The 72,089-nt window shown below is 44.7% G+C and overlaps 1 protein-coding gene across 1 annotated transcript; it reads left to right on the top strand.

Annotated features, from left to right (window-relative positions):
• Positions 1-12,062: 12,062 nt before the first annotated feature.
• Positions 12,063-37,822, top strand: LOC115476435 (lens fiber membrane intrinsic protein-like). The gene is made up of 5 exons (XM_030212810.1): positions 12,063-12,143; positions 22,856-23,103; positions 31,255-31,401; positions 36,805-36,933; positions 37,428-37,822. The coding sequence occupies exons 2-5, from the start codon at positions 22,932-22,934 to the stop codon at positions 37,484-37,486; spliced, it is 507 nt and encodes a 168-aa protein (XP_030068670.1). The 5' UTR covers positions 12,063-12,143; positions 22,856-22,931; the 3' UTR covers positions 37,487-37,822.
• Positions 37,823-72,089: the final 34,267 nt, after the last annotated feature.

The following is a 72,089-nucleotide window of genomic DNA, read 5'->3' as shown; positions in this document are numbered from 1 at the left end:
CCATAGTTGTGTGCTTATGTAGGAAAAGCTGGATGCATAGGTTGATTTGTATTTGAGTCCTGTGCAGCTTGGGTAGTGGAGATTTAGGTATGTTCATGTTGATCCTGTTGTGTTTCTGGTTGGTAGGTCTATGATGTCTGTCATATATCCCGAGGCTTCGCCGTAGATAATTTTATGAACCATGGTGCAGATTTTGAAAGCAATACATTCTTTCATTGGGAGCCAGGGCAGTTTTTCTCAGAGGGGTTTGTCACTTTCAAATCACGTTTTTCCAAATATAAGCCTGGCTGCCATGTTTTGAGCGGTCTGAAGTTTCTTTTTAATTTGTTCTTTGCATCCCGCATAAATTCCGTTGCAGTAGTCTACATGGCTTAGTACCATTGATTGTACCAAGTTGCGAAATGTTTCCCTCGGGAAGAATGGTTTCACACGTTTGGGAAGAATGGTTTAATGCGTTTGAGTTTCCATATTGAGTGGAACTTTTTCTTTGTTGTAGATTTCATTTGGTTCTCTAGTGTGAGGTTACAGTCGATTGTAACGCTGAGAATTTTCAGGCTGTCTGAGATAGGGAAGGTATAATCTGGGGTGTTTATGTTTGTGGGTTTGTTCATATTGTATTGCGATGTGTAGAGAAAATATTCTGTTAATATAGGGTTAATAATTCTTACAATTTCTAAATAAATGTAGATTCTAAGAAGAGCAACAGTTCAGCTCTGACCTTGTGCATTACAAGTAGAACTGAATGTTCTTAGATATGCTTTTTGGCCGGCTACCTTACTAATAGTCTAGAACTGTAACATGTTTGAAATGTATTTGTGATGACAGACACACAGACACCCTGTCTCCCTTGGGGAACTGCACATAGACATTGTAGGGGAAAGGTTTATAAGAGCAGGGGGGGGGGGGGTGTTGAGTCAGACAACCTCCTGACTGATGTTGGATTTTTGTCTCCTTGCAAGAAAATAAACCTGTTTGTGTTTAAGCCTGTTTGATCTCTTGGGATTCGTGAGTATGTTAATTAGATTCTTTTAACAGGATGAGAGGATGAGACAGTGTGTTTTTTCTGTGTTGAGTTTTAGTTTAAATGCGTTTGCCCATGAGTCCATGATATTCAAGCTGAGCTTGATTTTGTTGGTGATTTCTGTCAGATCACGTTTGTAAGGAATGTATATTGTGACATCATCTGCATAGATGAAAGGGTTAAGGCCTTGGTTGGATAAGGATTTGGCTAGTGGAGTCATCATTACGTTGAAAAGGATCGGTGATAATGGTGATCCTTGAGGTACTTCGCATTCTGCTTTCCACGGTGGTGATATGTTTGAGCTTGATTTCACTTGATATGTTCTAGTGGTTAGGAAACCCTTGATCCAACTAAGTATGTGTCCTCCAATCCCGAAGTAATTTAGGAGTCTTTGTAGTATTTTATGGTTTACCATGTCAAACGCACTAGACATGTCAAATTGGAGGAGAAGTATGCTTTTGCCTTAAAGCTGTTTATCATCTTAATTAGTCAGTTAGCCAGCCGATGGTTTGCCTATAAAAAGAGAAGCTTTGCTAATTGTATTTTGAATGGAATCAGACTTAGAAAAAGATTCTGTGTCTGTGATCTGTTCCTTGTCTAGACAAATATTGTACTAAAGCATGAATAAATAAATTGCACGGCTCACTTGCTAGACTTGTTCTTTGTTTCACAGCATTATCACAGATGATTTTTCCTCCAGGTTCTACAGTACTTTGTCAAACACTTTCTAAATATCCAGATACACACATCAACTGGCTCATCTTTATCTACATGTTTGTTCACACCTTCAAAATAATGTAGTATATGGTGAGGCAAGACTTCCTTTGGTTAACTTCATGCTGGATTTGTCTCATTAAACCATGTCTGTCTATGTGTTCAGTAATTTGTTCTTTATAATAGTTTCTACTATTGTGACCAGCACTGATGTCAAGCTCTTAGTCTGTAGTTTCCCAGTTCACCCTGGAACCTTTTTATACACTGATATTGTATTGGCTACCTTGAAATCTAGGGGGCCCAGAGGATCTGCCTGTTTGCCCGCCGCTGCACACTAGAGCCCCCACGGGGCCCTGGTGGTCTAGTGGCCGCTGCCACTATTCTACCTGGTTGCACCGCTGTGTTTACAAATTGGCTGCCGAGACGGAAGTCTTGGCAGCCATTTTGTAAACATGGTACTGCGCTGGGCAGAGTAGAGGTAGCAGGTGGGCAAGAAAGAGGGGATTTATTTCCTGCCCTCGAAGAAGCCACAGTCACTAGAACACCAGGGCCCTTCAAGGTGTGGGGGAGGGGGCAGCGGCAACACCATACAGCACGGCAGGACACTGGTAGCGGCAGCAGCAGCATGGCATGGGGGCAGCAGCAGCATGGCTGGGGGGGCCCAGAGTAGTCTTAGTGCCTGGGGGGCCCAGAGTACTCTCAGTCTGCCCCTGTAAGATACAGATTACTAATAGATTTGTAATTTCATTTTTCAGTTCTTTCCACACTCTGAGATGTATACTATGCTGTCCCAGTGATTTACTACTTTTTAATCACTCCCCAGTCTCTGGATTTTCAAAAGGAATTTGACAAAGTCATGGAATAGGAGGTCATTTCCTATTGTGGATAAAAAAAACTGGTTAAAAGTTGGAAAACAGAATAGGGTTAAATGGTAAATACCTGAATCTAATTCACCTTGAGCTACTATTGAAAAAGGTGTGAGCAAATCCAAATAAATACATATTATCAATGGAGAAGCGTAGATAATAGGTTTTCCAGGGGTCTCTGCTGAGACCACTACTTTTTAACATATGTATAAATGGTCTAGAGATGGGAATAATTAGTGAGGTAATTGAGGGCCCCTTTTACCAAGCTGTGGCAAAAGAGGGCCTTTGCTGACATTGGTGCATGTTTTTCACTCGCACCGAGGCCCCCTTTAACCACAGCGGGTAAAAGGGAAGTTCTCTTTCCTGCAGGAAATGGCAATGCGGCAAGTAAAGCACTTGCCGTGTGGCCATTTCAGGAGGAGCCATTTCCTCAAGGGCTCCCGCGCTAACTCGACAGTAACCGATTACCGCAGGGTACACTCCGGCACTACAAAAATAAATATACTTTTGTAGTGCCGGATATGACGGCGCACTAGGAGTGGGATGTACCGCTGGGCTACTGTGGTAGTCCGGTGGTACTTCCTGTTTATTGAGCGGTAAGCCCACGCTGGGTTTACCGCCGCTTAGTAAAAGGGGCCCTAAATTTGCTGATGACACAAAGTTATTCAGAGTTGTTAAATCACAAGATCATTCCATGGTGCGACCGCACCTTGAATACTGTATGCAATTCTGGTCACCGCATCTCAAAAAAGATGTGGGGGGCATTTTCGATATAACGTCTAAGTCAGACTTTGGATTTTTTGTGCTAAACGTCCCAAATCCAAATAGGAAATATAACCATTTTCAAAACATCTATCCTTTCTTCTTTTTTTTTTTTGAAAATGGCCACATACTAGATGGTTTTGTGCAGTTTGTATTTATCATTTTGGTCCATTAAAAAAAAAAGTCCAAGTGCAAAATGCACAAAATCAACCCAATAAAATTTAGGAGGAGCCAGCAGTAGACTGGCCACACAAACATCCCAGGAGAATAATGGGGCATCCTAGGGGGCACTTCTGTGGACTTCATATAAAAGCTCCCAGGTACACATCTCACCCTTACACTCTTATCTTTCTTGTCTGTTATTCTCTCCAAAACCCACCGCCACCAACTGTACACCACTACAATAGCCGTTATGGGTAAAGGGGTCACCTATATCTGGGTACAGTAGGTTTTTGGTCAGTTTTGGAGGACTCACACTTTTTACCACACATGTGACAGGTACAGTGAGATATGGGCTTAGATCCCCTTCTCTACAGTGCACTGCACCGACCACTGTACTACTCCAGGGACCTGCTTGCTGCTGTAATAGAACTGGCTATAACATCTGAAGCTGTCATAGAGGCTGATAAGTACTATTTCTATTCAGTTCTTTGGGGGTGGGAAGGGGTCAGTGACCACTGGGGGAGTAAGGGGGAGTCATCCCTGATTCCCTCCAGTAGTCATCTGGTCATTTAGGACATCTTTTTCTGCCTTATTCGGTCTAAAAACAGGTCTAGATCGAAATATTGAAGTTTTAGCCCTAGATGTTTTCATTTTGTTCCATTATGGCTATAAAACGTCCAAGTGTTAGGATTGTCCTAACCACGCCCTAATTCCACCCCTTAAATGCCCCCAATATGCCCCCTTTTGATTTGGATGTACTGCAGACAAATTGCTTAGAAAAGATTTGGACATTTTGAAAATCAATACGTCCAAATGCTGCTTTATGACACTTTTTGGATGTTTTTCTCTTTCGAAAATGAGCCCCATTGCGGAATCAGAAAAGGTACAGAGAAGGGCAACATAGGCAGTCAATGGCTCAGTTGTTTGAGGAAGCTAAAATGGGTGGGGACAGGCTTGAGTCCTTAATTGTCTGAAAACATACAGAAAGATCAGTAAAATAGTGGCAGATAATATCTCTGATTAAATTTAGATATTAAGTACATATCAAAAGCCAGAGAATAAAATGGCAAAAAAAGTTAAACAGTGCAAGCTTCAATATCCCCTTATCTCTTGTTTGTCCTGCTTGTCTGTCCTAATTAGATTGTAAGCTCTGTCGAGCAGGGACTGCCTCTTCATGTTCAAGTGTACAGCGCTGCGTACGTCTAGTAGCGCTATAGAAATGATAAGTAGTAGTAGTAGATATATATATATAGGTCTGTTGGGCAATTGAATTAAAGTGGATTTTTTAAAAAGTGTCAGTAGATGATGCCTACACCTCTATAGAGGCTTGCAGTCCATCTGCCCCCCTCTTTCTCTCTCTCATATCCCTCTCAACTCGGGCATTCGGCACACACTCAGACGTATCAACCCCCGCCCCCTTCAATACCACACTACAAGCCGTATCTTCGATAGAATTGGATTTATTTTGGCCGCAGCCAGGAACATCAAAATTGTTACAACTTAAACAAATTACATTACATCTTCTACTAATCATTATGCCAGCATGCATTTCTACCCGGGTACACAGCTTCTACACGTAGTTGCATATTCTGGGCCACAGGCCAAGCCGTACCAAGCCCCTGTGGCCCCCTGTGCTGTTTTCCAAGCACCCGATGTCACTTGGTGTCTCCCGTTGAAGGAGGCACCTACCACATTTACAAAATGACGTTCTAGGCCTCCCGGCCGCCCAAGCCAGGAGACAAGCTGTATACACGTTGTTTCCCGTTGAAGGAGGCACCTACCACATTTACAAAATGACGTTCTAGGCCTCCCGGCCGCCCAAGCCAGGAGACAAGCTATATACACGTTGTTTCCTTATAACAAGGCTGCTCACATGCAAGCCTACCATTTGCATCAACTTGATAATTTTCCACACAACTCTTTCTGCAGCAGTAGTTACCCCAAACTTGTAACTGTTATGTGTCAAGCTGCTGTGTACCCATTGCTGGCTGTGCGTAAACATTGTAGTCTAACGCCTCGCTGCGACAAATCTTGCCTCTCAAGTGGGTGGGCGGGTGGGCGTTGCTCTTCTCCTGCTTCCAAATTCAAAAGGACTTCCTGTGCAGTTCAAATTCCTCTCTCCTCCTCCCTTGCTCCTCCCCTTTTTTCCTGCCCCCTCCCCTTGCTACCCCTTGTTTCCCTCCCACTACTACCTCTGCTCTCTAGCTAGGCCCTCCCTGTACCCTCCCCCACACTTCTGTCTTTGCTGGCCTTCAGCCCGGTTGTGGTCGGCCCCCCTTTAATGGGTGTGCCTGGTTCTTTCCCACAGCCAGTCTGCCTCTCTCTCACACACAAATCTTCCCCTTCCCCTTCCCCTCCCACCTTCAAGAGCTTGATGATTTTGCTGCCTCATGAGATTGGGAACTGCCTGAGAGCTCCATGGCTGCACAGTGTAGTTGGGAGACGGGGGAGTGGGGAGGAAACTGCTGGACACTCTCTGATGTTATGACAAACTAAAATTAAAGTTTTGATGTCACCTTAGTAAAGCCAGCAACAAGGAGTGAGGAAACAAAGAATGAGGAAGCCAAAGCTCAATGATGTAGAAAATCCTATTAATTGTTTCCAAAGTAATGCAAGCATACAATGAAAGGACTTGACACAGCCATGTTTCAGCAGGCATGCCTTCATCAGGAGCCCTAATAATAAAAATAAATACATATAAATTAAAACATCAATAAAAAATACAGTTCCATAATAATAAATAGGGTAATAAGAAATGAAATGCAATAGTAATAATAATATTAATAAAATGATCAATAATGGTGCAGAAAAAAGTAATAAAATTGAACATACTGTAAAATTCAACATGTGTGGAAAATATGTAAATAACTAACCCTCCTGTTTACTAAGCTGCGCTAGTGGCTGCCGTGAGCTAATACTGACACAGCCCATTCAAAGTCGGCATTGCTGTGCGGTAGCCACTAGTGTGGCTTAGTAAACAGGGGAATAAATCTTGAGACATACATTGTTTGGACTAAGAAGGGAATGTAAGACATACCTTAGCATGCACAGTACACTAACCCCCCTGTATACTAAGCCACGCTAGCGGCTGCCGTGCGCTAATGCCGACACAGACCATTCACTTTGAATGGGCTGTGTCAGCATTGCCGAACGGCTTAGTAAACAGGGGGTAAATGTAGAATTCACATCTACAGATCAAAAGAAAACAAACAAAAGTACTAGCAAAGAATCATAATTAGAAAGTATCATATATTACATGGAGGGGCATAATTGAACGAAAACGCCTATCTCTATGGGCGTTTATCTCCGAGAACGGGTCCGTGAAGGGGTGGACCGAACCGTATTTTGGGAAAAAATAGACGCCCATGTTTTATTCAACAATGTGTGAGCTGGGCGTTTTTGTTTTTCAGCGATAATGGAAAATGAAAGCGCCCAGCTCAAAAACGAATAAATCCAAGACATTTATTCGTGGGAGGGGCCAGGATTCGTAGTGCACTGGTCCCCCTCACATGCCAGGACATCAACCGGGCACCCTAGGGGGCACTTTTACAAAACCAAAAAAAACAGGTAAAAGAGCTCCCAGGTGCATAGCACCCTTCCCTTGTGTGTTGAGCCCCCCAAATCCCCCTCAAAACCCACTGCCCACAAGTCTACACCATTACTATAGCCCTAAGGGGTGAAGGGGGGCACCTACATGTGGGTACAGTGGGTTTGGGGGGGTTGGACGACTAATAAGCATTAAGCAGCACAATTGTAACAGGTAGGGGGGATGGGCCTGGGTCCACCTGCCTGAAGTCCACTGCACCCCCTAACAACTCCTCCAGTGACCTGCATACTGCTGCCAGGGAGCTGGGTATGACATTTGAGGGTGAAAATAAAAAGTTGTGAAACATCATTTTTTTGTGGTGGGAGGGGGTTAGTGACCACTGGGGGAGTCAGGGGAGGTCATCCCCGATTCCCTCCAGTGGTCATCTGGTCATTTAGGGCACTTTTTGAGGCCTTATTCGTGAAAAAACAGGGTCCAGAAAAAGTGTCCTAAATTCTAGCTAAAAACGCATACTTTTTTCCCATTATCGGTGAAATGCGCCCATCTTTGTTCGGCAGATAACCACGCCCCAGTTCCGCCTTCGCCACACCTCTGACACGCCCCCATCAACTTTGTCCGCATCCGCAACGGAGTGCAGTTGAAAACGTCCAAAAATCGGCTTTCGATTATACCGCTTTATTCGTTTTTGTGAGATAAACGTCCATCTCCCGATTTAGGTCGGAACTTGGGCGTTTTTCTCGTTCGATTATAAGCAGGATAGCCTACATGAGGAAACAAACAAATTAAAATGAACAAATTTGTAGAATAAAAGCTGAACCACATAGTGAAAAATATCAATCACTAAAAAGTGTTAAAATGTGCAATAATGGGGAAAATTACAGGAGTAGGAAGGAATATGTAAATATGAGGTCATGTAATGCTCTTTAAAGTAAAAACAGAACCACGTCACAAAAATCATGTGTATCTTAAAATGTGTGAAAATGTGCAATAATTGCAATGCTAAAAACAAGGTATGTGCTTTATGCATTGCCATGTGGTGATCTATACACAAGCAGGAGAAAATTCAGTACCAAAGAGGCATCAGAATATAACAGATGATGAAAATATGAACCCGGAAAAGATGCAGCTAGCAACCATGAAAAGGAGTGAGTGCCAACAAATATCAACAAAATAATGCAAGTATGAAAAGTGAAAGCAAGTGCTAGTATAGCGTAGTGCTAAGCAAGATGGAACTTAGGAAAATAAATTAAATAAAGCACATTACACTGAGTGCAGAGTGGGGGGGAGGGGCAGTAATAACAATATCCTTAATGACTGCAGAGCCTGGGGATAGAAGCTAATACTAAATCCTTAAAAAACACATATCCAGGGGGATGATGAATAATCCAAAAGAACTCACCAAACTGAACTGTACTGGAAGGCACAGGCGATCAACCAACCAGCAGCGTTTCACATGCACATAAGTGCATGTGATGATGGGTGAAGGTATTTAAATGATCATTGGCGCTAAAACCATCAGCTGTGCATTGCAAAAAAAAGCAGAAATATAAGAACTTTAAAAAATACTGAAATAATAAACAATAATATTGATCAAACTAAAATGCTTGAAAATAAAACTAACCTGCTCGATTGCTTCCTCTCCTCCAGTTCCGTCAATCTCAGTCTCTCTCTGTCTCTCCCCCACCTCCCCTCTCTTCCTTTCCTCCATCCTAGTCACTCTCAGTCTCTCTGTCTCTCACTTCCCCTTCCCTCTATCTCCCCCTCTGCAGTGTCTCTTCCTTGCTTCCAGTCTAGTCAGTATCAGTCTCTCTCTCTCTCTCTCTCTCTCTCTCTTTCTTTCCCTCCCTCCATTCTGCAGATCCAGTGTCTTTCCTCTCTCCTGTTTTAGGGGCCCTTTTACTAAGCCGCGTAAGCGTCTATGCACACCCAACATGCGTCATAATGGAGTTACTGCCCGACTACCGTGTGGCTCTTGCGGTAATTTCATTTTTGGCGCACATCTGATACGCACGTCTGAAAAATATTTTTATTTTCAGGCTCGCATAACGGACACGCACCAAGTGGCATTTGGCGCACATAGACAATTACCGTCTGGTTACCGCGTGAGCCTTTACCGCTAGGTCAATGGCTGGCGGTAAGGTCTCAGACACAAAATGAACACACGGCAATTTTCATTTTGCCGCACGTCCATTTTCGGCAAAAAAAGAGGCCTTTTTTACAGGCTCACTAAAAAATGGATCGGCACACACCCAAAACCTGCACCTACATTACCACAAGCCCTTTTTCAGATTGCCTTTGTAAAAGGACCCCTTAATATAGTGCCACCACCAGTGGTGATCTAATCAAGATAGAAGGATCGCGGCGAGGGAGGGAAAGGGGTAGACATTGCAAGGGGGGAAGAAACGAGAAAGACACAGAACCAGAAGTAAAGGAGGAGGAAAGAGCTGCTGGACCCAGGGAGCAAGAGATGCCAGCATCTGGAGCAACCCTGACACAGAGAGCCTGGTACTTTGCATGAGTTTCGGGGGCTTATGGCTGGGGAGGCTTATACTGGGCACCTATGAAAATGATAAAGGGGAAAGGATGATCTCCCTATGAGGAAAGGCTAAAAGCAGCTAGGGCTCTTCAGCTTGGAGAAAAGACGGCTGAAGGGAGATATGATAGGGGTTATAAAATATTGAGTGGAGTGGATCAGGTAGAAGTGAATCGCTTGTTTACTTTTTCCAAAATACTAGGACTAGGGGGCACGTGATGAAGCTACTACATAGTAAATTTAAAACAAACTGGAGAAAATATTTCTTTAGTCAACGTGTAATTAAAATCTGGAATTCGTTGCCAGAGAATGTGGTAAAAGCAGTTAGCTTAGTAGGATTTTAAACAAGTTTGGATAATTCCTAAAAGAAAAGTCCATAAACTATTGTTCAGATGGACTTGGGAAAATCCACTGCTTATTTCTGGGATAAGCAGCATAAAATGTATTGAACTTTTTTGGGATCTTGCCAGGTATTTGTGACCTGGACAGGCCACTGTTGGAAACAGGATACTGGGTTTGATGGACCTTCAGTCTGTCCCAGCATGGCAACACATGTTCTGATTAATTTGCTTTTCCAGGTTCATCAAGATTTGTTTCAGTTCCTCTGAATTGTCACTCTTAAATATAATTTCTGGTACAACTATCTCTCTTATATCTTCCTCGGGTAGATATTCAAAGGGGTTTAAGCAGGCAGGAGAGGAATTTGCCTGCTTAAACATGGTCAGCATGCTGGAAAGGCATATTCAGTGGCACTTAACCAGGCAGTGCCACTGAATATCTCCTCTAACCACTGCAGCACTGTCTAATTAGTGCTGGATCAGTCCAGTGGTGAAGTTTGGGCAGAGTTCTGGTGCCCACATACCTAACCAGGCAGATAGGCCTGCACAAAAAGCATAGTTGTAGCGGCTTTTTGCTACCCCCCCTAGAAGCTGCTACCCTAGGTGATCACCTAGTCTTCCCTAATGCCCTGCATTCTCCTCTCCAGCCCCTCCTGCTCTCTTACACACCCTTTGCTCTTTGCCTCCTCACTCACTCATCCTTCCTCACCTCTCCATAATTTCCTCATCTTTCTTCTCTTTCTTGCATCTCCTTCTCCACCCTTCCCTTCTTGCTTATTTTCCTCCACACCATCTCTCCCTTTCTTCCTCCTCATTCTACTTCTGCCCTTTTCCACGCATCCCTTCTTCTCACCCTTCTCTCATTTCTTCCTCTCCTCTCATATTTCTCCTTTCCCCCTCCCTCACATCTTGACTTTACCCATCTCTCTTCCCTTCTTTATCTACCCCTTCAGTCTTCCCCTTTTACCACTCTCCTTTGTCCTTCTGTCATTCTCCCCTTCCTTCCTTTCTTTCCCCTCCCCCCTCATACTTTCTCTCTATCCCTTCTTCCTCCTGGCACACACTGTCTCTCTCTTTCTCCCGCTCTATCCCTCCTAGCAATCACTCACTCACACACTTCTTGGCACACACTGTGTCTCTTTTTCCTTCCTTTCCCTGTGCTCTCTCTCCCTCCTGGCACACTCTCTCCCCTCTTCTCCCCAGTCCAGCATATCTCATTCTCCCTCCCTTCCTCTCCCCCCATCAGGTCCTCATCTTTCCCTCTCTTTCTTCACCCCCACCCCAAACCAGCATCTTTATGTCTCCTTCTCTCTCTTCCTCTGCCAGGTTCAGTGTCTTTCCCTCTTCCTCTTCTCCACCCCCTAGTTCCAGCATCTCTCTTTCTCACTCTTTTTCCAGATCCTCTTCAAATCTCCCTTCCTGCCAGTGCAACATCAACTTTAAAAACATTAACTAAGCACCATGAGCCTTCATGCTCTCATGCAAGAAAGGAGAGAATGCAAGGGTGAGAGGAGGGAAGGAAGGGATAGAAAAGAGTGCAAGAGGGAGAGGAAGGGTGAATTAAGAATGGAGAGCAGGAATGGAAAGTCGAATTCAAGGAGAAAGGATGGGTACAGAGGGTCATTTGGCTTTCACTCCCTTTCTAAAGAATAGTATAGTTCTCTGTAGACTTACCAGAGAAATGCAGCTACACTCAGAGTGTACCTCTGACTATGCCTGCATTTCCCTGTCAGCTATAGAGAACCTCTGTTAAAGTTAAGCAGCTTTGCTTTTTCTATTGTCATTGTCTTTCTCTTTGCTGGTTGGAAGGTTTAATCACACACAAAGCTTTGCAACATACCTCAGACCTGAACTTTACGCTTTCATTGCTGCTGTCCCTTTAGTACCTGTTCTGGGATGGGGCAGTGTGTGTATGTATATATGTGAAAGAGAGAAGGCCTTCAGTTTGCACTATTAACAGCTTGACACCCTATAATCACACTAACTCACCTCTAACTATAAAGAGGTCTCTGCTGAGCTGAGAATTTAACAGTTCCAGTCATCTGCAAAGTGCAGAGAGGGCTAGAAGTGTAATTTCCTCCCACAGAATTTTTAGCAGTGGTCCACAGGTCAGGCTCAGCAGCATACTGAGAGCCTGAGTCACTCATTTAGACAGGATACCACCATCTTCAAGACACTGAGCCTCAGAAACCTCCTGAAGGTAAGACACAGATACAGTTTAACAGCAAATTCTACATTTTATTCATCCTTTATTGCAGGGATGTAGACAGAGTATGTTTTAAAGTTTTTATGTAGACCTTTCTTTTAAACAGAGCTAAGCTACTACATGTGAGAAGCCCTCAAGAACACAGTACACGTGGTAGCATTTCACTAGTGGCCTATACCTGGGTAATATTACTTCCATTTCCCTGCTAGTAATATCTTTACTTATGTGTCGGAGCACACTGTGAGCTTTCCCTGTGGCTTAGTTACATAGACTGTCTTTTTTCCTGTCCTATGTGGTGATGGTTTTTTCCTGTTTAGCAGTTCCAAGTTCATCTTCCTAACTGAGGAATGGCCAAGTGGACTTTTGAGTCCCCAATGCATCATTGCTTATTCACCTTTAAGACCTAGTGTAAATTATTCTAATTGTATTTTAAGCTATTTTTTTATTTAGCAAATTATAACTATACCAGGAGTAGCCAATTTTTACAAGAAATTATTAACTGTAGGTCTGATTAGTTTTGGTTTGAAGCAATCCAAAAACATGACTGGAAAAATTAAAACAGAGAAGTGACTGGGACTATTCCCAGTCTTTCGTCTGGCAGTGCATTTGACCTATCCCCTGGCATCTGTACAGTAAAATAGAATAATCCAGAAAAGTGTGGCAGATCAATAGTACAAATACAATAAGTTAAGATATTTATACAATTTATTACATGAACTAGTCAGGGATTTAATATCAATGAGAGGTTAAGGGATGAGCTAATGAAACTACCTCAGTCATAAAACGTAGGTACTAGGACAATTCAAGTCTCTCCAGCAAAGCACAGTACTCGTTTTATCTTCTTCTGTTTTCACTAGTGATCTGCTACCATTTCTGCTGCTTTGACTTGTGCATGTCTTAGCCTCTCTTGTTATCTTGTAGAACAGAATAGTGCATTACTCTACAATAGAACTCACTGGCATGTTTCTAGCGTTCATACTCACTAAAGGAAAGACGGGAAAGCTAGGATAGGATAGAAGCATTTAGATATCTGATAGGCTTGAATAAAGTACCAAAAGGCAGGAGCAGCATGACGTTTACAACATGCAGAGGTATATTATTGGGTAGTGAGATTGGCTAGTCTCAGGGTTTGGATGAATCCTTTGAATACAACACCCTGGAAAGTCATAGAGATAGCACTCTTCACTGCTAATATAATGTTTTGATCGCTTGACACTTCTTATGAGAAGGCCTTCTAGGTTATATAGTCGTTTGTTAATTACTTCACAAGAAGTTAGGGTTAAGCAGAGAACTGATTTCTGTAATTGTGACCTTGTGCAATATACCCCCTTGATCTCTCTGTGTCCTTCCTTAAGGACTTCACCTATTGGAGAGGAGAAGGGCATCTTTGGGAATGTGAGGAAGTTATTTCTTATGAGCATCTCAGAATCCAAAGTTTTAACTGAGATCATTTAATCAAAACAAACAGTCACCATTAAGAGGCTACAGTGCAGCTTCACAGGATGGAAGTACAAAATGCAGAATGAGACTGATGTTTATTTGTTTTGCTTTTTTAACACACGATTCTGGGACACTTTTTCCCAAGGCAGGATTAAGGCATAGGCAAACTAGGTGCATGCTTGAGCCCTCGCTGATGTACTACTTAAGTGGCTCCTAAGACAGATTTTGCCCTGGTATGTCAACTTCTGGTAGAAAGAAGAGTAAGGGTGTGGTTTTCATTCAAATAAATCACATATGCATTTACAATATGATCATATAATTGTAGCAGGCTGTAAAAATGTGCTTTCCCATGCAACCACAGGAAAAACATTCAGGGTTCCTGCCCAAGAAAGGTGCCAATCAAATCAGAGTAGGAGGAGGTCTATTCAGAGAAAGTGACCCAATAGTATTGAAGTTTGAGCTTTTGAAGGGAAATATAAAATTCTGAGTTAAGGGAAGAGCCTTGTTCTTTTCTCTTTGGAGGTGGTACAGTAAGGAGCGTGTAGAAATACAGCAGATGGGTTAACCCACTCTGGGGCCCAAATGATTCTTGGCTTCCTGCTCTAGGAGCTAAGGAGAAGGAGGAAAAAAGCACAGGGATTGCCAGTCTGCTCCACAGCTGTCCCCGGAGGCACAGAGTACCCTGAAGGAAGAGGGGTCTAGTCATCAGAGAGACTTAATCCTGATCATCTGTCACTGCTTATCCCTGGAGGTCAGTAGCATGGAATCATGCTACACTTTGAGATCCTGTCAGGTACTTGTGACCTGGATTGGCCACTATTGGAAACAGGATTCTGAGCTAGATGGACCATTGGTCTTACCCAGTATGGCTATACTTATGTTCTTATAGTGCCAAAGAGTGAAGCAGTTACCGCAGAACAATCCTTATCAGGGAAAGGAACTGAGAGTGCAAAGCAGTGAAGCTGATGTGTGCTAATCCCTTAAGTAGCAGAGGATAAAAACTCACCTATGGTTTTCTCCACTAACCTGTTCAACAAGGGAAACCTAAGCACTTGGGAACCAATGAGTTATCAGAAGGTGAAAGAGAGAACAAAAGGAGAAGTAGGACACAGACGGACTAGTGATTAGGGAGAGGAGAAATACAGGGCTTAACCCTTGCCCACCAAGGTTAAATCAATTAATAAAGAATATAGATTAATGATCAACTAGGGAGGATAAAGTTATCTTCAGAAGGAGTAGGAAATTTTACAAATATTTAGCCTGTGGGTGAAGTATGAAAAATGTTTGAGTTTGAGGTAGAGTAATGTTCAGAGGATATGTGATACCTTTTGCAACTACTTCACATTATTGTCTTTTTATTTCTTCTCTTGCATACACTTGTACATTACTGGAGAGCTTATTAAAGAGACTTTTATTATAAAATTGAAATGGTCTCCCAGTTACTTTAATTTTGTTGTGGAAGCGCTGTGATGATTACTATTATACCTAATTATTAAGCTCATTGTCAGGGAATCCTTAAATAGTCTGTGTGTCTTGAAGAAGGAATTTAGGAGAGTTGAACAATTTTTAGCCACAAACCCTACAAATGATGTTCTGTACCAATCCCCAAGGGTATCCGTCAGCCTCACTAATCTAAGAGTTCCACTGTATAATCATATAATAAAACAACAAAAGGAACAACTAAAAACAAAAGGTTCGATATTCCCCTAAATTTGTGTCCTATTTTCACCCAAGCCTAGGAGCCTTTCAGCTGAAAATTAACTTAGAAGCTTAAAATTATGCGTATAAATGTAGGCCTGACCAGGAGAGCTGTAAGCTGCAAATGCACCCTGTGTGACATGCTAAACATGCTCCCCAACCATAGAAGATACCCCCAACTTTATATGCCTCCCCCAACTGAGTAGCCCCCCCCCCCCCCTTCAGGCCTACATTACACTCCCTGGTAGGTTCAGTGTGCAATCTGGGCAGGAGCATACCCAAAAAATAGTGCCCACAATCTTTAGCAATAGTCCCATGATACTACCCTAGGGGCTGACCCTAGTGGTAGTAATGCATGACTATTGCTAGTGGTCACAGGTACCATTTTTCTGCCATAGGGGCAGGGGAAGGAACAAGTGTGGTATGCTTCTGCCTATATTGCACATTGGACCAACCAGAGAGTGTAAGGTATGCCCAGGGGAGGGACCTACTAGGATAGGGAAGGCTTTTATGGTTGGGGGACTCGGGAGCCTAGGAGAGGGCCTATTGGAATATTGGGGGCTTCTATGGGGGCTTCTATGGTTGGAGAGCACAGGCAGGGGCCCAAACCTTGTTGTGGAAGGGGGTGTAATCAGGAGAAGGAATTGGGTAAGGGGGGGATCTGATATCCCCTTATATGGGTGTAACATGGTCAGATTTTCTCTTCCCCATTATCAGCTTTGACCCTGACATTTTTATTTTCAACTCATTTGTTCACCATTGCTGTAGGTAACCTCAAATTTCCTGTAAGAGGCTGAGAGAACACATCAGTATCTAATGTGGGTTTTGTGGTGAAGGCAGGTTGTACCACTGGGTATGTGTTTGTAAAGTTCTGAAACATATCTAGAGGACAGGAATGAAGGAAGGAGGGGTATATAGTCTCTTTCTTGTAAGAAAATGTGTCAGTGTGTGAAATGGGGAAGGGTTTTTGAGAGAACTGTGGCTGGAATGAATCATTTGAATTCTATATTCTCAGTGGGTGTTCAAGACAAATGATTAATTGAATAAGATTTATATAATGATTTAGGAAAATTTGGAACTGGAAAATTCTGCTTTGAATAATAATTTTAAGTGGAGTTTTTTTTGACTGATGATTGAAAATTCTAAAGCTCGTAGGAGATTGTTCTAAGCGGGCATCTGGACTCTGAGCAGTGAGGCCTTTTTCTCCACTTCATTTCATGAATATGAGTGGACATTACTGAGAATTATATATTCATAGAGCAAAATTTGTCTTACTTTTCGAAGGATTATTTTTTTCCCAATTTTAGGACCTCCATTCTTTTGCATATACCTTACATAGGACACTCCTTTTTTGGTCTCCTCCACAAAAGGTATTGTTCCAAGTGAATGCACACTGACTGTACTGGGAAACACTGCACTAGACAATTCCTAGTTCAACCTAATGGGACAGCTGGCCCTGTCTGCGAGCAGAACAGGATTACTAAATAGCTCATAGCTGATCAGGACGTGTTTGTCCAGTCCGGATCTTACTATCATAGCATGTATGCACTTCTAGCATCTGCTGTTCCAGGTCTGTGCATGCACTGCCGCTCAAAGAAGATATAGTGAAGTTTGTTCCACATGATAAAAAGCCATTGGTAAGCCAAAGTAAGATTCAAAAAGCTAAGTCTGGCTTCAAATTTGATGGCATGAATTCTACAAACTGAACCATGCTAGAAGTGTAGAAACAAACAGAGCAGATCTGTCCCAATTTGACTGCCCCTATCGGACCGACCGTTCACTTGTCTATTAGATTGTAAGCTCTTTGAGCAGGGACTGTCTCTCTTTGTTAAATTGTACAGCGCTGCGTAACCCTAGTAGCACTCTAGAAATGTTAAGTAGTATTAGTAGATCAGTAGCTGGTACAAACCAATTTTTTATTGTAGAGTTTCAACCTAATGCAATGCCCGACATGGGCCATATTTCGCCGACAGAGAAGCTGCATCAGGGGCTACAAAATAATAAATAATCAAACAACAAATATAAAAACTTAATTCACTTTTTCAGCACTTTTTAAGACTGGAGTTTTAGTGGTATCATTATTATATATTTCTTTATTAGTCAATAGAGGGGTTTGTGGCTTTTCTATTTGGCGCTATCTCATTTGCTATTACTTTATCAACTGTATTTTTGATTGTATAATTTGTATATATATTTTTTTATTTTATTTTTGAATAAGAGTTTATGAGATAGTAGCCTATTATTTAGTTGTTTTAGTTTTCTGTATTAGATAGTTTGGTGCCAGTTTTTTTAGTTGAACTTTAAACCCTGTGTGGGTAGATGTTATGCTTGCTTCACTTGCCATTTTTTTTCCAGCGATATCGACATGTATCTATGAGCACGCTGCCATTTCCTGGAGAGCAGTTGGTAATCCTTTAGTTAGCTTTTTAGTTATATTATGCATATGTTGCCATCTTCTGGCGAGTAGCAGTTAGAGCAGTCTCTTTTGATAATTTCAGTTTTGATTAGTGTGTAGTGACTTTGCTGGTGCTTCATCCATAAGGGCAGTGGCGTAGCAAGGGCGGGGCAGTGGAGGCGGTCCGCCCCGGGTGTCAACGGGTGGGGGGGGTGCTCCGTCCACCCCCCCCCCCCCCCGGCGCAGCGCATCTCACTCCCCACGACAGTCCCCACCTGCCTACCAGCTGAGCTCCGGCCGACACCTCCAATCTGCAGCGCTGCTGACTTTAAATGAAGAAAACCGTCTCGTCCTTGGCCCTTCACTACTGAGTCCCGCCCTCTGATATAACTTCCTATTTCCTCGAGGGCAGGCCTCAGTGAGTGAAGGGCCAACGATGAGACGGTTTTCTTCATTTAAAGTCAGCAGCGCTGCAGATTGGAGGTGTCGGCCGGAGCTCAGCTGGTAGGCAGGTGGGGACTGTCGTGGGGAGTGAGATGCGCTGCGCCGGGGGGGGGGGGGGTGGACGGAGCACCCCCCCCCACCCAGTTGCGGCTCTATGCCATGGAGGCTATCTCTTCTCCCATACTCCCCGCCTAGTTGGCCGTGGAGGAGGCGTCGGGTTACTACTCTCGCCCTCCTGTAGCTTCCAACCTCTCCTCCTACCACAGTCTCACTGCTTCTCATCCTTTGAAGTCCACTCCATCCGTCTATTCTACCTGTTGCCACTCAGAGTGGCAGTCATTTACCGCCCCCCTGATAAATCCCTCCCTTCCTTCCTCACCGACTTCGATGCCTGGCTTTCTGTTTTTCTTGAACCCTCATCTCCATCCCTCATTCTCGGAGACTTCAACATACACGTTGATGACCTGTCCAACTCTCACGCTTCTCAGTTCCTCACTCTAACATCCTCCTTCAACCTCCAGCTATGTTCCACCACCCCTACTCACCGTGATGGCCATTGCCTTGACCTCGTCCTCTCCTCTTCCGGCTCACCCTCCAATTTCCACACCTCAGCTCTTCCTGTCTCTGATCATCACCTGATCACCTTCACACTTCTTCACCCTCCCCCTCAGCCCCGCCCAACATTAACCACTACTTCCAGGAATCTCCAGATTATTGACCCTCCCACCTTATCATCTAGTATTTCTAATCTCCTCCCCTCCATCATGTCCTCCGAGTCGGTTGACAAGGCTGTCTCCGCTTACAATGCCACTCTCTCCTCTGCTCTGGACACCCTTGCACCATCCACCTCCCGTCCCACAAGGCGTACTAATCCCCAGCCCTGGCTGACCCCTTGCATCCGTTACCTTTGCTCCTGCGCCCGATCTGCTGAACGCCTCTGGAGGAAATCTCGCACCCATTCAGATTTCCTTCACTACAAATTCATGCTATCCTCCTTCCAGTCCTCACTATTCCTTGCCAAACAGGACTATTACACCCAATTGACTAATTCTCTCAGCTCTAACCCTCGTCGTCTCTTCGCCACCCTTAACTCCCTCCTCAAAGTGCCCTCTGCTCCCACCCCCCCATCACTCTCTCCTCAATCACTGGCTGACTACTTCCGCGACAAGGTGCAAAAGATCAACCTTGAGTTCACTACCAAGCCACCTCCTCCTCTTCACCCTTCAACCCTCTCCCTCAACCAACCAACCCAGACCTCCTTCTCCTCCTTTCCTGATATCTCCGAGGAGGAAACCGCCCGCCTTCTTTCCTCCTCAAAATGCACCACTTGTTCCTCTGATCCCATCCCCACCAACTTACTTAACACCATCTCTCCTACTATCACCCCCTCCATCTGTCATATCCTCAACCTCTCTCTCTCCACTGCAACTGTCCCCGACACCTTCAAGCATGCTGTAGTCACGCCACTCCTCAAAAAACCATCACTAGACCCTACCTGTCCCTCCAACTACCGCCCCATCTCCCTCCTACCCTTCCTCTCCAAGACACTTGAGCGCGCAGTCCACAGCCGCTGCCTTGATTTTCTCTCCTCTCATGCCATCCTTGATCCGCTTCAATCCGGTTTTCGCCCTCTTCACTCGACAGAAACAGCACTTTCTAAAGTCTGTAATGACCTGTTCCTTGCCAAATCCAGAGGCCACTACTCCATCCTCATCCTCCTGGATCTATCCGCCGCTTTTGACACTGTCAATCATGACTTACTTCTTGCCACACTGTCCTCATTTGGGTTCCAGGGCTCTGTCCTCTCCTGGTTCTCCTCCTATCTCTCCCACCGCACCTTCAAAGTTCACTCTCATGGATCTTCCTCCACCCCCATCCCCTTATCTGTTGGTGTTCCCCAGGGATCGGTCCTTGGACCCCTTCTCTTCTCAATCTACACCTCTTCCCTGGGCTCCCTGATCTCATCTCATGGTTTCCAGTATCATCTCTATGCTGATGACACCCAACTGTATCTCTCCACACCAGACATCACCACGGAGACCCAGGCAAAGGTATCGGCATGCTTATCCGACATTGCTGCCTGGATGTCCAACCGCCACCTGAAACTGAACATGTCCAAGACCGAGCTTATCGTCTTTCCACCAAAACCCACTTCTCCTCTTCCTCCACTTTCTATCTCAGTTGATAACACCCTCATCCTCCCCGTCTCATCTGCCCGCAACCTCGGAGTCATCTTTGACTCCTCTCTCTCCTTCTCTGCGCATATCCAGCAGATAGCCAAGACCTGTCGCTTCTTCCTCTTTAACATCAGCAAAATTCGCCCTTTCCTCTCTGAACACACCACCCGAACTCTCGTCCACGCTCTCATTACCTCTCGCCTGGACTACTGCAACTTACTCCTCACCGGCCTCCCACTTAGCCATCTATCCCCCCTTCAGTCTGTTCAGAACTCTGCTGCACGTCTCATATTCCGCCAGAACCGATATACTCATATCACCCCTCTCCTCAGGTCACTTCACTGGCTTCCGATCAGATACCGCATTAATTCAAGCTTCTCCTTCTTACCTACAAATGCACTCAGTCTGCTGCCCCTCACTACCTCTCTACCCTCATCTCCCCTTACGTTCCCGCCCGTAACCTCCGTTCACAGGATAAATCCCTCCTCTCAGTACCCTTCTCCACCACCGCCAACTCCAGGCTCCGCTCATTCTGCCTCGCCTCACCCTATGCATGGAACAACCTTCCTGAACCCTTACGCCAAGCCCCCTCCCTGCCCGTCTTCAAGTCTTTGCTTAAAGCCCACCTCTTCAATGCTGCGTTCGGCACCTAACCCTTACCGTTCAGTGAATCCAGACTGCCCCAATTTGACTGCCCCTATCGGACCGACCGTTCACTTGTCTATTAGATTGTAAGCTCTTTGAGCAGGGACTGTCTCTCTTTGTTAAATTGTACAGCGCTGCGTAACCCTAGTAGCGCTCTAGAAATGTTAAGTAGTAGTAGTAGTAGTTTTCTTCATTTAAAGTCAGCAGCGCTGCAGATTGGAGGTGCCGGCCGGAGCTCAGCTGGTAGGCAGGTGGGGACTGTCGTGGGGAGTGAGAGGTGCTGCGCAGGGGGGGGGGGGTTAGGGTCCACACCAGGGGGGGTGCCAACGCCAGGGGGGGTGCCGTTCCACGCCGGGGGGGGCGCCATGTTGCACTGCACCCGGGGGGGGGGGGGGTGCGTGCAGCGGCGATCCGCCCCGGGTGTCAGCCAAGCATGGAACGCCACTGCATAAGGGCATTAGGGGGCCCTTTTACAGAGCGGCAATATTCCCAATGTGGGTTTACCGCTCAATCTTCCGAGACTACCGCCAGCCCAACGTGGCCGCCGGTGGTAGTCCTGCCCCGAGAGTGCGCCATTTCCAGGGTTAAAAGAAATCCCCAGGAAATGGCTTGCACGGCAGTAACCAGGAGGTAATCAGGCATCGTCATGCGCTGCCCGGTTACTGCCGGGTTAGCGCTGGAGCCTACCCTCAGGTAGGACCAGGGCAGTGGGAGTGTTGGCTGCGGCAGCAGGGACAGCGGGGGGTGTCAGGCAGCAGCTGGATGGGGGGCCCAGACCACCCTCAGTGCCCAGGGGCCCAGACCACCCTCAGTCTGCCCCTGCTGGCACGTAAATGCTGACACACTAGTATTCTGTAATGGAGTCCAACTGGCCGAAATTCAGCCTGCGGGAGGCAGGCCAGCTAAGTCCCATGATCAGCACTGAGCCTAGATATTGAATGCCGAGCCATTTCTGGTGACTGGCACTGAATATTCGGGGGTTTTGGCTGGTTTAAACCTTACTGGCCAAGTTAATATTCAACACTAGCCAGTTAGGTTTGTAGCAGCCAAAGATAATAATAAAAGCATATAAATTATTTGTTTAATACCTCTATATTGTGGAAATGGTCATTTATATGCTTTTATTATGTGTATAATTTATATAAATGCTTTGTTATACAGTTACTATTGTTTTTTACATATATGTTATGTTTGTTTTTATTGATTACTGTTTATTATTTTTATATGTTTTTGTGCTAGACCCCTGAGGCAGGCGTTTGTATGCCGAAACACGGCCATTTGTTGGGTCGCTTTCAGAATAAAAAGAATTACATTTATCTCCATCCTGAAGGCCCAGTGTTGCTTTTTTTTTTGTTACTGTTTATGCCTGTATGCTGTTTTACCCTCTCTTCTGTGACTCTGACTATTTGCCATTCCCCATCTCGAGACAGGCTCTGCAATGATGTGCAAACTTGTCACTGTCATTATGAGATATTAGTGTAGACCCACTTATAACCCAAAACTCAAGTGACTAGATGCTCTATGTTATTGGAGACAGGCTTTTCCAGTTCGGGCTTTACCCCATTACATGGCCTTGTCCTTCCAATTTCTCTTTGAAAGCAAAACCTACATCTATAGATGGAAAGGAGGAAAACCAGGACTGGCTCAGCCCAGCGCTTATGACCTGAAATTTGTTGGTAGCCCTAGCTATGAATTCTTTCTTTTCCAGTACCTCTTGCATGCTTCATCCTGAGAATATCCAGGTTTCAATGGGCTCATGGAAGCCAAAACAGTATGTGGCTTTCATAGTCCGAATGGAGTTCGGATGGTAGAAAGCCAAGGCTTCATTTTTAAAGTATGTCAAAAGTCGTTGAATAGAAAGAAATGTATTCACTGTCCTCCCACCTGTTTTCCCATTCCTGTCCTAGGAAACAGGTAACAACTCCAGGCTGGACATTTAAGGCAGCGTCCACAGCTCACAGATACACCTGATACACCTGCCAAATGTGGCGTAAACTCACCGGCACTGTGCTTCTCAGTATCAGCTCTATCCTGCTGCTTATCTCGCTGGTGACAGACTACTGGGTAGTGATATATGATAAGGATAACAGAGCGCACTGGGGTCTCTGGCAAATGTGCTCTTTGGGAGTGTGCCAGAACATAAACTCCACCATCGGTAAGGAAAAAATCCATGATTCCAATACTCAATGAAGTGTGAAAAGCAATCAAGGTTTTGTCATTGAACTGAAAGATTTTGGGATTGAGTCTTAAATCGATGACATTTATTGAATTGAATTTGATTGATTGGAATTCTCTGCCCAAGCAATTAAGGTACTTAGAAGATTATCTGAGATTCCGTAAATTACTAAGGGCTTTTCTATTAAGTATATGTCTTATCAAAAGACAAAAATCTAATGTTGCCATCTCTTTTATATGTTTCAACACAACCAATACTCTAGCCTAGCTTCATGACAAACACACAGTTATTCCTATGTTATGATTAATTATCTGACTGTATCATTTTTTGATGTTTTTCTTGAATGTAAGCCACATTGAACCTGAGCTTGTTCGGGATAATGTGGAATACAAATGTCATAAATAAATAAATACATTACTGGAATTCAAACCCCAAAGACTCTCACTACAGTATCTGACCAGGTTCTAGAGTGTGTTAGTAATATCTAGAGGTCTTATCCTTTATGTGTCATCATCTTCCTGCAGAATTATTCCTCTTTCTGTCTGTGAGCAGGCCCTATGCAGGGTATCACACACTGTAAGACTAATGGGCTCATTTTCAAACGAGAAGGACGCCCATCTTTCGACATAAATCAGAAGATGGACATCCTTCTCTCAGAAACGTCCAAATCGGTATAATCGAAAGCTGATTTTTGTATGTCCCCAACTGCACTCCATCGCGGGGATGACCAAAGTTCCTGGGGGCATGTCGAAGGCATAGCGAAGGCGGGACTTGGGCGTGCCTAACACTTGGACGTCCTTGACCCATAATGGAAAAAAAAGGTGTCCCTGACGAGCACTTGGATGACTTTACCTGGTTCTGTTTTTCTTGCAACCAACTTTTTCCCCCCTTTTTTTTGTGTCATCTTCGCTGTTTTTGACTGCCCTTTCTTGCAACCAAGCCATAAAAAGGTGCCCAAACTGACCAGATGACCACCGTAGGGAATCAGGGATTACCTCCCCTTACTCCCCCAGTGGTCACTAACCCCCTCCCACCCTCAAAAAAAATCTTTTAAAATATTTTGTGCCAGCCTCAGTGCCAGCCTCAAATGTCATACTCAGCTCCATCGCAGCAGTATGCAGGTCCCTGGAGCAGTTTTAGTGGGTGCAGTGCACTTCAGGCAGGCGGACCCAGGCCCATCCCCCCCCCCCCCCACCTGTTACACTTGTGGTGGTAAATGTGAGCCCTCCAAAACCCACCAGAAACCCACTGTACCCACATCTAGGTGCCCCCCTTCACCCTTAAGGGCTATGGTAGTGGTGTACAGTTGTGGGTAGGGGGTTCTGAGGGGCTCAGCACACAAGGTAAGGGAGCTATGTACCTGGGAGCAATTTATGAAGTCCACTGCAGTGCCCCCTAGGGTGCCCGGTTGGTGTTCTGGCATGTCAGGGGGACCAGTGCACTATGAATGTTGGCTCCTCCCATGACCAAAGGGCTTGCATTTGGTCGTTTCTGAGATGGGTGTCCTTGGTTTCCATTATCACTGAAAATCAGAAACGACCAAGTCTAGGGACGACCATCTCGAAGGACAACCTAAATTTCAAGATTTGGGCATCCCTGATCGTATTATCGAAATGAAAGATAGACGCCCATCTTGTTTCAATAATACGGGTTTCCCCGCCCCTTCGCCGGCATGTTTTGCGAGGACGTCCTCAGCAAAACTTGGGCGTCCCTTTCGATTATGCCCCTCCACGTGAACTTTCACCCTTGTCCTGCCTCCTTCATTTAACTTTCAGGCTCATAGTCCCCTGACTCCATTATTTTGATAATTCAGCTCAGCAGTCATGAGAATCCCACCCCATCCTTCCCATAACAATTCTATGCAAACATCATGTAACTGGTTGTAGGGAGAACAAGTCTCAAAAGCCATATACTTAAGTAAATACCAATTTGTCCAGGTAAAAGAGCTTTTGGTAAATTGCTGAAAGCAAGTTCAAAGGGAAAATATGCTTATAGTTTCCCTGTGAGAACTACAGCAGATCCAGAGCCCACAGATAAAATTACTTGCGGACTTAGCACCAAAATATACAGTTTTGAAAATCAATCCCCTCCTCTCCACTTTTAAGTATTCATCTTGTTTCATATTATATACATTGTACAAAGCATGTCTAGTGCATTTGTCATCTGTGATTTTTTTTTTACAACGGGGGAGGGGAGGGGTGGTGTAACCATATGTTGCCTGTGAGCATCAGGGTGGGTTATTATAGAATATTTTCAGACTGGTTTCAGGTTAGGGCTGGGACTAGCAAAAACTAGGAGGCCAAATGGAACTTTTCTCCACACACTCATCACACCTCTACCAGTCAATAATGCAGTCCACAAATGAATATAACTTCCAAACCATGAAGGGTTTACTCAAATTTGGAGATCAGATAACTGATATAATGCTTCAGAGCAACTATTGATATGAACTGTATCCATCAGACAGGTGCAGGTAACACAAATAGTAACAGATACAGCCTTTTGGGTTCTCCTCTCTAATTCTTTATTCTTAGTTATTAGGCTCAGGGTAAAACTAGCTGCCTCCAGAGGGTGTTGGAGGCTTTACCTTGGCTGATCTTCTAGGACTCTCCCTAGTCCCTGCTATCTCTTTCTCAGGCTGGATTGTATAACACCTCTGCTCTTCTTCTTGCTCTCTATGAATGATGTGGCGGTGGGCCAGTTCCCCATTCTGGTGTAAACCTTAAGCAAGCTCTGTGCCTGGTTCCCAGAAACTGTGCTAGTCAGAGACCTTTCTGTCGGAATGCTGCAGCCAAAAGGTTAATAGTTAGATTCTGTCCCCTTGCAGTGGTGTTAAAGGAATGGTCAAGTACTCAAAGCCAAAACCCTGGTCCCATTACTGAGAAGTGCAGTGGCTGGGGATCTAGAGCCAAAGACAAAGAACCTTCCCCTAGGTTGGGTATTTATACCAGTCTGTATTTTATTTCCAAGAAATGTATCCTCCCACTCTTTCATTCAGGAAGGAGAACGCAGTCCCTGTTCCAGAAACCATGGTAGACCAACTCAAAGTTCCTGTATTGCTCAACAGGCGGAACTTTAGCTGTCTCTACACTGGAAAAAAAAATCAAGAAATACATACAACTTCTAAACTGAAAGAAACCCATACTACATTGGCCGAAGGTAATCTCTGAAATAGCTGGCTGGCCTGAACTAGGATTTCTCCCTTTCCTGCTCACATTACAAAAACTATTCAGATTCTACTGTCACCCCAGTAACAGTGACACAAGTTTCCTCCATTACCAGGCACATTGTGAAGTAACTCAAAACCTTGGAAAAAAAGTCATTCAGAACTTATATACTAAACCTATCAGACCAACCCAGCACATGAGAAAGTAATTCTATAACAGGGTGCCTATTTTATGCTTGTTCTACAAAGGAAAGAAGGTGCCTACTTTTCCTTATTGAATACTAGTGCAAGTGGCCAAAAACATGTTTACATCTAAGGCATGATCACTTATATGTGCACTATGGTGGTAACTGAATCCCTATGTTTACAAATCAGCTCTGCCCAGGCACTACCCAAACTCCGCCTGTGCATACGCTCACCAGCAAAGTGCACACCATCAAATCATGGCACAAATTTTCCACCAGTCGATATTTTATAAGAAGTCATTACATGTACAAGTAACCACTTAAGTGACTAGAATACTGCCATTTACACACTTTCCTGCTGCCTAAAACTAAGGCGACTTCTTACATCATTACCCCTTAACTGTCAGGATTCAAACAGCAATAACTGATCGCAGTGGTATAGCTAGGACTAAATATGCCCTGGGTGAAAAAATTAAGATGGACCCCTATAAAACCATCTCTTCCAAGGGGGTGGGGAGGAGGAATTCCTTCAGAGCAGCAATAAACATCCATAATTGTCTGACAACATACAGAAAAATAAATAAAAGTAAAATAGTCACAATTAATACCTTTAAAATTGTAGAGGGATATGAACCTGGGTGCCCTAGTATACAGTCCACTGAACTGACCACTAGGCTGCTCCTCTGCTCTATATATGGCCATTTTTTGAAAACAAAATGCTGCCAGACAGATGTCCTTGTCCCTGTTTTTTTTTTTGGGGTGGGGGGGGGGCATTTCAGTTTGTAAAATGGCTGTTCATTTTGGGCATTCTCATGTAATTTTGAACAGAAACCCCAACATATTTCCTGTTTGAAAATGCCTATGAGATGGACATTATGAACAAGACATCTCAATTTGGACATCCTTTTGAAAATGATCCTTATTACAAACACTAGTTATACTGCCATTAATGTCCAAAGGCTATATAAACAGGGAAAGGGGAAAGGAAAACCTAAAAGAGAGAGAGAGAGAGAGAGAGAGAGAGAGAGCACTATGGGCAATGAAATCGAACTGTCCTTGACCTGTGTAATTCCATTGTTCTGGTTTCTCTGGATCTTTCACCTGCCTTCGATCTAGTAGCCCCTCCTCCTTCTCTACTGCCTGTATGACCTTGGAATTTGGGGGACACTTCTAAAACGGTCTACTTCCTACCTGAATTGCCAGTCCTACCAGGCCCCCAATGGCTCTTCTCTCTCTACATCTGATCCTATCTCCTGTGGTGTCCTACTGGGGTCCCTTCTGGCCCCTAATCTCTTTGATATTTTTCTTGCCCCTCTGGCTCTACTTAAACCTGAAAGCACTCACTCACACACACATACATACATACACACATACACACACACACACAAACACACACATATACATACACACACACATGCATACTCACACACATACAGTCTTAGTGCTGGGAGCTTATTATCTGGAAAGCTGTCATTCCAGTTGGATAGTTTCCATCTGGAACCTGGTCAAATTTTTCTGAGTGTCACTGCTGTGTGTAAATGTGAGTGATAGGTTTCTGCCCTCTCAACATATCGTCACCATCACAGTTATCTTTTGAACTGTTTCCAACTTCTGTTTCAATATAAAGGAAAATGTGCCTTATGGTTCAGTTCTTTCCCTTCTGCAATCAGTCGCAATTGGCAAAGATGTGGCAACTGGATGCTTAAGAGTTTCACTGACTTTTCTGCTGCCATTCTCCCTCCAGCGCTGGCAATTCCCATAGCCAGCCTTCTGCCAGCTTGCATCGTCGGGGCCTCTCCTCAGGCGCGTCTCACCTCTGCGGAAAACAGGAAGTTGCAGAGTAGGCGGGATGCGCCTGAGGAGAGGCCCCGACGATGCAAGCTAGCAGAAGGCTGGCTATGGGAATTGCCAGCGCTGGAAGGAGAACGGCGCTTTTCAGGGCAGTAAAAGACTAAAAGTGACGAGATCATGCGGACAGGGCGCGGGGGCGGCAGCGGCGGAGGAAAATACAATTTTGTTTTGGCATCGGGGCTGCATGTGGAGGAGGAGGAGGCAGGCGAGGAAAGGTCACAGCTTGGCTGGGGAGGCTTAGCCTCCCCAAGCCTCTTATACGGGGCGCCTATGTCCCTATCCTTCTCCCTGTGTGCCTGTCGCTATGGTCCTCCATGCCTAGGGTTACCATGAGGGGCATAATCGAAAGGCACCTCCACAAACATAACAGGTGGGGGGGGGGGGGGGACCTTGGTCCGCCTGCCTGAAGTGCACTACACCCATTAAAACTGCTCCAGGGACCTGCATACTGCTATGATGGAGCTGAGTATGACATCTGAAGCCGGCATACAGGCTGGCAAAAAATATTTTTAAAGATATTTTTTGAGGGTGAGAGGGGGTTAGTGACCACTGGGGGAGTAAAGGGAGGTCATTCCCGATTCTCTTCGGTGGTCATCTGGTCATTTCGGCCACCTCTTTGTGCTTTGGTCGTAAGAAAAACACAACCAGGTAAAGTCGTCCAAGTGCTCGTCAGGTACACCCTTTTTTTTCCATTATGGGTCGAGGACGTCCATGTGTTAGGCATGCCCAAGTCCTGCCTTCGCTACGCCTCCGATACGCCCCCTTGAACTTTGGCCGTCCCTGCGACGGAAAGCAGTTGGGGATGTCCAAAATCAGATTTCGATTATACCAATTTGGACGACCCTATGAAAAGGACGCCCATCTTCCGATTTGTGTCGAAAGATGGGCGTCCTTCTCTTTTGAAAATGAGCCTGCATATGGCTCCAAATAAAGAACAGATTGAGTCAGTCCAGGTTTTACTTCCGTTGAAAACAATGAAAGTAAAACATGGACTGGCTCCACAGCATCTCTTCCCTGTTACAGTCCCTCCTCATCCCCCGTCTTCAGTTTCTCCCCTCTCTCTTCCTTTCCTCCCCATCCCTAACCTCCTCCCTCCTGCTATGGTCTGGTATTTCTCTCTCTCTCCCTTCCTCTATTGGTCCAGCTTCTCTCTCCACACTGGTCCAGTCCTTCTCTGTCTCTCTCTCTCTCTCACTATCTCTATTACCTCTGCCTCTGCTTCTCCACTCCCCCTCCATAGGGGAGCATCTCTCCCCCTCCCCCCAGGCAGGTCCGGTATATCTTCTTTTTCTTCCCCCTCCCCTTGGCTTTGGATCTCTCTCTCTCTCTTTCTTTCTCTTTTCTCTCTGCTTTTCCTCCCCAAGTCAAGCATCTCTCCCTCTCCCCCCTACCAGGGAGCAGGCCTGGCATGAGTCACCACACCATTTATTTATTTATTACTACTTATTTACCACCTTTCTGAAGGAATTCACTCAAGGCGGTATACAGTAAGAATAAATCAAACATGAGTAATAGACAATTACAGCAGTAAAAACATTCAAATAACAATACAAAGTATGGCATAGTATACTACTTACAATGTCAACACAATACGTAATAGAGCATTTTTTTTTTGTGACACTGTGCAGGTTCTTGGAAAATGTTTCAGTAGATTCTGCATAACATCCCTCCCACCAGGCATTGAAATGGTACATATTTTATAAGATTCCTTTAAGCCAGCCAAATTCCTGTCCAGTTAAACTCTTTTGAATATCAACCCCTAAATTAATTTCAGACTGGGAAGGATTCATAGCAATTTCATGTTATTTATTTATTTATTTATTTCACATGCTTGATGTACCACATGGGGCCTAGCCAAGGCTTCAATGTGGTTTACAAAAAACAAATTAAAAGTAGGGCATAGAAGAAAAAGAAATGGAAAACAGCAAAAGAAAAAAAGGGAAGAAGAATGGGGGGGATGGTCACTGTGGAATGATAAGGGGGAAGGGGAGGAGACAGAGAAAGCTGAGGGAGAAAATCAGAAAAATCGGGCAAAGGGGGAGGGTTATGAGAGGGGGGGGGGGGTCAAATGTAGTTCTGAAAAGGTGAGGAGTTTTTAGTGCCAGTTTGAAAGATGTAATGGTGGGTTGATCCCAAATCGTTCGTGGGAGCTCATTCCAGAATTTAGGACCTAAATAGCTAAAAGCAGAATCTCAAGTACTGGTAAGAATGATAGAAGAGAATGGTGGTAAGGAAAGAAGATTATTATCAGCCGATCTGAGACAACATAAAGAAGAGTAGGGAATAAGATACCTGCTCAGATAGAGAGGAGCAGAAAGGGACCTAGATTTATATACCAATAGTAGAATCTTGATTATTATTCAAGAGGAAATAGGAAGCCAGAGTTCAGAAATCAAAAGAGGAGAGACATGATCAAAACGTTGTGAACTGTGAAGTGATTTGACTGCTGTTGATTGGATGAGTTATAGGGCAGTGGTTTTCAAACCTGTCCTAAGGAACCTCCAATCAATCAGGTTTTCAGGATAACCCTAATGAATATGCATTTGAGAGGTTTGCATATAGTGGAGGTAGCAGACATGCACATCTGTCTCATGCATATTCATTGTGGGTATCCTGAAAATCTATCTGTCTGGTGGTCCTCCAGGACAGGTTTGAGAACCACTGTTAATAGGGGAGAGGCTGAACTAATCTGGGTCTTACCTCATTGCCTCTATAGACATATAGTGCCAAGTTGTCTAAGAAAAACATGAACTACAAGTGCATAGATGGAATGAGGGTAAAACCTGGTCTGGATTTCATGATGATCTGGAATGACTGGCAGTCCTAAGTCTAGATTCAGTCATTCATAGTCAGAGCTGTCACTATGAAGGCTGGTGACCTGTGAACTCAGCGAGCAGATTTCAAGCTGACCCTCTTCTTTTTCCCCAGAGTATGTGGTCTTGGTCAAAGGCTGCTTGTCCTTTTCTGCTGTCCTGAATGCCCTTGCTATCCTTGTGGCCATCTCCTCCTTTGCTAAGTGGCAAATCAGACACATTACCGGGGTCCTGGTGACCAGCATCTTCACTTTTTTCACAGGTACGCAGCTCACTCTAAATGTAGTGCTACCAGTTGACTGTATTTGACCAGGATGGGCTGAGTAGGGTTTAGAGTTCTGGATTTAGGGTCGAGTTAGGACACATTTCTTTCAGCATTTTTAAATATTATTTATTGTCTTGAATATTCCTGCACTTTTTAGTGTTTTTTCTTAAATTTGCTAATGGTCTTGAACCATTTTTTTTGTGTTTGATCTTTATTGCTTAGCAAGATTCTTGGGTTTTCAAATTTTGCTTGCTTTTCTCTGTTATCCTTCCCTGTTCCTATCACATCAATGCCATTTCTACAATAATTAACAGGGGGAAAGCAAATTGCAACAGGAAAGTCAGTCCTAGCTGAAGGGGGAAGAATTGTTGGTAGGAGATTTTATTTATCCCACCTACAGAATCAGTGAGAAGTGAAGAAACTGTGAATACCTTTCATGGAGCGCTGCTTGAATAAATGAGTGAAGGGGGTGACACTGCACCTGGTACTCACAAGTAGAGCCCCCACCTGAGCACTGGTTATTATCAGATAGTATGGTTTGATATAACAACCAAACAGAGAAGGCATTGCATGAAGCTCAAGGCCCTGAATTTCAAAAATGCTGACTTTGCTAAATGTGCAGTGCTCATAGGATAGGAGTGGGTAGGTGACGTGGAAGAACAGTGAGCAAAGTTAAAGAAGTTATAAATATGCAACAAATCTTTATGCCAGAAAAGTAAATAGAAGTATCTGATGTGGTTCTCCAAAAAAGTGGCAGAAAGTGAAAGGACAAAGAGTTTAGCATTCAAGAGGTTCAAAGACTCTCAAAAAGAACACACTGAAGAATATCAGTTTAAAGCTGAAATAAATTGTGGGCCCAATATTCAAAATGATTTAAATGGCCAGGACAGGCTCCTGGCCATTTAAATCACTTGTCCATGGCTAACCAAGCATTTTCAGCGGCACTTTAACTGGATAGTGCCACTGAAAGTGCCTGGTTAGCGCTTCGGCTATTTTGGGGTCATTCCAGCGGCGGAGTCGCTAGTCAAGATAACCTAATAAATAGGCCCACATAAAACGCAGTCCTATTGTTATGTGGTTCTTCATAGCCAGTCAAGTACTGAATATCGTACTTAACGGGCTATGTTTTAGCTCGCTCTCTATATCCAGAAATTCAATGCTGGAGCCCAGATGTGGCCTGGCATTGAATTTCCATGATAACCCCATGATAACAAAAGTGAGTGTTAGAAAAGAAAGCTAAAGAAGTAAAGCAAGGTGACAACATTTCTGTGGAGGAGTAGCCTAGTGGTTAATGCAGCAGACTTCAATCCTGGCAGACTAGGTTCAATTCCCACTGCAGCTCCTTTGGACTCTGGGCAAACCACTTAACCCTCTGTTGCTGCAGGTACAAATAAGCAGGGGCGTATCTGCGTGGGGCCTCAGGGGCCTGGGCCCCCGCAGATTTTGCCCTGGCCCCCCCTACCGCCATCAACCCTCCCCCGCTGCCGTTCTTACTTTTGCTGGCGGGGGACCCCAACCCCCGCCAGCCGAGGTCTGCTTCCACCTGCCGCTGCCTTCAAAACTTCTTCTTCAGCCGGCGGGGGACCCCAAACCCCCGCCAGCCGCCCCGCGCTGTTTAAAATTCATCTTCGGCCTCCGTGGCCGTGCTGCTGGGATAGGCGGCGCTGTTGAAATCCACTTCGGAGTCTGACGTCGTTGTACGTTGTACGTGCTGCGACGTCAGACTCCGAAGTGGATTTCAACAGCGCCGCCTATCCCAGCAGCACGGCCACGGAGGCCGAAGATGAATTTTAAACAGCGCGGGGCGGCTGGCGGGGGTTTGGGGTCCCCCGCCGGCTGAAGAAGAAGTTTTGAAGGCAGCGGCAGGTGGAAGCAGACCTCGGCTGGCGGGGGTTGGGGTCCCCCGCCAGCAAAAGTAAGAACGGCAGCGGGGGAGGGTTGGCGGCGGGAGGGGGGTGGAGAGACTAAGTTATTGGTGGCGGTGGGGGCTCGGCGGCGGCGGCGGCGGGGGGGGCGGGGGGGGCGCTAAAATGTGCCCCCTCCCTCTGGCTCTGGCCCCCCCTACCGCCGGAGTCCAGATACGCCCCTGCAAATAAGTACCTGTATATACTATGTAAACTGCCTTGAATGTAATTGCAAAAACCACAGACAAGTAGTATATCAAGTTCCATTCCCCCCACCCTTTTTTTTCATGTATGCAGAGAACAAGAGGAAGAAAGGCGGGGATAACCAACAATATCAATGAATATAAGACCCAATGTCATAAAGAACTTATCAGTGGCGTACCTAGGGTAGTTGACATCTGGGGCTGGTCATTTTTTAACACCCCCCTCCAAAATCCAGTACTAGGCATACCGAGAATACAAAACACTCAGGACCTATAGAGCAATTCTACCATACCATAAGCAATAATTTCTACGAGTCACACAAGGAAAAGGAAAGCATCATAAACACTACAGTGAGCACTAGAACATCAATTCACCTATTGTAAAACAAAACCAGACAGAATAGTACAGATTGTCGATCCTGCACAGTCAATGCCAACTGAAAGCCATGTCTTTTTCACAAACACAGATACACCCTAATCCACTATAGAACAAGTAATCATAAACTTTCTATTTAGACAAAAATTAAACTGAACCCCCAAGATGCCAGACTCTGCATACAATGCAACACCAGAGAAATAGAAAATGTCCCCTAGTACTGTGCAAAATATAAAGACAGCAGATGTAAATTTGAAAAAACTAACAAATACCAATCACCACTTTACAATTTAACAAATAGAAATAAAACAAATATAGAAAATAAAATAATACCATTATATTGGACTAATACATTTAGCTTCCAGAGGCCAAAACCTCCTTCCTCAGGTCAATACAGTATAGTGCTGTTACAGTACCTTATCCTGACCTGAGAAAGGGGGTTTTCTTCTCCGAAAGTTAGTCAAAATGTATTAAAATTAGTCCAATAAAAAGATTATCTTATTTACATGTTCTATTATAAACATTTATTAACACAGCTACAATACTACTTTATCCTAAAGCAAAACAATAAAAATATATAGTTTATTTACAGTTTGTCATTGGTTTCTGCTTTCCTCATCTTCTTTTCACTGTCTTTCTTCCATTCAGCATCTGTCTTCGCTCTCTCTCTGCCATGTAGTGTCTGCCCTCTCTGCTGTCCCCACCATCCAATGTCTGCCCTCTCTCCCTGCCCCTTCCATCCACTGTCTGCCCTCTCCCTACCTTCCATCCACATCTGCCCTTTCTCTTCCTTCCATCCACATCTGCCCTTTATCTCTGTCCCTTCCATCCACCATCTGCCCCTGTCTGCCCTCTCTCTCTCTCCCCCTTTCATCCACTGTCTGCCCTTTCTATCCCTTCCATCCACTGTCTGCCCTTTCTCTCTGCCCCTTCAACCCACCATTTGCCCTCCCTCCCCCTTCCATCCAGGATCTGTCCCCTCCCTCTCTCTGCCCCCTCTTTTCGGCCCCCAGTTCCAACCCCATTATCCCACCTGCCCCTAGTTCCAGCCCCAGCCCACATCTCCCACATGCCCCCCCTTTTCACTCCCCAGTTTTAGCCCCACTATCCCACCAGTCCCCGGTTTCAACCCCAGCCCTTTTTCTCCCATCAGTCCCGAGCTTCAGCCCCCAGCCAATTCTCCCTGTCCTCTTTTCAGCCTCCAGTCCCCAGTTTCAGCTCCTGCCCCTTTCCAGCCCCCAGTTCCAGTACTAGCTCCCTTATCCCACCTACCCTCTTCAGCCCCCAGTTCCAGTCCCCTTCATCCACATGCCTTGTATTAGGGCCCCCCCCTTTTCAGCACCAGACCCATTCTCCCACCTGCCCCAGGCATGGCCCCATTCTCCCTCCTGTTCCCTTCTCAGACCCCAGTTCCAGCTCCAGGCCCCTTCTCCCATCTGAGCCCCCCTCCCCGACCCAGTCCTCTTCTCCCACCTGAGCCACCCCTCCCTGCTGCAGTCCCCATCTGCCTACCTTCAGCTCCGTGGACGACAGCCCTCTTCTCCCTGCAACCCAGCACCCTGCCGTAAAATAAAAAATCTGTGAAGCAGCAGTGCAGCGCCTCATGTCTGCATGTAAAAGAAGCAAATTGCCTCATCGAGCCTTCCCTCACTGTGTCCCGCCCTCCTCTGATGTAACTTCCTATTTTTTTCAATTTTTCAAATATATATATATATATATATATATATATATATATATATATATATATATATATATATATATATATATATATATATATATATATATAATTAGAATATTCAAGCAACTTAGCTTTTAACTTTCCAATTGCAGGACTGCTAGCCAACATGTGGCATGTTTTGCATCTGGCTGCATCAGGGTTCGGTCTGCTGAAATTTACAAACAAAAATATTTTATTGCAATCAATATTTAAAACATGAAGATTGCTCAGAGTATTCACACACTACTCACTCGCCAACATCGCATACCATAAGAATTCAAACTTTAGAATATGGTGGCTAGGAAGAAACCTTTTAAATCTATCACATTATCCCAACCACCCCAAAAGAACCAATTGGAACATCTGAACAACTCAGCCAGTATCCAATAGGAATTCAACAAACAATATTTCAAAATAAAAACGCCCAATCTAACTCATTATTTAAACCCCCAGGATTTAAGGTGTCTAGCATATAGATCCAATGCTGCTCTTTATAATTTATCATTTTTTTTAATATCACCACCCTCCCACCCTAACTCAAATTTATCAATAACATGCCAACGCAAGTCCTGTATTGTATGTTTAAAATCCAACTAGCAGATAGGCAGGCATAAGCAATTTAACCAGGCAGGAGTCTCTGTGTTTTTTAAACATATTCATAAATGATTGAAATTTATAAAATCATGAGCAGAATGGAACAGATAAAAAAGGAAATGTTTAATCTTTCAAACAACACTAAAATTAGAGGACATGCCATGAAACTAACAACCAGCAGATTGAAACGATATTGTGGAAAGTGATTTTTCATGCAGCATATAATTAAGCTGTGGGATCTATTACCAGAGAATGCAATAGTTTGGACAAGTTTCTGGAGGAAAAGTTCATGAAAAATTATTAGGCAGATAGATTTCAGAGAGGCATTGTTTATCCCTGGAAATGAGTTTTGAGAAATGTCTGTGATCTTCTTTTTGGGATCTCCCAGGTACTTGTTCAAGTTCATCTTTATTTATTTTGATATACTACCACAAGGAATGTACCAGCTTAGTGGTACAGTGAACCGGCCACTGTTGGAGAGAGAATCCTGACTCAGTGTGGTTTTTCTTATGTTCTTATGATGTGGGGTAGTAGATGTTGGGTTCTGTGTGAGATGATTGCTATAGTGCACTGGTTGACTGCTCTTTCTTCTCCCTTTGCTTCTAGCTCTCTTTGTGCTTGTTGCCATGGCTGTGTACACCAGTGAGACACCAGGAATGGTACTGGCCAATTCCTGGGGCTATTCCTGGTCCTTCATATTGGGCTGGACAGCTCTTGTATTCCTTATTAGTGCAGGTAAGTGACCTACTGCATTAAATATCAGTGAAGAAAGTGCTCTTAAGCTTAAGAAGCAAAATGCTAATCTTTCACTTCTAGACAGTCCAATATGTGGCATGAACTGGAGGTTGTCAGTGAAATGACATGCTTTTTAATAATGAAACAGCTTAATTTGTTTGTATGGTGTAACTTTACTTCCTATAACTAGATTATTTATTTGGATTTTACTCACACCTTTTTCAATGGTACCTCAAGGTGAGTACATTCAGGTGTCCCTGTAGGGCTCACACTCTAAGTTTGTACCTGAGCAATGGAGGGTTAAATGACTTGCCGAAGATCACAAGGGGCACCAGTGGGATTTGAACCAGGCACCACTGCATGTCAAGACCAGTGCTCTAACCGTTAGACCACTCCTCTACTTATGTAAAAAGAACCTGTTCTCCTCTATCCCTGGAGACACAGATTTAAGTTTCAACACTACTTAACATCTCTCTTTCTCTGTCTCTCCTCAGATATATTTCTATGCTTCGACCACTACTACTCCTCCACTACTAATTATGAGAGCTTATAATGCAGCTGATTCCAGACCATCCTCTGTCCAACAGGATAAAAGCTACGATTAACTCTGCAGAGAAGAGAACTAGAAGCCAAAGCTTACTTTTTGTCTAGATGAAGAAAACCAGTGTCAGGAGACTAAGCAGAGCCTGGCCTGGTTTTACCTCCCTCCCATTGTATCTCTTATGTTCTAAATGAGAAAGAAATAAGTCTCATAAATATAATGGAAGTAAACCAGGTCTGGCCCAACATATCCCTCATGACATGGATACACCTGGTCCCCTGAGCACTATAAAGTTAATGCAATAAACTGAAACCTGTCACCTGTACGGTGTGGTTTTTTTTTTTTGTAATTCGCCTTGAGTGAATTCCTTCAAAAAGGCAGTAAATAAATCCTAATAAATAATAATAAATTTTTCTTGCCAGCCCAATGATGTCATAACTAAACTATGTAAGCCACATTGAGCCTACAAATAGGTGGGAAAATGTGGGATACAAATGCAATAAATAAATAAACTTGGAAAGAATCCTATATAATAATTCTCACCTCCAACGTTCTGACTTGCCTGGGACCATGGCTCATTCCAAGTTGGTCTGCTAGGCTCTGTAGATCAGGCTGACATCACCGTAGCCATTATGATGTCAACTTCAGAACCCGGGGGAAAAAAAACATGCCTCACAGCTGATCCATGTCCAGAGGAGGGTCGCTGGACATGGGTGGCTGGAGGGGGGACAGAGGAGAGAGGAGGGTCGCTGGACATGGGTGGCTGGAGGGGGCAGGGGAGAGAGGAGGGTCACTGGATATGGGTGGCTGCAGGGGGGGCAGGGGTCCGCTGGACATGGGGGACAGGGGGAGAGGAGGGTCGCTGGACATGGGTGGCTGCAGGGGAGCTGAGGAAAACCTTGCTAGCGCCCATTTCATTTGTGTCAGACATGGGCCTTTTTTACTAGTTACACATAAAAGGTTGAGAAATGTCTGTCTATCTGAAAATTTTACAGAATGGCAAGAAACCCCCCCCCCCACCCCCAATATTCAGAACTATTTAACCACAGTGTTCAGGGGGCCCTTTTACTAAGCTGCATAGGTACCTATGCACGTCTAACACACATCAATTTGGAACTACCGCCCAGCTACCGCGAGCCCTGGGCAGTAATTCTTCTTTTTATGCGTGTCCGATACATGCAGCAGAAAATATTTTTTATTTTCTACCCTGTGGTGCTAACTGGGCATAATCAGCAGTGTCAGCAGTGTACATTCTGACGATTACCACGTGGTTAACAGGTGAGCCCTTACCGCTAAGTCAATGGGTGGCAGTAAGGTCTCAGGCCCAAAATGAATGCGTGCCAATTTTTATTTTGTCACATGTCCATTTTCAGCCAAAAAAGGCCTTTTTTGCAGGCACGTTGAAAAATGAAACTGTGCACGTCCAATACATGCGCCTACAACAGCAAAGGCCATTTTTCAGCGCACCTTAGTAAAAGGACCCCTAAGTGTCTAACCGTGGGTATTCTGTGGGAGATAGCCAGTTATTTTGAATGGTCAAAATAGGCTGCTTAAATAGCAGAACAACCTGTGACCGCTAAAAGGTTAACTAGGTAGCGCTGAATGTTGGCATAGCCAGTTAACTTTTTAGTGGCCAAAATAAACCCAGATATTCAATGCCAGTCACCAGAAACAGCCCAGAATTGAATATCCAGGTTTAATGCTGGCGGCGCACATCAAATGTGCTGCCTGCTGCTGGCTGAATATCAGGCCCAGTGAGTTCAAAAATGGGCCAAATTGGACTATGAGTTCCAGAGAAAAAAGCACCACTAAAACATGGCCCAATGCATTTCTATGAGAAAAGGAGATTCAGCTTCTGAAGCATAGATTGTTACATACTCAGAAACACAATAGTTAGGGAATTCCTCCTTTCAAACTACCTCTCCATTCTCTACTTTCTCAGCCTCTCAAACTGCGCACCTCCTAAAACTACCCCCTGCAACTCCACGCAAATACCCATATACCCCACAAAACTATTCCTTTCTAGGAACCAATCTGCAAAATGCTACCATAAGCTCAAAACTAACCTTCCACATTACTCTACTCCACAAAACTACTCTCTGCAACTGTCCCACCTCCACGCAAATACCCATACCCCACAAAACTATCCCTCTACAGAAACCATTCTGCAAAATGCCACCACAAGCCAAAAGTTAACCCCTTCCACAGCAATTACCCTACCCCACAAAACTACTCTCTGCAACTGTTCCTTGACCACAAAATTGCCACTACCCCCAAAATCTACCCCACAGCTCTTCCACTACTCTGCAAAATGCCACCATCCTGAAAAACTAGCCCTGCAGCTTCTCCCTACCTCATAAACTGCCCCAACCACCACCCCCTAAGGTACTCACTACAACTGTATCACCAGCCCGTAAATTGCCCCACCCACAAAACTACCCCCCCAATCTACCCCTCCCATAAACTGCCCCTCACAACCAATCCTGCAAACTGCCTCACCTTCAAAACCTATTCCCCCACCACTCCACAAGTTGTTCCCACTCCCAAAACCACCCCCTGCAAGTTTTCTACTACTCCAGAAACTGCCCTCACCCACAAAAACTGCCCCCTCCTGTAACAGCCCAAACACCCCTGCCCTCATCCATACACATACTCACACATGCTCAGAGGTTGGAAAATATTCCATAAGCTGCATGTCTTCACTTGTTTATGATGTTAACAATTTAATATTAGGATGGGAATAGGTACATAAGATAGACACATTGTAAAATATGTTGTTTTCAAATCATGATCTAACTACCGTTAGAGTAAGCATTTGCCAACAAGCTCCAGGTCAATGGGGACAGGCTCACCCAGTCCTGGTTTTACCCATCCTGCATTAATAAGACTTGCTGTTCCTGTGGAATCAAACAGTAAGAGATGGAGAACTAAAACCAGAACTGACCCACAGTTTCCCTGTGGCCAGGAACTTGTTGGCTTTTAGCTTTTAAATGACAAACCCAGAAGGGATAATTGCTTAACGTATTAAGTGATTTTTATTAGGTCAATATTCAGCTGGTTCTGGACAAACCCAAAGGAAATTAACATAACAATTTTTGAATTTATAGCCTCTCTTTTCAAACAATGTTCAAAGTGGCTTACAACAATTTAGAATTCAGGTGCTATAAGTCTCTGCCCAAAGAGTTTGCATTTAAGTGAGTCCCTGGGGTAACAGGAGATAAACAGCCCAATATTCAAAGCCACTTCAGGTAGCACTGGAGTGATCTGCATTTATTTTCCATAGTATTATCTGCAGGGCCTGTCTTAGGCAGGGGTGACAGAGGTGGTCGCACAGGACCCTGCACTCCTAGGGGTTCCGCATCTCCGGCACGTCTGTCCTCTTGTCTCAGAACACCTCCCTGCTCTGTACCTTAATGTGCATCCACATTTTAGTAGAGAGCATCAGGCAGCGGAAGCGATTTTCATATCCTGTCAGCTGCCGAGCCCAGAGCCTCCTCGCTGCTGCATCCTGCCCCCTTTTGATGTCACTTCCTGCTTCAAGAAGGGTGGGACGCAGCAGCGAGGCGGCTCTGGGTTCAGCAGCTGACAGGATATGAAAATCGCTGCCGCTCTGTACTGAAACGTAGTGGATGCACACAGGGGTGTGCTGGTAAATTTTTAACAACAGGCTCTTTCTCCGGACGTAGCCAGCTCTGCAGTTGGAAGGGCCAGGGGTGGCCAGGTGGGGGGGGGGGGGGGGAACAACACTTGCCTCTCTCTCCTCCCTCCCTTCTTGTGGGCACGCTAGGCATACCTTTGCTGGCAACCAATAAATCGACTGCCACCACTCCCAACATCTTGCTCTGAGCAGCATGCTGAAACTTCTCACACATGCTGGAGAAGTCCCAGCCTGCTGCTCAGAGCTGGAAACAAGGAGCTGGGAGCAGCAGCAGTCTATTTACTTGGCTGGCAGGGCTCAGCATCCCCACCAGCAAAGTAAAAGAGAATTCAGCAGGGGGCCCAAGCCCACATTTTGGGAGCCAGTTGTTAAAGTAGCCATGGAGGGCCCTACTTTAACAACCGGCTCCCAAAATTCTTAAAAACTTAACAACCGGCTCTTGCGAGCCTATGAGAGCCTGCTCCAGCACACCACTGGATGCACATCAAGGTACAGGGTGAGGTGGGGTTCCGAGAGCTCTAAACCTCCTTTTAAACTCTGATAAATTATGGCTTATGGTGGCGGGCATGGGTGGGGGGCACCCCACTGAACTGGTCTGGACAGAGCCCCGCAATTGCTAAGACCGGCCCTGATTATCTGGATAATACTAATAATTATTAAGAGAAGGCCACAGTTGGCAGCACTTAATTGGTTTGATGTGCATTCAGGGCAGGGTGAGAACTAATGGAAGAGATGGGGTATGTAAATGCCTGTAGTTTTGCCTGTTGAGTTGCTAAGGGAGCCGTGACTTGAAACTGAGTCATCACTTTATAGAGAGTGTTTGTAGGATACAGCACTGTCAGTTTAAAGATGAAGACTGCTCTGGGTTTCCTATATAATAATTCTCACCTCCAACGTTCTGACTTGCCTGGGACCGTGGCTCATTCTGAGTTGGTCTGCTAGGCTCCGTAGATCAGGGGGGGAAAAAACATGCCTCACAGCTGATCCATGTCCAGAGGAGGGTTGCTGGATATGGGTGGCTGGAGGGGGGGCAGGGGAGAGAGGAGGGTCGCTGGACATGGGTGGCTACAGGGGGGGCAGGGGGTCGCTGGACATGGGTGGCTGGAGGGAGGCAGGGGAGAGAGGAGGGTCGCTGGACATGGGTGGCTGCAGGGGAGCCAAGGAAAACCTTGCTAGCGCCCATTTCATTTGTGTCAGAAACGGGCCTTTTTTACTAGTCCTATATAATAAAAACCAACCTCAACATTCTGAAGCTGACTCCGTGGCTTCAATGAAGGGTTTGAAGCTTCTGAAGCTCAGGCTCCATCTCTGTAAGCTCCACCCTCGAGTACTTCTGGGTTCATCACAAGCAGAAGTGACCAACCACATGAGGTTTCTTGGCTTCAGAATGTTGGAGATGCATTCTATTAAATAGGATTGGTCAGTTCCTTGAAGCACAGCCAGAGCTCAGCGTCCTGCACAGTAACGCTCAGTCACCAGAGAGAGAGAGGGGGGGGGGGGGCTGACACCAGAGAGAGGGAGGGAGGGAGGGCCTGACACCAGAGAGGGGGGTATCTCTGTCACATACACACTCTCTCTCACAGTCAATGTCTTTCTCTCTCTCACTCTCACACACTGTCTCTCACACACTCTATGTCTCACTCTCTATGTGTCACACAATCACTCACACACTCTCTTGGTCTCATACACTCAGTCTCACAGAGAGTCTGTGTCTCACACACTCTCTCGCACACATTGTATCTGTGTGAATCACACTCTCTCACACACACTGTGACTCACATACGCACTTGCACACACTCTCATTCACACACATACACTCTCTCTCACAGACACACTTGCACCCAGACTCACTCTCTCTCTCTCTCTCACACACACACACACACTCGCACATACACTCTCTCAAACATACACACTCCGAGGAAAACCTTGCTAGCGCTCGTTTCATTTGTGTCAGAAACGGGCCTTTTTTACTAGTTGTAAATAAATATCAATACATTCTAGTATATATACTCCCTGTTTCCACTATTTGAAATCAGTATTGCAGGTAGAGAGGGTTGTCAGCAAGTGAACACAATCGAAGGACCCAAGTCCAAGGAAATGAAGGAAAACAGAGCCAGTATGGCATGAGACTCTTTACTGATGGAACGACGTAATCATGATTCAGTGGATACCTGTATCAGGGGTCGAACTTCTAAAACAACAAACTTAAAACCATAAAATTTACAAAAGTAAAACAAGCTATACTGGTAAATATGAACATATAAATGAGAAAAAAATTCATCATAAAACATAAAATCTATTTGCATCTAAAAATTATTTAAAGATAAATATTTACAAGGAGGAAGTGACATCTGCGCTAGCAGATGGACTCATAAGTTCTTTGCTCCATCGGAGCTGACTGAAAATTGCATATAATCCTGATCCCCTGTGGGTTTTACTTCTCCTAAACTGCCTCTCGGTGTTTGCAACACGATGGCAGCTTGAAAGCGGTTAGAGAAATTCAAGTATGCAGCTGACTTCCAGGACCGTATGTCAGGGACAGTGCAGAAACCAGCAAAGGTTCGCACCAAGAGGATTCGGGTCCAACAGAGAGGACCATGTGGAGTTTGTTGAGACGGGGAGCTAACAAAGAATGATGTGGCCCAATGGTTTAAGGCATTGAAAGATGAAATGTCTGAGGTACAAAAGACTATTCAGGCAGCAGTGGTGGACCTATGGAGGGAGGTACGAGAAGTCGGGAATCGAGTTGAACAGGCCGAGGAGAAATTTAAGGGTGTGGATGGAGAGCTACAAATGGTACGAGCTGAGTTAAAAATAGAAAAGCAAGAATGGGCAACTTTGCAAATAGCGCTGGAGGACCTAGAGAATCGGTCCCGGTGCTGTAATATACATTTTAAAGGAAACCCTGAGTGCTGTGTTCATGTGGTCCAGGAGTTATGTACCTTTATTTTATCCTCAGCTAATGGGAAAGCAGGAGCTGCGAATGCTGTTAACATTAAGTTGTAAAGGGCTCATTGAAGCCTGGGGCCCTAACGTGAAGCAATTCCCAGGGACATAATTGCCTGCTTTCATGATTTCTCGGTGAAGGAGGCAGTATGGAAGACAGCAAGGGCCCTTGGTGAGATACAGTGGGACAATCATAAGGTCACTGTGTTTCAGGATTTGGCCAAGGCTACTCTTCAGCGATACAGAAACCTCCGGGAGGTTACCAAGTATTTCCAGCAGTCTGTATTTCACTACCGTTGGCTTTAAATGTTTGGGCTTTTGTTGACTGTGGCAGGCCAATCGAGAAGGGTTCAGGACTTGGTGTCATTTTTAAGTACAGACACCGAGAAATCGTTTGATAGGGTTGAGTGGTCCTATCTATGGCAAGTGTTGCGGCTTATGGAGTTTGGTCTTAGCTTTATGGGATGGTTAATGCATTTGTATGAGGATCCTATAGCAAGGCTTAAGATTAATGAGGGATATTTTTCTGTTTTTCCCATTGAGCGGGGTTCCCAGCTGGGGTGCCCGCTTTCCCCTTTGTTATTTGCTTTGTTTCTCGAACCTCTGCCACAGAGAATTCGCTTATTGGTAGATGTTAAGGGACTACAGGTCAGGGTGGAACATAAAATAGTAGTGTTTGCTGATGATATCCTGTTTCATGTGCGAGCACCCAGTGTTAAGTACTTTTGGTAGAATATTGGTTTTTAAGATAAATTAAGACAAATCTGAATTACTGGCATTACTACTACACAGCAGGAGAGGGATCATTTGGACCAGGATTTTCCCTTTCGGTACACTCAATTAGGTTATAAATATTTAGGTACTCAGATAACTCGTGATATTTCTCTGTTGTTTTCTTTGAATTATATTCCTTTATTTCAGCAAATATGTAGGGATTTACATGGTTAGACTGGTGGATGGTTGTCTTGGATGGCATCAGTCAAGATGAATGTGTTGCCTTGGTTATTATTTTTATTTCATACTTTACTATTGTTGGTGCCTAAGATGGAATTGTTGAGACTTCAGGTGGAAATTTCAGGTTTTCTCGGGAGAGGCCGTCCTTCAAGATTGAATAGAAAAATGATGTGGAGTGCTGTTGAATTCGGGGGATGTGGGATTCCTAACATTCAGTGGTATTATTGTGCATCGCTGTTGAAACTAATCTTGGCCTGGAGCCAAGATCCTTTATTGGTTGTTACTGCTATAGAACAAGCCTCGGTACGGAGTTATAATCTTGGAGCTGTTTTGTGGGCCTCTCTCTCTTCCAGGGCCTATGGTCAATTACTTTCCAATTCATCTGTCCACCATTTACTATTACTATGGAGCTTTCTTAAACCTAAACTGCGAGGCTCTAGGGGTCCTTCTTCCTTTGCTTATATCAGTTCAGACCCGGGGTTCTTAGCAGGCGTGGGGAAACCAGTCATTATGTGATGGGCAAAACATGGTCTGGTTTGTTTTAGGGATTTTTTTTGATGTGGGTAAACTGTGCTCTTTTGAGGAGCTTAAACAATGCTATGCTTTATCTGGTTCAGATGTTTTTTCCTACCTAGCAAGAATTATATCACCCAACAGGACTGGTTGAGAGCTGATCCTGATGACAGTGAGCACTTTGAAAACTTGTGGGGGTCATTGGGGAAATTCTGGGGCACTGTTTCTATTCTTTATCGATTCATCAGAGGGGCAGACTTCTGTAAATATATGCAATATTGGGAGCGGGATTTGGGAACTGAGCTAAGTGTGAATGAGTGGAAAGCGGTATGCCTGGAGGTGAAAAAAGCTTCACTGTGTGTACTTTTGAAGGAGAATGCTTATAAAGTATTAACTCATTGATACTACACTCCTGATAAACTTCATGCAATGTTTCCTACCACTTCAGAAGATTGTTGGCAATGTGGGTTGAGTAGAGGCACCTTTTTTCATATAGTAACATAGTAGATGATGGCAGAAAAAGACCTGCATGGTCCATCCAGTCTGCCCAACAAGATAACTCCTATGTGCTACTTTTTGTGTATACCTTACCTTGATTTGTATCTGTCTTTTTCAGGGCACAGACCGTATAAGTCTGCCCAGCACTAGCCCCGTCTCCCAACCACCAGCCCCTTGATTTGTATCTGTCTTTTTCAGGGCACAGACCAGGGGCGTAGCTACGGGTGGGCCTGGCTGGGCCCAGGTCCACCCAATTTCAGCCCAGGCCCGCCCAGCGCCAGCCCCAGCACCCATTGCCGGCCACTGCTGCTTTTCCTGTTGAGCAGCAGGGCCGGCGCTACAAAAAGAAGAAGCGCTAACGGCGCTAAGGACGAAAAATGTTAAAAAAAAAAAAGCGCAGCACCGGCAGGCACTGTCTAGGCAGCCTTGATTGGCTGCTGGCTCGCAGGCTCCTCCCATCTCCTACGTCACTGCCCTGCAGTGCCGCGCTTTTTTTTTTTTTTAACATTTTTCGTACTTAGCGCCGTTAGCGCTTCTTCTTTTTGTAGCGCCGGCCCTGCTGCTCAACAGGAAAAGCAGCAGTGGCCGGCAATGGGAGCTGGGGCTGGCGCTGGCACGCAGGGCGGGCCTCATCGAAGAAAAGAGGGAAAACATAGAAGGATGGGGAGAAAAAGAGGGAAAACAGATGGAAGGATGGGGAGAAAAAGAGGGAAAACAGATGGAAGGATGGCAGAGAATGAGGGAAAACATGGAAGGATGGCAGAGAAAGAGGGAAAACATGGAAGGATGGGGAGAAAGAGGGAAAACATGGAAGGATGGGGAGAAAAGAGGGAAAACAGATGGAAGGATGGCAGAGAATGAGGGAGAACATGGAAGGATGGCAGAGAAACAGGGAAAACATGGAATGGGGAGAAAGAGGGAAAATAGATGGAAGGATGGGGAGAAAAGATAGAAAACAGATGGAAGGATGGGGCGAGAAAGAGGGGAAATGGATGGATGGGAAGAGAGACTGGATGGAAGGATGGGGAGAGAAAGGGGAGAGACTGGAAGGATGCAGAGAGAAAGGGGAGAGACTGGAAGGATGTGGAGAGAGAAGGGACACTGAACAGAAAAGGGTAGAGTGATACAGAGACACTGGTTAGAAAGAGGGAGAGAGAGACATTAGATGGAAGGATCAGGAGAGAGGGTAGATGGATGGAAGGATGGGGAGAGAAAGAGGGAAGACGCTGGATGGAAGGGTAGGGAGAAAGAGGTGACACTGGACGGAAGGATGCAGAAAGAAAGAGGGGAGACTACTGGAAGGATGGGGAGAGAGAGGGGAGACTGGAAGGATGGGGAGAGAAAGAAGAGAGCTGCTGGATGGAAAAGGAGAGTAGTGAAAGACTGGAGAATAAGAGGAAGGGGCATGGGGAGAACAAGGGTGAGAAAAAGATGAAAAGCCATAAGTAGATGAAGGAAATTAAAGAATGGATAGTAAGAATGAATTAAATCAGGACAGAGAGAGAGAGAGAGGCAGAAAAATATTGAAGAAAGCAAAGAAAAAGGAGAGAAAAATGAGAAATGGCCAGGAAACCGTGGCAGAAGAGTTAAGCGAAAACGAAGGAAAGCAGAATCTAGAGACTGGGAGCGACACAATGAGAAAAAGTAAATGGCCATACAAGAAAGGTAAAGAAAATAATTTTATTTTTAATTTAGGATAAAGTAATATGGCACCCGTGTTAATGAAGTTTCAGAGACCAATACTTCCTTCCTTAGGTCAGGCGAGGATACCGTAACAGCATTATACTGACCTGAGGCAGGAGGTTTTGGCCTCTGAAAGCTCACTGAAAAGGGTGTTAGGCTATTAAATAAATTTTCTGAAATCTGATGCACTGAAAAGCAGCACTTTACCCTGTGTGACAAATGCATCTGATTAGCGTGACTAAATTTTGCTGGGGGAGGGGGGTAGAGAGAAAATTTTGTGCCCACCCACTTTGGGTTCAGGCCCATCCAAAATTGGCAGTCTGGCTACGCCACTGGCACAGACTGTATAAGTCTGCCCAGCACTAACCCCGCCTCCCAATCACCAGCCCCGCCTCTGCCATCCAATCTCCACTAAGCTCCTGAGGATCCCTTCCTTCTGAACAGGATTCCTTTATGTTTATCCCATGCATGTTTGAATTCTGTTACCATTTTCATCTCCACCACCTCCCACGGGAGGGCATACCAAGCATCCACTACTCTCTCCGTGAAAAAATACTTCCTGACATTTTTCTTGAGTCTGCCCCCCTTGAGTCTGACCTGGAGCATCTCCGGAAAAGGTTCATTTGCGGATTAATACCTTTCAAATATTTGAAAGTCTGTATCATATCACCCCTGTTTCTCCTTTCCTCCAGGGTATACATGTTCAGGTCAGCAAGTCTCTCCTCATACGTCTTGTAACGCAAATCCCATACCATTCTCGTAGATTTTCTTTGCACCGCTTCAATTCTTTTTACATCCTTAGCGAGATATGGCCTCCAAAACTGAACACAATACTCCAGGTGGGGCCTCACCAACGACTTATACAGGGGCATTAAAACCTCTTTTCTTCTGCTGGTCACACCTCTCTCTATACAGCCTAGCAACCTTCTAGTTACGGCCACCGCCTTGTCACACTGTTTTGTTGCCTTCAGATCCTCAGATACTGTCACCCCAAGATCCCTCTCCCCGTCGGTACCTATCAGACTCTCACCGCCTAACACATACGTCTCCCGTGGATTTCTACTCCCTAAGTGCATCACTTTGCATTTCTTCGCATTGAATTTTAATTGCCAAACCTTAGACCATTCTGCTAGCTTCCTCACAGGGCCGGTCAAATCCGGTAAGCAGGGTAAGCACTGCAGGGGGCGCTTGCCTTGAAGGGCGCTTTGCAAGCAAGCAAGCTCTGCTGAGGCTTTTGTTTTTCAGTATCTAATCTCTGCAGCTCATCTCAGTCTGGCTCCAAAGGGTCCCGTCCCCTCCCCCCTCCCAAGCAGAGAAATATCCTCCTTGTGTTTGTCAGAGGATGTCACTGCTCCAAATGAATCTGGCTCCGAAATAACTTGTGGGAGCTCAGCTAACCTCTGCCCCCTGCCCCCCCCCCCCCCCCCCCCCGGTGACAAGCGGCTTCAGGGCAAGAAGGAAAGCCTGAGGAGGCTCCAGCACAGGCACTCACTATGCCTGGCTGAGCTCAGGAGCTAAGCAGCAGCATAGTATTCTCTGCAGCCACCCCTTCAACACATTGGGATTGAGAGTGAAACCAGGAGCTGGAATCCAGCCCAGAGAGGGCTCAGAGACAGCACAGCAGAGCCTGGACCCTTGTTTTGTCAGAGACTGCTGTTTAGTTCTGCACCTGACTCACCCTTTTCCACCCCCCCCCACCCCCACCCACCCCCAACACAGCAACTCACAGGACAGGAGGGCTAGATGCATGCTTTCAATTCCTAACCATCACCAATCTCCTATCTCTCATTCCCACTTCAGTAACTCCTGTTAGTCTGTCCAACTCAGATTGTAGAATATGTTAGTTTATGCTGATTAAGTCTGTCCTAGCTAGATCCTAAGCTGTGCTGGATGGAAGGCTATTGTGCTGCATGCAGAGTCTAACTTCTTAGGATTTCAGGTTAATTTTTGAAGAATTTGAAGAGGAGCTATCTCTGTTCTACACGTGTGACTGCAAGGCCAAGTGTCTGAATAGGAATCTGTTTGTTAGATTCTGAAATTTTGATAACACATTGTTTTTCAGAGTTGGCAAGACTGTCTGTTCTCCTAATTCCTGGTCTGTGTGCTAAGTTATTTTTCTTCTATACTGGTGTAATATTTTCAATGATGCCATGGCTGGTAAAAGGGGTATGTCTACTATGGGGGCGAAGCCATAGTGATCCCGCCCCTGGATGGGTAGGGGCGCCGACTAATAGACTGCAGGAGGGCGCTAGAAACCCTAGGGCCGGCACTGCTTCCTCAGATCCTTTTTCATGTTTTCCACTCCCTCCCGGGTGTCCACTCTGTTACAGATCTTTGTATCATCTGCAAATAGGCAAACTTTACCTTCTAACCCTTCGGCAATGTCACTCACAAATATATTGAACAGAATCGGCCCCAGCACTGATCCCTGAGGCACTCCACATGGTGGACATGTAAGAAGATATACGTTTTAGGGAGGGGGTTACAGGAAGGATGTCTACATTCATTGGATGTACTTTTCTTTGTGATCCGAGGTGGTGCCTGCTAGGCATGGGAAATCGGCGGGGTCCAAGGTGCCAACGCCGTCTTAAACGTATGTGTCTGGCAGTGGCTAAAGCATTATTGCAGTTCATTGGAAACAGGTTGGGGCAGTGGCGTAGCCAGACAGCCAATTTTGGGTGGGCCTGAGCACAAAGTGGGTGGGCACAAAATTTTCTCTCTCCCCCCTCTCCCCAAAATTGGCTGTCTGGCTACCCACTGCCCCAAACCCCCCCCCCCCCCCCAAGCCACCGCTGCAGGTTTCTCCGGCACAACCTACCGGCACCCAATGGGCCTTCTTTCTCCTCCCTCCGTCGGGCAGCGTGCGCCAGCCTAACTGTACAACAAAGCTGCACGGCACCGGGTCCGTCAGCATGCTGCCGCTAGCTCCTACCTTGTCATCTTTCAGCAGAGGTGTTAGTTCTGCTGCTAAATCTGCAGCGGATCCACGCGGTGCCAGGGCTGTCTCTCTGTACGCTGCTGCGACTGCTTCCTCTGCGCTAGCCCCGCCTCACCTCCGATACTCTTTCTGAAGAGGCGGGGCTAGCACAGAGGAAGCAGTAAAGTATAAAATGATTGATCAATTCTAAAACCATGTATTTTCTTAAATTTAAAGAGAATTATGGGGCCCTTTTACAAGTAGGGGTACTGCGTGAGTAGTGTGTGGGAAAAGGGTAGCACTGCCGGTTGTGCCAGGGCGCCCTGTGTTCTGTTTTTGGTGTGCACCATTTCCTCCGCTGAAAAATAATTTTTATTTTCTAGTGCTGGAGACAGGGAGTAGGCATTACGATCGCCGTGCACTACTCGATAACCGCGGGAGTAGTACATGAGCCCTTACCATCTACTAAATAGGTGGTAGTAAGGGCCCAGGTAGTAAATGCCATGTGCCAATTGGAAAATTAGTGCATGGCCATTAAGGACCTCAAATAAAAAATAGGGTTTTTCCTACTGTGGTAAAGAGTGGCCTCAGCACACAGTAACCCCACGCGTCCACACTACTGCAGGCCACTTTTTATCCTGGCTTGGCAAAAGAGCCCCTAAGGATGGCATTGCATGTGAAATAACAGCCAAAATCACTAGAGGGCAGACTTGTACAAAAAACAAATACAAACAAAAAAAACATTTCATGATTGTTTGATGGAATTGTATCAAGGAGAATGAAAAACTGTGGGGTCCTTTTTACTAAGCTGTGGTAAGCACTAACGCGTGTTTACCGCAGGTTGAAGAGCACTGCCCCGGGGTGCACTCAAGCGCCCCATGATATTTTTGGGATTGGCACATGCTACCCACATGCTAACAAATAGAATTTATTTTTTAGCACTGGGGGCATGTCTGGGGGCAGAGAATAGGTATGTTCTGCACTAATTGGTTAGTGCAGCTACATCACCACATGCTGATTAGCACATGGCTAGCACATGAGCCCTTACCACGTGGAGTGGAGGAGTAGCCTAGATTTTCCTTACCACCTAGAAAGTAGGGGTTTGTACATGCTAATGGCCAAACCTGTACACTGGCCAAACCAAAAAGAGTTTGTATCAGTTCCAAATAACTCAGAATGCTGCAGCACAACTGACAGAAGGCTGCAAGTGGCATGACCACATCTTGCCCTTCCTGCAAAAGCTACACTGGCTACCAGTACCTTACAGGGTCAAATTTAAAACCCTATATTTGATTTTTCAAGGTCCTCTGACAAAATGGGCCAGAGTACTTCAACCCTTTACACACCTTTAAGACCTCTAATGTCCTCTCAAGGATCATCACTATCTGTACCTTCATCAAAAGAAATTGTACAAAGTGATACCCACCAGCAAGCCTTCTCAGGAGTAGCCTCCACTCTCTGGAATTTACTCCCACAAGGGCTACATATAACTCGAGACTGCCTCTACTTCAGGTAGCAGGTGAAAGCCTGGCACTTCTCCCAAGCCTTTAATACATAGAGCATCTGACTATACACCCATTCTGCACCTGGACTAGCTTGCAACACATACTGTAACTTTGATCAATTCCTTATCTCTTGCTTAACTATACAACGAACTTGCCTTGAGCTTAGCTAACCATCCAATTATCCCAACTGACTCTGTACCACACATCTTGTTCCCATCATATATCTGCTCTTGGTACCTCAGCTATATGGTAAGCTGTACTCATGGGCGTAGACTGGGGGGGGCGAGGGGGGCATTGCCCCCCCAAACGGCAACGACTTACCAGAAGACGCTTCGGCGAACTGGCAGGCGGGGCGCCAGTAGTAAAAGCAGCAAGCAGGCACGCTCGTTTCCCCGTCCGCTTCCCTGCCCTCTCAGCGTCCCGCCCGAAAGGAAATGACATCAGAGGAAGGCAGGACGCAGAGAGGGCAGGGAAGCGGACGGGGAAACGAGCGTGCCTGCTTGCTGCTTTTACAACCCCCGCTCGCTTGCTTGCTCGCCCTCCCATCCGTTCGCCGCTGTGGAAGTGCTGGCTCCTGAGTCCGGTCTAGTCTACTGTAAGGAAGGAAGCCATTGGTAAATCTCTGCCTCCACTCCCCCATGCAGCCGTCGCCGTCAAGCAAACCTGATTTACTTTCAGATTCTTTGTGATGCTCGACTTAACGTTTTTAACTACAGACTCCCAAGCAAGGTAACAATGACAGCTAGAATAAATACAGAGAATGAAAGAAAATGAGGATGTTTGAATAATTACTGTAACTAATCATTTAAAGCTGTGATAGTCTCCACTACTGATAACAGTGTGATGAAAAGCTGCAGTGAAAACCATCCGTGCAGTGTTAGACATGCAAAAATGTTTAAGAAACTTGAAATGTGATTGGTTTACAAAAATTATAAGTGGGAAATCATTTAATTATGTAAAAATATTTAATCTGCAGTATAGAGAAAAAATATCCATAAAGAGCTGTGACTGATAAAAGAGATTACATTAAACTAGATTATGCCTTACAGTTTGTTTGAGTGTGGTGGAGCCTCTTTAACAGCAATTGAACTTGTCATTGTGGTAGTATGAGCCAAATTAAGCAGGAAAGAGCAGCAGAACATTAAAAATCTGTTGCTTCAAACTCTCTTTGGTTCTTTTCTCAGAAAGTGAATATGAAATGTGAGGATCACAGCTAACCTAACCATCATTCACCCACCCTGACTGCTGGGATCCCCTGGGACTTTGTTAACAATAGGAAAATATATTGTCTCCACTGCCATTCTCCACTCGGATTTTTAATTGAGTACTGAGGGAATTTTAGGTTGGTGAATGATAGTTTTTGCCATTAGAACAGCAATAGTGGGTCAGACCAAAGGTCCATCAAGCACAGTATCCTGTTTCCAACAGTGGCCAATCCAAGTCACAAGTACTTGGCAAAATCCTAGCTAGTAGCAAGATTCGGCCAGGTACTTGTGACTAGTAGAAATATTGCCCTTTCCAGGTCAGTATTTTGCCTTCATATTTTTTGATTTCTAGTTCCTTGTGTCATGTCTGTTGTCGTGTTTTTTATGTGTGATCAAGGTGCATTATTCTGCTAGCGTGTAGTATTTGCAGCCTTTTTTGTTTTGCTTTTTTTCACGAGGTAGTGTATTGGTGTTTTAGAGCCTTGTGTAATTACAGTTCTGCCTTTTCACACATAAGGTTGTAGCTCGTCCTGTCCTTGGAATTCGTGCTGTTAGGGTTTAGTAAGGATATGAGTGTGTTTTTGCACAAGTTTGTGCATAGCGTTTTGCAGTGGAGAGATTGTGTGTTGGCCTTACTGAGGTGGCACCAAAACATCAGAAAGGGTGTAGAGCCTAAATCCTGACACACTACCTCTTGAAGGATCTACATATAGAGCCTATGCATTTCTATGCCTAAATCCTGACACACTACCTCTTGAAGGATCTACATATAGAGCCTATGCATTTCTAAGGTGAACACTGGTATGGTATGGGAAAGGGGGTGGGTAAATACTACTGAAGAGGAAGACGGAGTGCTGGGTAAGGAGGAAGGAAGGAAGGAAGGAAGGAAGGAAGGAAGGAAGGAAGGGAGAAAGCTGGCTTGATATCACATACATATTCATTATGGTTATTCCCCAAAAAAGCCAGCTCTTTTTCCCTTCCTTCCTCCATATTAGCATATTCATTTGCATATATATATATATATATATATATATATATATATATATATATATATATATATGCAAATGACTATGCTAATATGCTCCGCCCCATCCTTTGCCCCCCCACATGAAACAGTCAAACTACGCCTATGGCTGTACTGTAGAAACTAGGATCATATCTATGTTAGTTGAATGCTCTAATGCATGCTTATTAGGTGTATCATTAGTATTATGCTAACATTGTATTATATCTCTGGTATTTCAGTTCCACTGCTGTTAAATGTGTATATTTTTATACTGTTTCTTGGTAGTTCAATTATTAGGTTTCAGTACTCTTTTCAAGTTTACCTCATTTATTGTATTTATGTTTATTCTTGGTTATTTTACTATTGTTATGCTGTTAACAAAATTGTAAGTTTTATGTTAAACTGTACCTGCTGTACACCACCTTGGGTGAATCTCTTCTTAAAGTCAGTTAATAAATCCCAATAAATAAATAAGAGACCCTTTTACTAAGCCACATAAGTACATAAGTAATGCCACATTGGGAAAAGACCAAGGGTCCATCGAGCCCAGCATCCTGTCCACGACAGCGGCCAATTCAGGCCAAGGGCACCTGGCAAGCTTCCCAAACGTACAAACATTCTATACATGTTATTCCTGGAATTGTGGATTTTTCCCAAGTCCATTTAGTAGCGGTTTATGGACTTGTCCTTTAGCAAACCGTCTAACCCCTTTTTAAACTCTGCCAAGCTAACCGCCTTCACCACGTTCTCCGGCAACGAATTCCAGAGTTTAATTACGCCTTGGGTGAAGAAAAATGTTCTCTGATTTGTTTTAAATTTACTATACTGTAGTTTCATTGCATGCCCCCTAGTCCTAGTATTTTTGGAAAACGTGAACAAACGCTTCACATCCACCTGTTCCACTCCACTCATTATTTTATATACCTCTATCATGTCTCCCCTCAGCTGTCTCTTCTCCAAGCTGAAAAGCCCTAGCCTCCTTAGTCTTTCTTCATAGGGAAGTCATCCCATCCCCGCTATCATTTTAGTCACCCTTCGCCTATGCGCGCCCAATGTGCGCCAATTTGGAACTACCGCCCGGTTATCACATGGCCCAGGCAGTAATTTTATTTTTTATGCACATCCAGTATTTGCACCAGAAAATTTCTGGTGCATGGCGTTAACCGGGCAGTAATCGGCATTGTACGCACGCTACTACTACTACTATTTAGCATTTCTATAGCACTACAAGGCGTACGCAACGCTGCACAAACATAGAAGAAAGACAGTCCCTGCTCAAAGAGCTTACAATCTACCGCCCAGTTAATGCGTGAGACCTTACCACTAAGTCAATGGGTGGCGTTAAGTTCTCAGGCCCCAAATTGCTGCGTGCCAATTTTCATTTTGCCACACATCCCTTTTCGGCCAAAAAAAGGCCTTTTTTTGCAGGCGCGCTGAAAAATGGGCCTGCGCGCGTTCAATACATGTATCTACAACAGGACAGGCCATTTTTTGGTGCACCTTAGCAAAAAGGATCCCTAAATAGATAACTAAATAAAATGGTCACACACTAATGGGGAAATTAACACATGGCCATTAAAAGGAATAATAGAAAATGGGACCATTTTACCATTGTATTTAAAATGGCCTCAATGCATGGGAGAGACCCACACTGGGGATAGCACTGGCTACTTTTTAGCACTACTTAATAAAAGGGTCACTGTATGTCTTAGGTGTGTCTTGAAAAGTACAATAGAATAATAAAAATGACTTTATTATTGTATCTTAACTAAAATATATATACAGAAGACATAAGCGATTTACCCCCTTGTTTACTAAGCTGCGATAGTGGATGCCACATGGCAATGCCCACACAGTCCATTCAAAGTGAATGGGCTGTGTTGGCGCTTGCGCAGCTTAGTATACAAGGGGGTTAATTATTGTCCTACAAAATATTTAAAAAACACCTCATACCTTGCTGAATTGGTGTATTGGCAAACACAAATATGCATCCAATATTTAACAAAAGTCTGCAAAGAATGCATTGAAATGTCATAATCACATATGAACTTGATATGGAAGTGAAAGTAAATTAATTAAAAATGAATACATAAAAGTAGCCAGTATGCCAAGGAAACTATACAACACTATGAAACTTTATTTAAACATAAAGACTACTAAATAATTTCAGGTGTAAAAAAGGGAGGGGTAAGGACAAAGGTAAGGAGAACACAGCGTTTTGACTTGAAACCAGCAAACTATGGGGCCCTTTTACTAAGGCATGGTAGGCCTAACGCAGGCCTACTGTGTGCTAAAGGAATACTACTGTAGGAACAGTGGGATGCACTGAGGCAGCCTGCAGTAGTTTTCTGCTTAGTACATGCTAATCCCATGCTAATCCCATGGAATTAGAAAAGGTGCAGAGAAGGGCGACGAAAATGATAAAGGGGATGGGACGACTTCCCTATGAGGAAAGGCTAAAGCGGCAAGGGCTCATCAGCTTGGAGAAAAGATGGCTGAGGGAAGATATGATAGAGGTCTATAAAATAATGAATGGAGTGAAATGGGTAGAATTGAAGCGTCTGTTTATGCTTTCCAAAAATACTAGGACTAGAGAGCATGTGATGAAGCTACAATGTAGTAAATTTAAAACAAATTGGAGAAACGTTTTCTTCACTCAACTAGACAATGAACCTCAAGCCAGAACTGGATAAAACCTAACTCTCTATACTTGAATATCCAAGGTCTACTCTACCACAAATGAACCCTAATGCAATACCACTTTATCCCTCATTCTGAATATCTACTCTTTTACTTGACTGCTTAATCTACTATCCTGCTTATAATCGAAAGAGAAAAACGCCTATATTGCGACCCAAATCGGGAGATGGGCGTCTTTCTCCCGTGGGCGCCCAAATCAGTATAATCGAAAGCTGATTTGGGGCGTTTCCAACTGCAATCTGTCGCGGAAACGGGTAAAGTTGATGGGGGCGTGTCAGAGGCGTGCTGAAGGTGGAACTGGGGCGTGGTTATCGGCCGAGGAGAGATGGCGTCTTTAGCTGATAATCGAAAAAAATGGCGTTTTTACCGCGATATTGGGTCACTTTTTTTGGACCCTTTTTTTCGCAAACAGGTCCCAAAAAAGTGCCCCAACTGACCAGATGACCACTGGAGGGAATCGGGGATGACCTCCCCCGACTCCCCCAGTGGTCACTAACCCCCTCCCACCAAAAAAACCCCACTTTATAAACTTTTTTTCCAGCCTCTATGCCAGCCTCAAATGCCGTACCCACCTCCATGACAGCAGAATATGTTCTATCCTGTGACAGCCTTTCCCTGGTTCTGATGTGGCTCTCAGGTGAGTGTGACACCTTTTCTGTTATGCGCACTGCAGAGTCACATCAGCAATGCATTGTGGTGAGTGTAGGGTATTGGGCTCCGTGATTCCACTAGCTTGTGGTAAATGCTCACAATGTTGGTAGTTGGTAGGCTCTACTCCCATGGTGCTTTTCCCCCTCTTACTGGGTCAGAGTGTGCCCTGTTTTGTTTCCGGTAGTCCATGAGGTAGTGGCCATTTTTGTAAGCCAGTTTTAGATACCTTTCACGTGTTAGCCACGTTACAGAACTTAGTTCTTACCTTAAATGTGGCTGAAAGAGGGCATTGTACACCATTCTGCCAGCTCTGACCTGCTGCTCATCTCAGTACCAGGGAGACTCGTTGCCAGTGGGGCACAACCTCTGATCTGCAGTTAACTGTGAGTAAGCGTGCTTATTCCAATAAAGGACGTTTTCGGAAAGATTAGTCTTCAGGTGTCAACTGGTGTGCCAATGTTATATAGCAGCAACAAGTCCTAGAGGCCTGCGTGTATGCAGGTCCCTGGAGCACTTTTAGTGGGTACTGCAGTGCACTTAAGCCAGGTGGACCCAGGCCCAACCCCCCTACCTGTAACACTTGTGCTGGTAAATGGGAGGTCTCCAAAACCCACTGTACCCACATGTAGGTGCCCCCTTCACCCCTAAGAGCTATGGTAGAGTTGTACATTTGTGGGTAGTGGGTTTTGGGGGAGGGGGGTTGGGTGCTCAGCACCTGTGGTAAGGGAGCTATGCATGTGGGAGCGTTGTCTTAAGTCCATCACACTGACCTCTAGGGTCCCCAGTTGGTGTCCTGGCATGTCAGGGGGGCGAGTGTACTACGAATCGTGGCCCCTCCCATGACCAAATGGCTCGGATTAGGACGTTTTTGAGCTGGGTGTTTTTAGTTTCCATTATCGCTAAAAAAACCAAACGCCCAGCTGAAAAACATCCATTTTTTCAAAAATACGGTGTGTCCCACCTCTTCACGTACCCGTTTTCGGACATAGACGCCCATGGAGATAGGCGTTCGCGTTCGATTATGCCCCTCCACGTCAATCATGATCTTTAATGTAATACCACTTGTATCTCTCACTCTGGAAATGGCGATCGTCATGACGGAACAATGTAAGCCACATTGAGCCTGCAAATAGGTGAGAAAATGTGGGATACAAATACAACAAATAAATAAAATAAATAAATAAATAAAATACTTAAACTCTGGAATTTGTTGCCAGAGAATGTGGTAAAAGCGGTTAGCTTAGCGGAGTTTAAAAAAGGTTTGGACAGCTTCCTAAAGAAAAAGTCCATAGACCATTATTAAATGGACTTGGGGAGAATCCACTATTTCTGGGATTAGCAGTATAGAATGTTTTGTATTTTTTGGGATCTTGCCAGGTATTTGTGACCTGGATTGGCCTCTGTTGGAAACAGGATGCTGGGCATGATGGACCTTTGGTCTTTCTCAGCATGGCAATACTTATGTACTTATGGTAAGTCTGACATCAGTGCTGGGCAAAATAGTGGAAACTATTATAAATAACAAAATTACTGAACACATAGACAAACATGGTGTAATGGGACAAACTCAGCATAGGTTCTGCCAAGGGAAGTCTTGCCTCACCAATCTGCTTTATTTCTTTAAAGGCATGAATAAACATGTGAATAAAGGTGAGCTGCTTGACGTAGTGTATCTACATTGTCAGAAAGCTTTTGACAAAGTTCCTCATGAGAGACTCCTGAGAAAAATTAAAAATCATGGGCTAGGAGGCAATGTCCTATGGATTAGGAATTGGTTATTGGACAGAAAACAGAGGGTAGGGTTAAATAGCCATTTTTCTCAATAGAGGAGGGTGAATAGTGGTTTGATGGTGGAATACCACTATATAGCCCCTGAAGCAGCCCAGTAGGGCGAAACACGGCCTGTGTCGGGCTATGATATGTATATGTATATGAATTTTGGTATACATATTTTAATTCTGTTATATCAATAAAATACATCTCAGTTCATCAACGATCTGCTTTGTACAGTTTCCATTTAACATATTTATAAATGATCTAGAAATTGGAATGGTGAGTGAGGTGATTACTCCCCCCCCCCCCCCCCCCCCCAGTTTACTAAACCGCAGTAGTGACTGCCGTGTGCTATTGCTGACACAGCCCATTCACTTTGAAGTATGTGATATATCGATGGTTGTATCTTATTATATGGTGGAATTGTATACCCCCATTTTTTGATTTTTGAATTATTTTAATGTTTGTTTTTTAGACTACTAATGAAGGCCATTTAGCTGAAACGCAGCCCATGTCGAGTCAAGCAAAGACTTGCAATAAAGTATATTGAAGCACCTTGTTGTCCTTTTTCATCTCCACTGTTTCTTTTGTATTAGATGCATGGAACAGCCTCCCAACAGAGGTGGTGATTATGAAGACTGTATCTGAACTCAAGAAAGAATAAGACAAGCACAGGAAGCTCTCTAAGGAAGACGAGAAAGGATTGCAGAGCAGAGCTTAGCAGCTGGCATGGATGGGGAGATTGAATAGGCCCTATGGTCTTTATCTGCCATCATTTTCTGTTTCTATGGTTAGATTTATGACTTTTACTAGGAAAAAATGCCCGTTTCAGAACGCAATGAAACGGGCGCTAGCAAGGGGCCCCCTTCCTCCGTCCCTCCGAGCTACTTGCCTTGTTCGCCACAGTTTCCGTTTCGGCCCTCGAGTGTCATAGCTCCGCCCTCAACGTCATGACGTTTTGACGCGAGGGCGGTGCAGACACTCCAGGGCACACCGGATATCTCGGGCGACTCAACTTCCGTGGAGGCTTCAGAACGTTGGAGTTGCCTTTTATATAGAGAGATATTTCTAGAGCTGTTTCCAGGAGAGACTGATCCAAAGCCTAATTGTAGGCCCAAGTTTCAGCCTACCAGTCTGACGTTGCTGCCTGGATGTCTCACTAGCATCTGAAACTAAACATGGGCAAGACTGAGCTTCTTATCTTTCCCCTAAACCCACCTCTCCTCTTCCCCCATTCTCTATCTCTGTGGATAACACTCTCATCCTCCCTGTCTCATCAGCTCGTAACCTTGGGGTCATCTACTTTGACTCCTCTCTCTCTTTCTCTGCACATATCCAACAGACTGCTAAAATCTGTCGTTTCTTTCTCTATAACAGGGGAATAGCATGGGCAGGCCTGGACGGGCCCAGGCCCAGCCACTTTCACCCAGCCAACATCCTTCGATTGCTGTCGCTGCCTTTTCTCCCGCGGCTCCAGGTACAGCCGTCTGGGAGGCAGCGTTCAGCGTTGCCTTCCTGCCCTAAAATTGTTCCTCTCTCCAGGCTCCGCTCAGCTGCCTTGGTCCCTGCATTCTTTTGCTCGTTGCGCAGCGCTGCCATTCACACAGGCAGCTCTGCTCCCCTCTGCTGCATCCATTTGGCCCTATGTAAACAGGAAGTGCATCAGACAGGGCCGGATGCACGCAGCAGAGGGGAGTGGAGTTGCCTGTGTGAATGGAATTGGGAGCTGGCAACAGAGAAGGACATACTAGCACAGGTAAGTGTGACTTGCCTGATGAATGGAGTTCACAAGGAAAGGTGCAGGGAGAGAGAAGATAGATAATGAGGAGCTGCAGAGCAAACGCATTTGTAAGTAAGAGAAGCTTGCACCTGTACAGGTCCCTGGTGAGGTCTCACTTGGTCCAGAGGGGAGTGACAAAAATGGTATGGGGTTTCTGCCAAAAAACCTACGAGAAGAGACTTGAAGCACTGAATTATGCACCCTAGATCTGTGGTTTTCAACGCAGTCCTCAGGGACCATCTGGTGAGCCACTGGGTGTGGGTGGGCTCTGTGGAGCCAAGGTTTAAAAAATGTTCTATATTCTGGGCTTCTGGATGGGGATTGGGAAGGCCAGGGGAGTGGGAGGGAAGGGCAGAACTGATGCCAGACTATGAGGGAAGGAGGGATGGGTAGAGCTAATGCCAAACTCTAGGGGGGAGGGGCATAGCAGATGCCAAACATGGGGGGGGGGGGGCAAAGCTGATGACAATCTCTGGGGGGAGAGAACAGAGCTGATGCCAAACTATGGGGGAGGGGGAAGGGCAGGGTTGATGCTGGGCTACAGTTCCAGGCTGGAGATTTTGGGACAGTCCTGCATTTCTGACCACCCCATTGTTATGGGACTTGCAGCACTGATTTCCATGGGCAGAATCAGGCACTGATTTGGGTTAGAAAGTTTAAATCAGGACTACACAAAATTTCAAGCCTGGAACTGGGTAATTTGCCATATCTGTGATTTCTAATTTTTTGTGTTTTATTCTGCAATTTGTAAGGGGTGGTCTGTGTTCTTGGCATCTCTGCGATTTCTAATTTTTTGTCTTTTTTTTTAATCATTTATTTATAATTTTTCATTTTACAAGGGTCACTTGCAAACAGTAATGCAGAGATGATTGCACATTAATACAATATAAGAAGAAAACAATCCCAACTAGATATATGGATTATATGCAATCTTTCTCTTTCTTAGACTACAAAGTGAAGAAAAATAGGGAAAGTGAAATAAGACAAGGAGATCAATTAAACAGTAAACAGAAAAAGGAAAACATGGTATTAACCTGATTATCCCCAGATATTACTCATCTAATTCATTATACCACATTGATCATCTGGTTGGCTTCCTCAAGACCAAATACGGCATATAGTAAATTCATTTCATTGAGAACATACTTATTATCCAGGTTTTAGTTAGAAATAATACATCTGATTACATTCTCTCTCTTTAAAAACCAGAAATTATTTAAACGATTAATTTTTTGTCTTTTATTCTGCAGTTGGTAAGGGGTGGTCTGTGTTCTGCATGTGACCGATGTAAAAGATTCTGTGTGCATGTAGTTCATGTGGGGATCTATATGAGTCTGATTTCTCTGGCTTTTTAAATGGGAATGTCAGTTTCAAAATGTACCTGTTTTATGAATACAGCTTAATCAGGCATTTGCATTTGTTACAAAGCAAAGTTTGAAGGATATGTGCCATTGACATGTTTGCCTTATAGCAGTCATATTTGGTCAAGTTTAAGATATGGGATAAAATCACTATATTTAAAATTGTCGGTGTTCCATGAACCAGGTATGTGGTTTATGTTGATGGAGGAGAGCTGTTGTACAGATTGTTTACTTAGAAATCCATCATCAAGTGCACTCTAAGGCATTATTTAGGAGTATCCCAAGAAACACTCCTCACACCTAGTGCCCACCCATATTAGCTCTGGGCCCACCCAAAATGTCAGGTCTGGCTACGCCACTGCTCTATAACATCACCAAAATTTGTCCCTTCCAGTCTGAGCACACTACCAAAACTCTTATCTACACTCTTACCTCTTGCTTAGACTACTGCAAATTGCTTCCCACAGGTTTCCCACGTCATCTCTCTCGCCTTCAGTCTGTTCAAAACTCTGCTGCACGATTTATATTCCACCAGTGTCGCTATGCTCATATTAGCCCTCTTCTCAAGTCACTTCATTGGCTCCCTATCCATTTCCACATACAATTCAAACTCCTGTTATTGACTTCAGGGGTGTAGCTACGGTGGACTATGGGGGCCTGGGCCCCCGCAAATTATGTCCGGGTCCCTGGTTTGGCTGGCGGGGTCCCCAACCCCCGCCAGCCGAAGCCTTCTTCAGCACCGTCTCCGGCACAGCCGTGTTCCTGCCCTGCTGTTCTTGCTCCTCCTGTCCTGTGCACGCTGACGCTCCTTTACGTGAAACTGAGGAGCGTCAGCGTGCACAGGAAAGGAGGAGCAAAAACAGCAGTGCAGGAACGCGGCTGCACTGGAGACAGCGCTGAAGAAGGCTTCTTGGGGACCCCCACCAGCAAAGGTATTTGCGAGGTGAGGGGGGTGTGAGAAGGCACGAGGCGGAGGCGGGGGCAGGTGAGGCGAAGCGAGGCGTGGCAGCACTCAAAATGTGCCCCCAACCTTGGGCTCTGTCCCCCTCCCACCATAAGGTCTGGCTATGCCCCTGATTGACTTACAAGTGTATTCACTCTGCAACTCTTCAGTACCTCTCCACTCTTATCTCTCCCTCCTCTCCTCTCCGGGAACTCCGTTCATTGGGTAAATCTCTATTATCTGTACCCTTCTCCTCCACTGTGAACTCCAGACTCTGTTCCTTTATCTTGTTACAGTATACACCTGGAATAGACTTCCTGAATCAGTACGTCAAGCTTCAGCTCCAGCCATCTTCAAATCTAGGCTAAAAGCCCGCCTTTTTGAGGCTACTTTTAACTCCTATTCACTTGTTCAGTACCCAAGCCTGTTTTATAATTCCCACCTTAAGTAATTCCCTTATCCCTTATTTGTCCTGTTTGTCTTTCTTGATTAGATTGTGGAGTGGAGGAGTGGCCTACTGGTTAGAGCAGCAGTCATGCAATCCAGAGGTGGCTGGTTCAAATCCCACTGCTGCTCCTTGTGATCTTGGGCAAGTCACTTAACCCTCCATTGCAAACTTAGATTGTGAACCTTCCTGGGACAGAGAAATATCCAGTGTTGTAACTCACCTTGAGCTACTACTGAAAAAGGTGTGAGCAAAATCTAAATAAATAAATTGTAAGCTCTGTCAAGCAGAGACTGTCTCTTACATGTTCTGTGTTCAGCACTGCATACATCTAGTAGTGCTATAGAAATGAAGTAGTAGTGACATTAGCAATAGCTCATTCTGAAGAAGTAGGAGACTGAGGTAGCACATGTTCTGCTCTCAGACCCCATGGTAGTTGGTAGGCACACTTACTTGCTTCTAAATGAAAGCAGTCTTGAGAGCAGAGCTCATTATAACTCTGTCTTGGGTTCATGCTCCTTTAGAATTATGTGTTGCTTCCACTCACACCATGATCAGGTTTTGGACAAGCCTCGCCTGAAAAAGGCAAGGTCCACTGGACTGGGTGGGGAAGTTGAATTGGGGGACAGGGAACATTTACTGCAGACAGGAGTTTGGAGAGGGATGGCAAAGGTGCATGTTGGTGGGAAGGGATGTGTTTCTAAAAATTCAGACCTGCCAAGTCTACTGCACTGCACAGCTGACTCCTGCTTTGGAAATTTATCTTCTGCTCTTCCATGCAAGAATGAGAAAATCCTGCCCAACAGGGAAGACTTGGCAAGCTGCTTATTCCCTGCCGCACCTACATGAAGACCAGTGAAAGCAGCAGGAGCATCTCTGCTGTTTCTGCTCTGTGCCATCTCTGTAAGGACAGTAATGGAACAAATATGTTCAAACTTCTACAGTCTGCATGTCCTGCTGCAAGAAATGTGAACCCTCTCATCCCCTATAGTTTTAGCCACTTGCTGAGTTCTTCTACCTGCAGAGTGGCTTTTAGATTGGCAGAGGAGAACTGGCCATTTATAGTAAATAAGTTATAGGAATGGGGGAAGGAGAATTGAACAGGCAGGGTCTGTTATAGTGCCTTGAAAAAATCTTCACATCCTTGTGTTCTTTATACAGCATAATGCTAAAATGTATAATTCAAAACATATTAATGTAAGAATTTGTTAATTAGAAACCAAAAAGTCTTGATCACATAAACTCTTCTTGCCCCTTGACTCAGCACTTGGTTGCAGCCTTTTTTGCAGTTGTAACAGCCATGTTTACCAGCATTACATAGTGGAATGCTGCAGTTTTTGCCTGTTCTGCTTGACAGAATAGCTCAAGCTCTTTGAGTTGGCTGGGGTCCTTCTGTCAATTTCTCCATGTTTTGTCAGAAATTTTTTATTAGATTCAGGTCTGCAATTTGACTGGGCCACTGAAGGATATTCAATTTTTTTCTTTGCTGAGCCACTCCACCTTCACCACCTTCCCATTGGTTGGATCCTACCTACAGTCTCTGTGACTAGAGCTGTCTTACCAGTGCTCCAACCCCACAGTCTTCACGTTGACTGGATTCTACTCATGTCTCTGCAGCTAGTCACTCATAGAGGAGGAAGGATTGGAGAACTGCAGATAGAAATTTCAAAGTTCAAGGTTCGTTTATTTGATATACTGCCTATCATAGTAACAGCTAGGCAGTTAACATTAAAATGAGTTAAAAGCTAGAAAAGAAGTTGCATGATTCGAATAGGATAGAATAAGAAAACAGACAGTGAAGCAGTGTGTTATACTTTACAGTATAATATCAGAAACTCCGAGTTGCTCATCTTCCCTCAAGATTATAAGACTTGTCTTAAATGTTTGCAGAGATGGTTCAGCACATAGATTGAATGGGAGGTAATTCCAAACAGAAGGGCCCACAACAGCAAATAGAGAGCTATGAATATATTCGTAGCATATTTGGCAAAAAGATAGAACATTTAAAAGATCCTGATTTATGGAATGTAAGCTACTACTGGGTACATAAGGGGTCAAATATTGTGATAGAAACAATGGGAAGCCGGAAAAGCGGATCTGGTCTATCAATGATAGGATTTTATATGGGATTCTTCAGGCTACTGGTAACCAATGTTCTTCTTTAAGTAGAGGAGTTACGTGATCTTGTTTCTTAGCATCCCAAATATCTTTCACCATCATGTTTTGGATCAGCTGAAGATGTTTCAAATCTTGTATATGTAATCATTTAAAGAGAGAATTGCAGTAGTCTAACTGGCTTAACACCAGAGAGTGAGTTAGTATGCATAGTGATTTATGATCTATAAGTGAACGTGCAGGTTCAGACCAGGCCTGCCAAGTATCCCACACTTAGAGGGAGGCTCCTGCTTTGGAGGGCTGCTTCCCACCAAAAATAGGAAACTGCTATAGAACATGAGAGCCTCAGAAGCTAATCCTTCAGACCTCTGCCTGCATGTGACCACAAACAATTTCAGATTTCACCATGGGCACTTCCTGCTGTGAGATTACCAGTCTGATGATGGCTGAGGGGGTGGAGTTAGGTGGGCCAAGAGCTGAGTTGGCAGGTGGCATCAAAATCTCCCACTTAAAAATGGGTCTCTGTCAGATTTATTAGCTATTCTTGTGTGTTCTGAATATTAATGCACAATCAAACCTAGTCTGCATTCTATGCACATCTAATAGGGCAATCTAAATATTTTGGCTATTGGCTATAAGCATGTGCCTAATCTGCCTGTGCCTTAATCCAGCCCCTCCTCTTCTGTTTCTCTTCACATACTGCTGTCAGCTGTCAGGGCTGAATTTAAATATTGGGCACCCAAGTAAAAAAAAAATTGGGGATGCTCACTGAGAAACTCAAGTTATCTTTCTCTATGTGGGAATAGGGAGTTTCCCCTCAGGAATAGCACATTCAGTCTTTCAAAGGTGGGAATGAGTGGGGTTCTATTGAATGAATCAGTTTTTTAGGGGTGGGAGTGCCACAGGTTCTTTATGGACCTACAAAATCAGAGGGAAGTGGGACTATAAACCAGGATTCCCAAAGACCGGACCACAGCAGTAGTAAAAACGAAGCAAAGTTTTTACTACTACTACTGTGGTCCGGTCTTTGGGAATCCTGGTTCACATTCCCACTTCCCTCTGATTTTGAGTTGCTCCTTGGGACTTCTTGAGTTCTCCAGGCTCGTGGATTCTCTTTTGGTTCTTTATGGACCTACAACAGGAAAAAGATCTAGGATATAAGGAATTTTTTGGCTACCTGAGAGTGAGGCATTTTATTGAGCAAAACCAAATAGCGAATAGCCAGGATGTTAAGGGTAGACTCTTGGATCAGATCATGATGAAGAAGTGCTCACAGATGGGGTTTTCTTCCTGGTTATATAGAAGGCTGTGACGGCATTGCAGAAATGGAAGAGAGATTTGAGTGCTGATTCAAATTAGGATGATTTCCGCATGAGTGTAGACGTGGTTGAGAATGTGTTGTGGAGTGTGTTACATTTTAAATTTATGCATAGGCTCTTTGTGCACCATCTTTGGACTTCTGAAGGGCAATTCTATAAATTAGGTGCCTGCATTTCTGTGCCCCTTCCTTATGTAAATTTATAGTGCTCACTTACCCACAAAAGTGCCAGCAGGGTGCCTAAGCACTATTCTGCAATGCTGCACATAAATGCAAGGGGCTGCCTATATGGGCATATGAGTGCCCCCCCCCCCCCCTCCCCAATTACACCCATAACTTACAGAATATTAATTCAAACATCAGTATTTTTCAATTGGTAAATAAAATAGTACTTCCTCAACTGCTGTGGGACTCAGGTCTCAGACTTAAAAGAGAAAATGGTTATATATTAAAGTTTGACTAAACATGAGAATTAATTGAAATCAATAATTGATTTATGTTGCTGATATGGCTTACAGTGTGACCACGGCGCTGTTTTGCTGCAATGTCTGAGATTTCCCCATTTTTGAAAGCAAATTGCAATAGTTTCTTTTCAGTCCCAATGGAAATTCCCCATTCCCACACAGAGGAAGATAACTTTAGTACTTGAGGGCTCACAGGCCTTACACTGAATTTAGCTTCAGTTGTTGCTACTGCTGTGAGGCCTAGGCCCTGACCTGGGGCTGCTGTACAGGACAAATCATACCATTGCGGTGTCTACTCCATCTTCAGCTCTGTTTAGCTTGTGGGAAAAAGATGGGAAGGGTGAAGCTGGAGCACATATTGCAGAGCAGTTCCTGGGCCTGCGGAACATATGGTATCTTCAAAATTTGGTACCAGAGGCAATCTCCTATATTGCCTATGACTAACTGTGGGGATGTTCTTGCAGCATTAGGTAGGCCAGCTTAGTCTGCTTCTTTAGTACTTCATGTTCCGTCATGTCTGTTGTAAGTGGATGTCAATTTTGATGCAGAAGTCAGTGCAGGCATCAGTACCTTCAGAATGGGGGGGGGGGGGGGGTGAAGGGAAGCCAGCTCATCCCTGGTTTCTTCTAAGCCCCTGCTAAACTGGTCGATTGTTGTGGTTCTTTTGAATCCGTCTCTGTAAAAATTGTTGGAAGCAGGAGGTATAGGATATCATGGGGATACATAGGGACAGGCAGCCATAACATTTTTGTTTTGTTTTGTTTCGTTTCTGATGTCATGTGCAGCATTTTTTATTTTGTTTTGATTAGACTTCATTTTAATTTCTGGAGCACTGATGTTAAGAGTGCACACATTTGCAAAGAGTGCGCTTTCTTTCCAGACTGTGCACAAATGTGTAACAATTCACACATACCAACAGTTTATGCATTAATGCACTATTTGTAAAGCGGGCTCACTCTTTCGAAAAGAACGTACACTCTTTGCAAATAGTGCACACTATTATCGGCAAATGAAATTCACAAATTTTCTGCTCGTTTTCATTTGTTAATAATGTGCAATGATGTAGACTATGTCATTGACATTTCATATGTTGTTGTAACTAACAGCTCATCCCTTTTCAACCTTTGCAACTTTTGCAGTGCCATCTGAGCAATAAAAGCCTTGTCCTCCAAACAACATTCCTTCTGAAAACTGGAATCTCCCACTGCCCCTATCTTCAAGATACCCCACTCCTCCTCCCCCTCCTCCTCTTCCCCGGTTCCTAAACCATGAATGTTCAGTCCTTTCCATACCTGTTGTAACTACAGTCAACATTTTGCATTAATTGCTCCTGCCTACTCCCCCATTTTAGAGAGAATTTTAAATATGATTTCTACTTCCATCTATATCCACCAGGGACATAGCCACAGGGAGGCCTGGGCCATTCCACTTTTGCTTCAGACCTGCCGAACAACAGCACACCAGTGGTGTAGCTGGAAGGGATTCCCAAGCCTCACCAGCTGAAGACATCCAGAACCCACTGCCCCCACTCAGAAAAGTGCGACAGCCAGACGCAGTACCCTGATTCGCCAACAAAGGCATCGCAGGCATGTGTAGTTCTTGCACATGAACTGAGCATGCGCAAAGAGTGAGCAAGTCCGTGGTGCCGACGTCAGTGGTTCAGAGTGCTGACAGTGATTGTTGCACTTTTCTGAGTGAGTGCAGCGAGCTCTGAATGTCTCCATTTGATGTGACTTGGGGTTCCTTTCCAGCTACACCAGCAGTGCGCTGCTGCTGGGTGGATCTGAGGCAAAAGTAGAATGGCCCAGCCAGCCTAGAGTCAACTGTGGGTACCTGGTGGGTATAGATGGAAGTGGGCATTTTCACTGATGGAAATTGTATTTAAAAAGATCTTAAATGGATGAGTAGATGGGTGCAAGATGAAAAGACTGAACCTCCGTTGTTTGGGAATTGGGGGTGGGGGTGTCTTGAAGCCAAGGGGCAGTGAGAGGTTCCAGTTTTCAGAGAAGATGTTGTCTGGAGGATAAACAGCAATAATATGAATATACTGAAAATTAGTTCTGTAGCACTGCCATGGCTTCCAGTAAAACAACCCTTGAAAGACTCATCAGAAGAGAATCCTGCAGGGACACACACAACATTCCAGAATGAGAACACAATGACAGATAGAACTGGAAGGGATGCAGGGGAATCTGCTGGTAGTCCATTCTTTGTTAGAGAACCCCATAAGGTACTGTAAGAACGTCTATTTTAGAAACACTATTTACTTCATGTGCAGGCTGGTGTTATGAGGAAAGTAGAGATCCCAGTTCTGATTCATTTTCTATCCACAAATTCACTCCATCTTCACTGTTAGCTCTTTGAGTGGGGGCTTGTACTAGGGTTGACACAGTAAAACAATCATATCAATAAGAAATGGAAACTACTAAAAGATTCCATGTAAGTTGAAAGCTTTGCTTTATCTGCTGATAAGTGATGGACGGAGCTTCTTTAACATGCAGGCAACTTATATCTCATTTTTCCTGACTTCTTACCATCCAACCATTCCTACCAGTCCTAAACAGATACAAACAGCCACTAAACCATACAGAACTCCAACGTTCCTCAAACCCTCCAATCTCAAATCCTCCTAAATCCACCTAGATCCAATATTGATCACGCTTCTCACTCATTACGCACGTCCCAACACCAGACAACACTCTCAACCACCACTACTGACACTCCTTCCCTCTACCTCGCTGCTCAGCCCACAGCACTCCATTTTAAACCATTGCTCTCACCTCAACCATCAATTCAGCCAGCAAAGGTGCCTCTGTGACTATCTACTTCCTCAAGATGACACTCTTCCTTATGATTAACAAGTTCTGCCCAGCCTCAGCCATCACATCATTATCAACAACTGTCAGCTAATAGCACAAGATAAATGGAACCTTTAGAAACTCCACCCTAATAATCTTTCCCACCTCCTTCCTAATGCCTTCTAAAATCTATCCAATTTAGGTCACCTGTACAATACATGGGACAAATTCTCTTCTAATATCACAACCTCTCCAAGACAATGGGGACTTTCCACTATTCATCGCATGTGACCACACTCTGTGCATTACATGTAACTGCTGTCATATAGTTCCACTCCCCCTCCATTATATTGAACTAAGCAAAGCACACATTCCCAGCTCTCCATCCCACCACCTACCTACCAAATTCATTCCCTTCCACTTCTGACCATACAAGGCCTTATAAAATCCTATGAACCAACCCCTTAAATCTTTAAACCTGGAAAACTACCATCTCTCTGCACACTGCCACCACTTCAACATCCCTGCAAATGATATCTCAGAACTGGAGATAAACAAAAAAAAGGAAATCCATCCAGACCAAATCATTCCCTAAATCCTGCCAAGGAACAAAACACTGCCTCATAAAACAATTAGTCAAAAGAGTGGAACCGAGAGCCAGACACCAACTCCTCAATCCTTCTTGACCAGGCCAGCACCAGGAAAATCCTACATATATCCCTTGCGTTGGTAACAGCCACCAAAACCTAAGCTCTGCCTCTACCCCAAAACTCTTATGTAACTTCCACCTGCCCCAAGGGGGATCTCCACTCCTCAAAGTAACCTACCCTTCTCAATATCCACCCAATGTTGAAATCTACTGGGCTTACTCTAATGCAATTGTAGATTCAACAGCAACACCCAATATTGCCTACAAAAGTCAGAAGGATTGACCTCTCTCCCCTACCACACACATACTCACTTCAGTTGCTGCAGAACCATCAATCAAACCCAAGGCTTCTGGCCCCTCATAAAACTGGATCATACGCTATCCAATGCATGAAAAAAAATTATTCAGGAGCCCAAACCAGAAGCATATTAAAAATGTATAATACTCTAGACAGCCAAACTATCAGAATTGCATTCACCCAACCTAACCAACTGAGGTGCAGCCAGAACTGTGTACTATCCTCTATCTATAATCTCTTCATCAATGGTTGATAGTTAAGCTGAAGTAGTTCACCCATTTACACCAACAGTAAGACGTCAAGGTAGCACAGCGCCTTATTATTCCACTGAAACATACACACTAATTGGGCCATCAATAACCATAAATCCCCCCTCCTCAGGGGCATAATCTTGGATTTTTCCAGTTTCAGTTTATATCCCAATACCACCCCAAA

This window comes from Microcaecilia unicolor, chromosome 8 (genome assembly GCF_901765095.1).
Source record: "Microcaecilia unicolor chromosome 8, aMicUni1.1, whole genome shotgun sequence".
Lineage (NCBI taxonomy): Eukaryota > Metazoa > Chordata > Amphibia > Gymnophiona > Siphonopidae > Microcaecilia > Microcaecilia unicolor.
This window is presented reverse-complemented; position numbering and strand designations above follow the sequence as displayed.

Coding starts and splice junctions, on each gene's coding strand:
- LOC115476435 (XM_030212810.1), top strand. CDS start 22,932: ATGTGGCGTAAACTCACCGGCACTGTGCTTCTCAGTATCAGCTCTATC. Junction 23,104..31,254: donor GAACATAAACTCCACCATCG/GTAAGGAAAAAA, acceptor CTTTTTCCCCAG/AGTATGTGGTCTTGGTCAAA. Junction 31,402..36,804: donor CATCTTCACTTTTTTCACAG/GTACGCAGCTCA, acceptor CTTTGCTTCTAG/CTCTCTTTGTGCTTGTTGCC.